Below are 72,089 nucleotides of genomic sequence, written 5' to 3' on the forward strand. Positions count from 1 at the left end.
CATCAAGGCAACGGCGGAAGAAGATGACGGTGGGCCACTGCCAGGGGATGAAGAACAACAGGGCGAGGAGCACCTGAAAACCTGTCTTCCCCATCAGACTTCATCAAAGGGTGGAGCGGGCAGTGGAGGACCAACTAGCCCTACCAGAGGCAAGCGAGGGATTGGAAGGCCCGTGTTGAGTGCCCAACAATGATTCGCTGCAGGTGGGGCCGACAAATGTCCATTCTGAGCCAGAGAAGGACCCCTCTGATTCTGCGCAGGGACTATGTGGCTCACAGTCGGCAGCTAGGGACAAGCGGAAGCATAAGTCCACCACCAGCTGACCTGTTTAACTTGACTGCGGCTGTACGTGAGCTGGAGGATGTCCTTCAGCCTGTGCAGTCACTTTTGCAAGTTTTCCGTGTCCTCCAAGAGACAATCGAGAGGCTGGAGGAGAAGGCGGGCATGTCACAAGCCGTCTACTAAAGCAGATGGACTGCTAGTAGTTTGGGACTGACCAGGACTGAAGGAGTAACAAGAGAGGCACGAGAGAGGCAGATCTTCAAAACAGAAGGTAATTTATTTATACCACGATGGAATAAAAAAAAAATATATTAAAGTTGTTGGAGGAAAAAAGAACAAAAAAAATAAGGATGGACAAAAACGTATAAATAATCCAGTGATGAGACACAATCAAATTATAAAGAAAAAAAAAAAGACAAAAAATAGAAATTGGGAAACACCAAGGCTCCTACCCTAATATAATCAGTACAACTCCTCCAAAAAAAAAATCTCTGGAGCTTAACACACTCCTTTACAGCAACCAACAGCTCAGCCACTAGGCACCTCTTAGGCTGGCGTGCCTCGCACTACCTACTCATCTTGATTCTCTCCAAGTGATCCTTTCTTACTCCCTTCTTCTTTTTCTCTCCTTTCTTGCAGCCACAACAATACTTCTAAAGCCTTTTCCATTGCCAGGATCAGCTTACCTAATAATAGGGAGAAACCATTTAAGTCTTGCCGGGGAAATCGTACACTGCAAGTACAAATCAAAATAGCCGACAACAACGTATACAGTGGTGTGAAAAACTATTTGCCCCCTTCCTGATTTCTTATTCTTTTGCATGTTTGTCACACAAAATGTTTCTGATCATCAAACACATTTAACCATTAGTCAAATATAACACAAGTAAACACAAAATGCAGTTTTTAAATGATGGTTTTATTATTTAGGAGAAAAAATCCAAACCTACATGGCCCTGTGTGAGAAAGTAATTGCCCCCTGAACCTAATAACTGGTTGGGCCACCCTTAGCAGCAATAACTGCAATAAAGCGTTTGCGATAACTTGCAATGAGTCTTTTACAGCGTTCTGGAGGAATTTTGGCCCACTCATCTTTGCAGAATTGTTGTAATTCAGCTTTATTTGAGGGTTTTCTAGCATGAAGCGCCTTTTTTAGGTCATGCCATAGCATCTCAATTGGATTCAGGTCAGGACTTTGACTAGGCCACTCCAAAGTCTTCATTTTGTTTTTCTTCAGCCATTCAGAGGTGGATTTGCTGGTGTGTTTTGGGTCATTGTCCTGTTGCAGCACCCAAGATCGCTTCAGCTTGAGTTGACGAACAGATGGCTGGACATTCTCCTTCAGGATTTTTTGGTAGACAGTAGAATTCATGGTTCCATCTATCACAGCAAGCCTTCCAGGTCCTGAAGCAGCAAAACAACCCAAGACCATCACACTACCACCACCATATTTTACTGTTGGTATGATGTTCTTTTCTGAAATGCTGTGTTCCTTTTACGCCAGATGTAACGGACATTTGCCTTCCAAAAAGTTCAACTTTTGTCTCATCTGTCCATAAGGTATTTTCCCAAAAGTCTTGGCAATCATTGAGATGTTTCTTAGCAAAATTGAGACGAGTCCTAATGTTCTTTTTGCTTAACAGTGGTTTGCGTCTTGGAAATCTGCCATGCAGGCCGTTTTTGCCCAGTCTCTTTCTTATGGTGGAGTCGTGAACACTGACCTTAATTGAGGCAAGTGAGGCCTGCAGTTCTTTAGACGTTGTCCTGGGGTCTTTTGTGACCTCTCGGATGAGTCGTCTCTGCGCTCTTGGGGTAATTTTGGTCGGCCGGCCACTCCTGGGAAGGTTCACCACTGTTCCATGTTTTTGCCATTTGTGGATAATGGCTCTCACTGTAGTTCGCTGGAGTCCCAAAGCTTTAGAAATGGCTTTATAACCTTCACCAGACTGATAGATCTCAATTACTTCTGCTCTCATTTGTTCCTGAATTTCTTTGGATCTTGGCATGATGTCTAGCTTCTGAGGTGCTTTTGGTCGACTTCTCTGTGTCAGGCAGCTCCTATTGAAGTGATTTCTTGATTGAAACAGGTGTGGCAGTAATCAGGAAATTGAACTCAGGTGTGATACACCACAGTTAGGTGATTTTTGAACAAGGGGGCAATTACTTTTTCACACAGGGCCATGTAGGTTTGGATTTTTTTTCTCCCTAAATAATAAAAACCATCATTTAAAAACTGCATTTTGTGTTTACTTGTGTTATATTTGACTAATGGTTACATGTGTTTGATGATCAGAAACATTTTGTGTGACAAACATGCAAAAGAAGAAGAAATCAGGAAGGGGGCAAATAGTTTTTCACACCACTGTAGCACAGGCATATAGAACAAAGCACAGAACACAAATGAACGTTAACCAAAAAAAAAACCAGTCCTGAAAGAAGGATCTGAACCCCAGCCGGTGGGTTGGGGACCCTGGCCTAAGTTTAAGAAGGGGTTTCTAATAGCAACCCCTAGAAGGTTAAGATGGAACAGCTGAACTAAATGTGCCCGAAGTAACAAGTAATCAGCCTGCTGCTCACGATAAACACCCTGTGGCCGTGCACCCCCAAGCCGGAGTGTGCCATTTCTTTTCTTTGCACATTGCCATGGACCCCTAAACTCAGGTTAACATATAACTCTCCTCATAAGCTACCATTTGCACAGGAGGGATGCATCACTGGAACAACCAGTGCAACTGCTGGTGTGGCCCTCGTGCTCCTGGTACTAAAATCCCATTATAAAACACACCCAAGCCGCCTTTAAACACAAAACATGCAATGAACGAATTCCTTAAATCAATAATCCTTCAGCGTGGGGTTGTGTCAATTCACAGTCAGGCCCCCCCCAATCCACCTTGCTGTTGAACTTCCATCTTCATTCTCATTGCCACTTGTTTATCCCACCGCTGCCACCACTTGTAATGCCCGGATTGCCCACAGCTGGCACTCTCCCCTTCAACCGGAGCATCAAACGCCTTTTTAAAGGCAACCTGATGTTATTGTGTAAGAACTCAGTGGATAGGATAGGATTGGTGAGCCTTTTTTTTTGGACTGCATTGCTCGTTCTTGTAAAACATTTCGCTGATGTTGAAGCTGCTCTGGCTGTGGATTTTTCTGACTTAACTTTTTTTTTGTTTTTGTTCTTTATTTCGTCTTATACAATTTCTCATATTAGGAGTTTGTTCATTTTCGCATACTCCTTGGGGTCAGAGCGCAGGGTCAGCCATTGTACAGCGAGCGCCCCCTGGAGCAATTGAAGGTTAAGGGCCTTGCTCAAGGGCCCAGCAGAGTAGGATCTCTTTTGGCAGGGACGGGGATTTGAACCGGCAACCTTCAGGATACCAGCGCAGATCCTTAGCCTCAGAGCCGCCACTCTTTTGTGCTCTAAAGTGTATCGATCTTTCGTTGTCTGAGCCCTGACCCCTTGCCTCTTCTTATGAACGCTCTTAGTGCTGCGTCTTATCACTCTATGCTGTACTGTATGCTATTCCATCCTTCAGGATAAGCGCACATCATCAAGAGCACATGGTCTGTTATTCTGAGAAGTATAAACCACCAGCAGTCACGTTTACTTGAAAAAGTCCCCTGGGACAACCCAGACCAAACCATGGGTGTGGCGGCCAACAAACAGCACAGTAACCCTCTGACTCCACCAGGCAGGTCACCTTGTATGTCATGACCTTTGACCTTCTCAATGTGCTCGACGATGATGGGAAAGTCTAAACGCAGAAACTGCTGGCAGACAGAAGAAAAAGCAGGAGACTCCAGACGCCCCGCCAGAGTGCCGAAGCTCTTTTGCCTCAAATGTCTGCCTACGGACTCCTCAAACGCTGATGGGGGGCGGCAAAGCCTCTCAAATAAATTGTTCACCACTAGCAACGTCGTTCCCAGCTTCAATTTGTGGCTCCTCTAATGAGCCCGGATGACGTGTTTGCACCGATTGCGCGACCGCTTTTCTAAACAATGTGCTGTTGGCCACTCTTGTGTGTACCTCAGGCCTGGTCCAGGCTCACGCCGAGCGGGTGGGCGGCCTAATTAGAGGCCTGCAGTAATTGCCTCAAATCTGAACTCGGCCTGCGTGTTTAAATACAGCTTGAAAGAATAAAAGGCAGCGGCCGTGTTGGGCGGGCCGCCCCCACGCGGCCTTCATGCAAGATACTGCTGCTTTGAGGGCGAAGGCCAGGGATCAAAAGTAGGAATTGGGAAGAGACACACAAAATAATAATAAAATAAATGAAAGCTATCTAACAAAACTGACCTCAATACGTGAAGAAATGAATCAAAAGAGGGACCAAGCGGCAGAGGCACTAAATTATACCGTAAATAAAAATGTCAGAAAGGCGCTATATGATTATAGATATGAAACTATATAATTGATACATAGAGAGAAAAGGGTCCACAAACTTTTCTAATGGTATATAATCTACTAACTGCACCCCGAGGTTGCGTCCACATAGTAATGAAACAGGAGAAACTTTAAAAATCAATAGACGTTGGCACTGTATCTGATCGTGTTCAGCTCTGACGGGATAGCGCCTCCCGCGTGGGGAGAAGAGCAGATGGCCGTGATATCTCTGGCAATCGGCAGTCATTCTCTAAAACACACAGAGCTCTGATCTCGCTCTCAAAAACGTCAACCGTTACTCCTTAACAATCTGTAGACGATAACGTCTGTTAAACAAACAGGTATCTCTAGCTAAGTGGAGGCGAGGTGCGCTCCAACACGTGGCGACAGGTACAGCGGCTGGCGAGTGAATGAGGAAGACCACCCCGCTCTCGGCCGACAGCCACTCTCTTCAATTTGCATAAATACATCGGTACCGCAAGCAAACTCTGGTGCTTAGCACGGTGAGAGAAGTCGCAAAATCAACCCAAAAGTTCAAGCAAACTATAGAAAACAACCCGATCTAAATCTGTTAAGTAATTCTCTCGTGAAAAGCAGACAGACATACAGACCGAACGTGCTTGGACCACAAAATTTTTAAAAGTTTCTAAGCAAGCAAATAAGAGCCAAGGGTAACCTACATTTCAAGTCCCAATTGAGTCACTGGTATTTGGCTTATATATATATATATATATATATATATATACACACGTGGACAAAATTGTTGGTACCCTTCAGTCAATGAAAGAAAAACTCAAAATGGTCACAGAAATAACTTTAATCTGACAAAAGTAATAATAAATAAAAATTCTATGAAATTTAACCAATGAAAGTCAGACATTGATTTTCAACCATGCTTCAACAGAATTATTTAAAAAATAAACTCATGAAACAGGCCTGGACAAAATGATGGTACCCCTAACTTAATATTTTGTTGCACAACCTTTTGAGGCAATCACTGCAATCAAACGATTCCTGTAACTGTCAATGAGACTTCTGCACTTCTCAGCAGGTATTTTGGCCCACTCCTCATGAGCAAACTGCTCCAGTTGTCTCAGGTTTGAAGGGTGCCTTTTCCAGACGGCATGTTTCAGCTCTTTCCAAAGATGCTCAATAGGATTGAGGTCAGGGCTCATAGAAGGCCACTTTAGAATAGTCCAATGTTTTCCTCTTAGCCATTCTTGGGTGTTTTAGCTGTGTGTTTTGGGTCATTGTCCTGTTGCAAGACCCATGACCTGCGACTGAGACCAAGCTTTCTGACACTGGCCAGCACATTTCTCTCTAGAATCCCTTGATAGTCTTGAGATTTCATTGTACCCTGCACAGATTCAAGACACCCTGTGCCAGATGCAGCAAAGCAGCCCCAGAACATAACAGAGCCTCCTCCATGTTTCACAGAAGGGACAGTGTTCTTTTCTTGATATGTGAACATAGAGCTGATGTGCCTTGGCAAAAAGTTCAATTTTTGTCTCATCTGTCCATAGGACATTCTCCCAGAATCTTTGTGGCTTGTCCACATGTAGTTTGGCAAATTCCAGTCTGGCTTTTTTATGATTTGTTTTCAACAATGGTGTCCTCCTTGGTCGTCTCCCATGAAGTCCACTTTGGCTCAAACAACGACGGATGGTGCGATCTGACACTGATGTTCCTTGAGCTTGAAGTTCACCTTGGATCTCTTTAGAAGTTTTTCTGGGCTCTTTTGTTACCATTCGTATTATCCGTCTCTTTGATTTGTCATCAATTTTCCTCCTGCGCCACGTCCAGGAGGTTGGCTACAGTCCCATGGATCTTAAATTTCTGAATAATATGTGCAACTGTAGTCACAGGAACATCAAGCTGCTTCGAGATGGTCTTATAGCCTTTACCTTTGACATGCTTGTCTATAATTTTCTTTCTAATCTCCTGAGACAACTCTTTCCTTCGCTTCCTCTGGTCCATGTTGAGTGTGGTACACACCATGTCACCAAACAACACAGTGACTACCTGGAGCCCTATATATAGGTCCACTGACTGATTACAAGATTGTAGACACCTGTGATGCTAATTAGTGGACACACCTTGGATTAACATGTCCCTTTGGTCACATTATTTTCAGTCTTTTCTAGGGGTACCATCATTTTTGTCCAGGCCTGTTTCATGAGTTTATTTTTTTAAATAATTCTGTTGAAGCATGGTTGAAAATCAATGTCTGACTTTCATTGGTTAAATTTCATAGAATTTTTATTTATTATTACTTTTGTCAGATTAAAGTTATTTCTGTGACCATTTTGAGTTTTTCTTTCATTGACTGAAGGGTACCAACAATTTTGTCCACGTGTATATATATATATATATATATATATATATATATATAAAATGTATGTAATATACATACACACACATACACATAATATATATATATATATATATATACACACACACACAGTATATAGTGGCCCGACTACAGACAGATACCAAGACACACACGTTTATTTCTCCTTTGCTCCTGCAGCACACACAGCGCACAAATCACCACCAAAACTCAGTCCTTATGCTTTTCCTTTGCCGCCTCCACTCTCTCCCACAAGCTCTCTGTCCTCTGCCTCCCGACTCCGGCTCCCTGAAGGGAGTGAGGCATCCCCTTTCATAATACACCCGGATGTGCTCCATGGGCACCGGGAGGCACTCTGGGTGTACCTGGTTCATGTTCTGGCAGCACTTCCTGGTATGGCAGACGTGCTGCAGTCTATGGCTCCGTAACCATCTGGGCACCCCCTGGCGGTAGCCATGGGCCCCAACAGGGTTGAGCTTCTAAGCTCTGATGCCATATACCCCAATACAAACCAGGGCGGCTGCCCTCTTGTGTCCCAGGGGTGGTATTGTCCTTCTCCTGGTCCTTCCATCCTCCAGGAGCCCCAGCTGTCCGCCACACTGCCCATCCCTCAGCTGAAGCTCGTGGAGCAAGGCGGCCCATCCCACGAGCGTTGGATTCTTCACAGTAGGATGCCAGCATACTGCAGTCCACGGCCCTGTCCTGAAATGAAACAGGAAAAGGGCACTGAGAACGTTGTGGTGATGCCACTTCCAGGCGTCCTCTGTATTACCGTATAGACAATGTCTCCACCCATGACCAATACCGTGACACTCGTAACACTGGCATTATGGTGTTACCCTTGCTTGTTTCCACACCCTCGAGACATGAAGAGTAGGACGGCTATCTCTGCTCAGTCTCTTCCCCAGCCAAGTTCAGGGCTTCACTCCGACCCTGTAATGCACGTGAGCCACTCTTGTACAGCCTTCAGGGGCATGTGCGCCTTGTGACGCTATAGCCTCACCGTAATGTTGATACATGGTGGTTTAACTATCAATAAGTTTTAAGTGTGAACAAGTTTACCACGGGAGAAGAAAGATTTTTTTTTTTTCCTTTTAAGATTTTTGGGCTTACCCTCCGGTTGTTTAGTTTATTTTCTCGATGTGTATTATCCGTATGTTTCGATTGCAAGTTTTGCGTGTAACATACCATCATTACCGATCAGGTTTCATTTAACAAGGGCACAGACGCTAAATGCAGTCACAGGTGCCTGGGAAGATCAAACGACAGCTATAGGGGGAGTCCAAGTTGCGTTAGTAGTGTACGTGTATCGTAATGTTTAAGTTTGTTTATTAGTAACATCGAGGTTAGGTATAAATGTTTTGTTGTTCATTGTTTTATTATGTACAGTGGTGTGAAAAACTATTTTCCCCTTCCTGATTTCTTATTCTTTTGCATGTTTGTCACACAAAATGTTTCTGATCATCAAACACATTTAACCATTAGTCAAATATAACACAAGTAAACACAAAATGCAGTTTTTAAATGATGGTTTTTATTATTTAGGGAGAAAAAAATCCAAACCTACATGGCCCTGTGTGAAAAGTAATTGCCCCCTTGTTCAAAAATCACCTACCTGTGGTGTGTCACACCTGAGTTCAATTTCCTGATTACTGCCACACCTGTTTCAATCAAGAAATCACTTAAATAGGAGCTGCCTGACACAGAGAAGTAGACCAAAAGCACCTCAAAAGCTAGACATCATGCCAAGATCCAAAGAAATTCAGGAACAAATGAGAACAGAAGTAATTGAGATCTATCAGTCTGGCAAAGGTTATAAAGCCATTTCTAAAGCTTTGGGACTCCAGCGAACCACAGTGAGAGACATTATCCACAAATGACAAAAACATGGAACAGTGGTGAACCTTCCCAGGAGTGGCCGGCCGACCAAAATTACCCCAAGAGCGCAGAGACGACTCATCTGAGAGGTCACAAAAGACCCCAGGACAACGTCTAAAGAACTGCAGGCCTCACTTGCCTCAATTAAGGTCAGTGTTCACGACTCCACCATAAGAAAGAGACTGGGCAAAAACGGCCTGCATGGAAGATTTCCAAGACGCAAACCACTGTTAAGCAAAAGAACATTAGGGCTCGTCTCAATTTTGCTAAGAAACATCTCAATGATTGCCAAGACTTTTGGGGAAATACCTTGTGGACTGATGAGACAAAAGTTGAACTTTTTGGAAGGCAAATGTCCCGTTACATCTGGCGTAAAAGGAACACAGCATTTCAGAAAAAGAACATCATACCAACAGTAAAATATGGTGGTGGTCGTGTGATGGTCTGGGGTTGTTTTGCTGCTTCAGGACCTGGAAGGCTTGCTGTGATAGATGGAACCATGAATTCTACTGTCTACCAAAAAATCCTGAAGGAGAATGTCCGGCCATCTGTTCGTCAACTCAAGCTGAAGCGATCTTGGGTGCTGCAACAGGACAATGACCCAAAAGACACCAGCAAATCCACCTCTGAATGGCTGAAGAAAAACAAAATGAAGACTTTGGAGTGGCCTAGTCAAAGTCCTGACCTGAATCCAATTGAGATGCTATGGCATGACCTTAAAAAGGCGGTTCATGCTAGAAAACCCTCAAATAAAGCTGAATTACAACAATTCTGCAAAGATGAGTGGGCCAAAATTCCTCCAGAGCGCTGTAAAAGACTCATTGCAAGTTATCGCAAACGCTTGATTGCAGTTATTGCTGCTAAGGGTGGCCCAACCAGTTATTAGGTTCAGGGGGCAATTACTTTTTCACACAGGGCCATGTAGGTTTGGATTTTTTTTCTCCCTAAATAATAAAAACCATCATTTAAAAACTCCATTTTGTCCATTTTGACTAATGGTTAAATGTGTTTGATGATCAGAAACATTTTGTGTTACAAACATGCAAAAGAATAAGAAATCAGGAAGGGGGCAAATAGTTTTTCACACCACTGTATATTTGCAGCTTTTTGTGGGTGGTTCCCCCTAATGGGGCGGGGCCACCTGCCAATCACCCCCAGAAACCATCCACTGCCCTATAAATTTGGGGGTCTCCCACGGTTCCGGGTGGTGTTCTGAAGTGCTGATTTCCTGTACTTATTGTGATTTGGATTTTTTGGGTTCATTTTCTGTTTTCATCCCTCCATACATTCAGCCTGTTATGAGCAGTTCTTTTAATTACGCTTTAGCTTGTGTTTTGCCATCCCTTTCACTAAGGCTCAGAGATTAGCGAAGCTTTCTGTCACAACGCAATTTCAGCAAAAAAAAAGCTGACATCCATAACCATCCCTGGACGTCCTCTGATTAGCTCAGCTTCCCACCCACATTCCCGACAGGCTTTTATAAGTTTCTCCCACCTTCAGATGATAAGGGACCTGGGGCCTCATGCATAACGCCGTGCGTAGAACTCGCACTATAACCTGACGTAAGCACAAAAGCCGAAATGTGCTTACGCACAGAAAAATCCAGGTACATAAATCTGTGCGTCCGCCAACTTCCACGTTCTTCCACTACATGAATCCCGATCAGTGTGAAAAGTAACACTCGTGCACACATGCTGTCCTGCCCCGTCTATTCCCAGAATTACGCCTCTTTGAATATGCAAATCAGTATAAATAGCCCTTAAGCTCAGTGTTTTGTGAAAAGACAATGGGAAAAATTACGAGGAAAAATAGAAGAATTTCAGCGAATACCAAGTGGAGGCAAAGAAAAACGTACTATTTGTTGGTTTAAATAGTGGAATAAACAAGAAAAGGACGTTGATCGAGTGACATAGCGTGTCGGAGAAACTCAAAAGCTCACGTTCACAAACTCACACAGTGCCCTAAATAAAAAGGAAGTCACATATCAAAGTCGCTGTGAAAAGGCGAGTCGTAGCCCACCGTCTGAGTGTCATTTGAAAGCTTATTAGGGTACAGAGAAAAAAAAAGGCACACAGTGGGGAAAAAAGCACCAAATGTCAACTTCAATCTCGACATTTCCACTTTAATCACGTAGTTTATTTTGTCATTAAAGTAGAACATCATAAACTTCATCTTAAAATCGTTTAATTAACCAGTTTCTCAAATCCCATCATAACTAAAGTAGCACATTAAATGCTTTGTTTTGTATTTGATCTTCAATGTGCTCTGTGTGTGTGAATCTCTACGTACTTCCGGGTTTTCTCTTCCTCCGACAGGACAGAATCCTTTACATTCGTGATATTACAGCTCTCTGAATAACTAAAATACTGAGATGTATACGTGATATCATTTTCACGATGATAGGAGATAAAGCACGTTATTAAACATAGGAACACGGTGGCATAGTGATTGTGCACAACCTTTGATGAAATCATTTATTGCAGCATTTATGTCTCTTTCAAGCATAATGACTTCCAATTCCTGTCCTTCCTTTTCTTTTTCCAAATACCCAATCACTTAACAATCAGCTCTGTAATAGACGTTAAGCCATCTGTAAGCTTAGAACGCCGATTCTTCAAAACTTTTAAGGAACATTGAAATATCTTCGTAGTACGTGTTTAATTATTCATCCTTCACGCCAGTCCCAGTGAAGCATACGGTGCGAGGCAGGAACAATCCGTGAACGGAGCGCAAGATCCTTGCTAACGTAGCGACACCGTGTCCTTTAATTATTAACAATATAGATTATTTAAATGAAGTTCATGTTTTATCTGTATAATATAATAAACATATTGTTGCTGCACGATATCGTCATCATATGTAACTACGCGCTTGATAAAGTAGCTCAGGTTGTGTAATATTGTAACTGTATCTCAAGTTTACAGTGAGGTGATTGTACTTCTAAGTCCAGACAGTTCTACACGGAGCAGTTGATGGGCTGATTGAGTGCGTTTAGAGCTCTTGGGATGAAACTCTTTCTGAACCGCGAGGTCCGTACTGGAAAGGTTTTGAAGTGTTTGCTGTGTGAAAAAATGTTCAAATAGACAGCATGGCTGAGGTAGCGTGTGCTTGATGCTGTATACCGATAATTCTCTTTCGGGTCAGCTGCTCCGAGTGCTGCACTGAGAGTAATATGGAAAAAGATGATCCGCTGTGACCACTCCTAACGGGAGCAGCTGAAAGAAGAAGGTGCAGTTCTGGTATTTGGACTACTATGGCTGTTCCCTGGCCCATTACAAGTTCATTACAATCAGATGCTGTATTATTGTGGTATTTCCATCTACGTGCCCTTTTACCTGTTTCCTCAAGGGTAAGTGTTCCCGTCACGTTCGTTATCGGGTTGGTCTACTGTTGCACTTTAAGATGAACACACACACACACAGACCCTCACCACAACTGTGCTCCATGAATGACACACACATGCTGATTAACCCTTAGCACTTTAAACCACACAAGTGCTATAGGAATAACAGCCTGTCATTCAGCACTTCAAGAGACTTACTTATTATCGGCACGAACAACAATACGATGTTTTAGTGATATCTCAGACCTAAATATTACTTTTGGTCTACAAGAATACATTTAAACACACAAAGACTCAGCACTCTTGACTATAGGCCATTCATCAGCCAAGAATACCTTCTTTATCGTATCTGTCCCTTCTGTTGAGTATAGCGCTCTTCACTCTCAGCCATATAAACCTCGCAGCACAGAAATAATGGCAAAAATCCGGCTGTCACCAGGTGCTCAAAGAAATCTAACTTATTACTTCAATCACTCTAGACATTAAGACAAAGCACTGAAAGTTAAAAGCAGCAGGGTATTTATTACAAGAATAATAATAATACCACAAGAACAAAGAATACTAGAAAATAGGTAGTGATAGGAAAGTCTGAATATATATAGTCTTTAGAAAAAGCTTACGAAAAAGTTACAGATGACAAGGATGAATGTCCCAGGGAGGCGTTTGATTTAGCAGTCGGTGTTCATGATGCCTTTCTGACGACCAGGGCCGTCTTCGTCCGTTCCTCTTCTTCTCTCTTCTTCTCCCTTTGCTTCTCTTTCTTCTCCCTTTGCTTCTCTCCTCTTCTTTCCAAACCAAGGCATATTTATTATGAAATGTCAAGCCTTGGTTTCACAACACATGCACCTGATTGGCTGGCTGTCCAAATGATTGATGAATTAATTCACTGTCCATTTCCCCACACAACAAAACCTTTGATGTACTCGGAGAAATAATAGTTCTTCCTGTCCTAGGCCATAAAGGAAATTGTTGTTCCAGATGTCCATCCATCAATAGCCTGAGGTATGAGCTCAGCATCCTTTCCCAGGCTATAAAACCAAATTAGCATGAAGCTATGAACAAGTGTTCTAAAAGTAAGGTGTAAGGGAAGAAAACCTGCTTTAATTTGTTAATTTCATCTGTTGTCTTGTCTTGAACAAAATATAATGGAAACCAAAATGTACAGATTTTATACACCATAACAGATGCGTTACTCTAATAAACAATATGCGGTTAGTTTCAGTGTATTTATAAAATAAGGAGTAATCACACAGGAACAGTAGCACTGCTTTGATGCTGGGTGCCGCCAGTCTGCAAAACCGAGCGGAGAACTTGCGTACGACAAGCCATGAGGTACCGTGGAAAAGTGCGTGGCTTTATGTCAAGTGTAAGTTTTATACATCGTGATTTGAATGTGGAAACTTTCTTGCGCAACATTTCTATGCGTACACACCGTTCATACATGAGGCCCTTGGTCACCTACTCGCCCTGTGGCCACTGACATCATCCTACACCCTTTCGTGTGCACTAGAATGGATGCAGGTATGTGACATTTCTCTAATGCTGAGGACTAACCTGGCACAGTCATGCATACTAAGCCCCTTGGCACTGATTGGCACTCGTGTACATCTCCTGACTCCTGCCTACTGCTGCAAACTGTGGTAGAAATTAAATTTCCAATTAAAGAAAGAAACTTATCCTCTACTCGGACAAGTTTGATAAAACCTCTTGATGTCAGAAACCAGGCAGGAGGAGACCCGTTCATAGTGTCTTTAATATCTCTTCATGAACACGGAGCATTCATCACCACAGTCTGTTACAGAACGGTCAGAAAAATAAGGGCGAAGGTCCATTTTTGGACAACTGAATTTATATAACAATGCTGATTAATGCATAGTAAGGGGTATCCAACAATAACCGGAATCTGTATCTGGTGCGTAATCTCGACTAAGTTGCAAATTTCACCGCTAGGTGTGGCACACTTACAGTATTCCGTGGCCGTCTGCCGAGTGCCGTTGCTCTGTGTTGTTCGTAAATCTTTCCATGTTGGTTTTTCTTGGCGCTTATTAAACGTGTTCTGTGATTTTTGTGATGGGTGATCATAAAGAACAGCGAGTCTGAGTTAAATTTTATTTTCTCTTAGGGAAAACTGTTGTAATGCTTGAAACTGCTTTTAAAGAGGAAGCTTTAAGTAAAACACGAGCCTACGAGTGGTTTTCGCATTTCAAACGAGGGGAAATGCCACCTGATTTTGCTCCGTGCAACTTTTTCTTGTTCCGACATTTGAAAAAAGAACTCGAGGGAAAGCGTTTTGTATCATGAAGGAAGTCAAAGAAAAATTGCCACAGGCATTGGACAACGTCCATGTTCAGCAATTCTAAAAATGTTTCCACCAGTGGGAAAACCGTTGGGATAAGTGCATTCATTCACATGGAGAGGATTTTGAACGAGATGAAAGTTTCAGTAAGTAAAAATTATTAAAACACTTTTTTTTCTTCTAATTCCAGGTATTTTTTGTTACGAGAACAGGCCATTCAGCCCAACAAAGCTCGCCAGTCTTATCTACTTATTTCTTCCAAAAAATATCGTCGAGTTTTGAAAGTCCCTAACGTCTTATTGTCTACCACACTACTTGGTCTCTTATTCCAGGTGTCTATCGTTCTTTGTGTAAAGAAAAACTTCCTAATGTTTGTGTGAAATTTCCCCTTCACAAGTTTCCAACTTTGTCCCCCGTGTTCTTGATGAGCTCATTTTAAAGTTACCGTCTCGATCCACTGGACTAATTCACTTCATAATTTTAAACACTTCAGTCAGGTCTCCTCTTCATCTCCTGTAAAGGCTCAACTCTTTTAATCTTTCCTCCTAACTCATCCCCTGTAGACCTGAATCAGCCCAGTCGCTCTTCTCTGGACCTTCTCTTGTGCTGCTATGTCCTTTTTGTAGCCTGGAGACCCAAACTGCACACAGGACTCCAGATGAGGCCTCACCAGTGTGTTATAAAGCCTGAGCAGAACCTGCTGTGACTTGTACTCCACACATCAAGGCGCTATATAACCTTGACAGTCTGTTAGCCTTTTTAATGACTTCTGAACACTACCTCGTAGTTGAACATGTCGAGTCCACTGTCACTCCTAAATCCTTCTCATAAGGTGGACTCTCGATTTTCTGACTTCCCATTGTGTATTCAAACCTCATATTTTTACTCCCCACTTGTAATCCTTTACATTTACTGCCATTAAATTTCTTCTGTCGCAATCTGCCCAAGCCTGTCTGCTGTCCAAGTCCCTCTGTGATCATTCAACAAATTCAATGTTATCTGCCAAACCGCCAAGTTTCAAATCCCCTGTAGCCCCTCTAATCAGCCTCGTCGCTCTTCTCTGGACCTTCTCTTGTGCTGTTATGTCCTTCTTGTAGACTGGAGACTCAAACTGCACACAGGACTCCAGATGAGGCCTCACCAGTGTGTTATAAAGCCTGTGCAGAACCTCCTGTGACTTGAACTGCACACGTCAAGGTGCTATATAACCTGATATTCTGTGAGCCTTCTTAACTGCTTCTGAACACTGGTGGGCAGTCGATACAGTGGAGTCCACTATGACTCCTAAATCCTTCTCATAAGGTGGACTCTCGATTTTTTTTTTTCCTTCAACCGCCCATTGTGTATTCAAACCTCACATTTTTACTTCCTATGTGTAATGCATTTCTCTGATTGGTTCATTGGCTTCTACCCAAATAACGTATCCAAATAAAAGTCTGCTCTACTTCACTTTTGTTCTTCTCCTATCTCTCAGGTTCCGGTAGTATCGTTGAAATCTCTGTGTATGCGACAACTTCCCAGTCTTGTTTTCAGGACATCCGCTGATCTCTAAATCATCTCCTGGTATGTTTTGCGTATTATTTCAACCTTCCTCCTAATGAATTTTTGTCTTGTATTTACTTTGCCATTTCAGTAGTTCTCTTCTTTACATTTCTAAGACAAACCTTTCTATTATAAAAGAAAATCTTGAGACGAGAATATTGCCAAGAGATTTTTTCAAGTCCCACCCTCCTCTCCACCATTTCCAGTTTACAGCCCACACCTGCGGTCCTCTCGCCTCTCATTTGTGTGAATGCTTGTCAGACGCAGTTCCTACGCTCTCAGCTCTTATTCATTTTTACATTTTCCTCACTTTAAGTTTCCAATAAAAGAAGACTTATTATATCCAAATCGTATTAAAGAATTTCATCATGAAGGCGTCTCACTCTCCTGTCACTCTTCCCCCAGACTCCCTCTGCTCCGGTCGCTGCTTCTGAGCCCCTTGATGAAGGATTACTTTGTGTTCTTTTGATCAGGAGTCAAGGCGTCAAGTTTGTCAGCTGTTCCTTGCGTGGCCAGATGTCTTCTGAAAGAGACTTGTGTTTGTATCGGCCTGGACAGCAATAATGTTTGTACTCCTTTGAAATCCTCCTGTACTCTCCTGTACCACATTTGTCATATTGTTTAAGACGTCTGCTTTCCGTAGGTCAAAAGTAATTTTTTCTAGCAATGCAAGCAGACTTCAAAGTAGTTAACTTTTTATATACCTTATCATAATTCCAGAATTCACCCTAAGTGTATGGAAACTTCTGACTTCAAGTGTAGGTTCACCAGGACACCTCTGGGAGAAGATGTCTCTAGACAACAAATTTTTTGAGAAGTTTTGTTTCCTAAAAAAATGTTTGATTTATGAATGCTTGAAGCTGAACACAAATATAGTTTCCGACTGACTGTGTTAAACAGGAGTTTGGAGAAGCGTGACTAATAACTTTTATCGAATTTAGTGCATTGAATCACCTAATGATGCCGACACATTGCATTACTTTATCCATCCATCGATCTTGAAACTTGCGTATCCTGAGTAGAGTCGCAGGAGAATTGAGCTAAAATGTTTTTTTCTGCTGATTTTCGTTTGTCCTCCTCTTCTGAGGCTTCTGGTTTCAGCGTCCAATGATATTTGGCCAGCATCGATGGATTCCACTTTTCTGCCGTTGTAATGTCTTGGTAACACCGTTCATCATGTCCATGACTGACTGCATTGAGTTTAGCAGGACAGAAGTCCAAGTGTGAGCGCAGAAGATGGATCTTGAGCAACATGTTGCACTCTTGTTGCCCACCAGCTGGATGTTCTTTGGTGAACTGTGTTGGGGCCTGGAGAATTCTCAGCCTTAAGATTTCCACGGCCCACCAGCCATTGTTCAGATTGCTTGCCTGTTGCTCTTGTGTCTGATTTGTGGAGACAGACAAAAATGTCTTCCTTAATCTTGGCATCGGTTATTCCTGGAAACATTGGTCTTGAATATCGAAATCCTTCAGCATCCTTATTCATTATTCCATCAGTTGAAATTTTAAAAGAGAAGGAGGCAAAACAATCAACATCAACAACTTGTGTGCCACTCTTTTCTGCCCTGCATACGTGTGGTCAGTTGTTTTTAATGTAATTAGACACTTCTAATAAAATTAAAGTTAGATTGATCGCAAATTCTAACAGCAGAGTCGTGACTGGAGGGGTCTGAGTCAACGCGCCTGAATTACTAGCAGCAGTTTGAGACCAAAGTATGTAGTCTGGTACTAAGAGGAGACGATCCTCTGGTTGAAGTGCTACCAACAAGATGAGTCTCAAGTCGAACGAAGCCACAGCTCGTCTTATTTTGGCTTTGTGCTTCTTTTCAGTTCACTTCTGATTTCTGTTCTTGGCGGCACACCAGCTCTCTTTAAACTAACGACTTGCTGCTACACATTCCTTTAATTTTAAAGGGACAGAGCATAGGGGGAAAAAAGTCCATCCACACGTACGCTTACTAAAAAATGATTGCATTCCATAAGCTATTTTAGACTGAAACGAGTTTCGCTGTTGCCGTTGTAAACGTTATTCACTTCGAGTATCTGAAAGGCCCTAAAATCCCAATAGAGAAGGGAATGACGACGAGAGGTACACGTTAGTAGAATCGCATCTGAAGAAAAAATGTCTCTCTGTGACTCGTTTCCAATTTAATTGGACAGTACAGGAGAGTTGAAACGTGTCATTCACTACGCACCAGTGGCCGCCAGACTGACCAGAGCAAAGCAGCAACTGTTAGGATACCAACCTGAAAGCCCAGTTTAAAGAGTAAACTAAAATAAGCAGCAAAATGGTGCATTTGGGTTGCAATGCACCATTTTATGGCGTCCCTGAGCAAAGAAGCTTTGGCCTACGTGACGGTGTCGTCCGTGGTGGCTTGGTTGTTGGTGAGGTGACTGGCTGATCCCTCAGTTGTTTTATGCGGCCTGTAATATTCAATATATCAGCAATCACGTCATTACGTGTGTCTTGTGATAAGCGGTTACCCACTCGGATGCTGTCTTTCCCAGACAACCCCGAGCGTTGAGTAGAGTCGTTCTAATGTCGCACGTGATCTGGCCCTCTGAGTTATGGAGCACAGCCTGATGCTCTTGAATGCGGATGTCCTCATGAGGGAGCTGCACTACCAGCCGATGATGATCTGCAGTGTCGTGATTGCATATGCATGACGTTGATTTGTTTGCTCCCTAAATGGACAATTCAGGGCTGGTGTCCGAGACGCACCCACATACTCGTATTTTCAAGGTGATTGTAATTTATTAATTTTAAATTGTGTAGCGACGTGCATCCACCAGGTTTTAGAAATTGGATTTTTCTTTGGCGTACACATACTTTCACACTCGATTCCACACAAAGTTTCATAAATGAGTTGGCACTTGGTTACACTTCTCTGCACAGATTCTGGTGCTGCTATGTCTTTTGTGTAGCATGGTGCCCAGCACAGCACTCGGTGCTCCAGATGTGGTCTCACCAGTGCGTTGTATAGTCGGAGCAGAACATCTCGATTTTATATTTAACAGTTTTAACAATTTAACCTTACATTTCATTTGTCTTTTGAGTCACTTTTGCGCATTGCTTACAGCTGTGTTTCCCAAACTCGGTCCTGAGGGCCCACTGTGGCTGCAGGTTTCTGTTCCAATCAGCTTCTGTTTTTAATTGGACTCCTGGGCTAATTCAGTGATGTGTTGTCTCCCAAGCTCTGTGTTTTGGGAAGAATATAGAAATTAGAAAACTAAGTTTAGTAAAGAAAAAAAAATATATATATTAAAATGTACCAAGCAGTTATATGGACATAGTGTCTGTCTTTTAACAATATTTTCATCTTGATTTTCATTCTACATTGTTTAATTAATCAATTATTTACTAATTAGTGGGTATGACGCTAAAGTACTTGCAGCCTTTGATTATTCCATGTTGTCTGCTCTGCTTATTTTTCATTGTCATTAAGAAGATACAACAAAGGGGAAAAACTGCACAGAGAAAAAGGGCAAAATAAAATGAAATCAACAAACGAGAGTTAAACCTTTAAATCGATAGCAAAAACAGAAATATTTCTAAATGTCTTATACGTGTAAAAATCCTGCTGCTGTGCTTTTCTGAATGTAGAATAAAAGATAAATAATACCAGCTAATTAAATGAGATCAGTGCTGTCAGGCGATGTCACTGATTAGGAATCTGCTTGGAACAAAAACCTGCGGCCACAGGGGGTCCGAGTTTGGGCAACACTGGCTTAGATGGTGAGAACGCTGCGGTAACACAAACCACGAAGTCCTTCTCCAAGGTCTCTTCCTGTAGTTCAGTGTCTCCCATCTTGTATTTAGAATTGATGGGCCTTTTGCCCTACGTGCAGCACTGCGCACTTTTTAACATTAAACTGCAGTTTCCAACTGTTTCCCCGACTCTGAATTTGTGCGATAAAATCTGTTGAGAAGTTAGGCTTATTAATAAAGAAGTGCTACAACTTAGTATAGGAATTAAAATTCAGTGTGTGCTTTTTAAGCAGTGGGGTCTTTTATGTTTCATTATCAAGTACCCAGCGCTGACCTTATGTTTCAGATAGATAGCTAGCTAGATGTGAAAGGCACTATATATTAGATAGATAGGAAAGGCACTATATGATAGATAGATATGAAAGGCACTATATAATAGCTAGCTAGATATGAAAGGCACTATATAATAGATACAGTCATGTGAAAACATTAGGACACCCTTTGAAAGCATGTGGTTTTTTGTAACATTTTTAATAAATGGTTATTTCATCTCCGTTTCAACAATACAGAGAGATTAAAGTAATCCAACTAAACAAAGAAAACTGAAGAAAAGTCTTTTCAAGATCTTCTGTAAATGTCATTCTACAAAAATGCCTATTCTAACTGAGGAAAAGATAGGACACCCTTGCCCCTAATAGCGAGTGTTACCTCCTTTGGCTGAAATAACTGCAGTGAGACGGTTCTTGTAGCCATCTACCAGTCTTCGACATCGGTCTGAGGAAATTTTACCCCACTCCTCAATGCAGAACTTTTTCAGCTGTGAGATGTTTGAGGGTTTCTTGCACGTACAGCCCTTTTCAAGTCACCCACAGCATCTCAATGGGATTCAAATCTGGACTTTGACTTGGCCATTCCAGGACTCTCCATTTCTTCTTTTTCAGCCAATCTTTGGTTGATTTACTAGTATGTTTTGGGTCATTGTCATGTTGCATGGTCCAGTTCCGCTTCAGCTTTAATTTTCTAACTGATGGTCTCACATGTTCTTCAAGCACCTTCTGATACACAGTAGAATTCTATGATGGTGAGCTGACCAGGTCCTGCTGCAGCAAAGCAGCCCCAAACCATGACACTTCCACCTCCATGCTTCACAGTTGGTATGAGGTTCTTTTCTTGGAATGCTGTGTTTGGTTTACGCCAAACATGTCCTCTGCTGTTGTGTCCAAATAATTCAATTTTGGACTCATCTGTCCAAAGAACATTATTCCAGAAGTCCTGGTCTTTGTCAACTTTATCTCTGGCAAATGTCAGTCTGGCCTCGATGTTTCTCTTGGAAAGCAAAGGTTTCCTCCTTGCACACCTCCCATGCAAGTTAAACTTGTACAGTCTCTTTCTGATTGTAGAGGCATGTACTTCTACATCAACAGTAGCCAGAGCCTGCTGTAGTTCTCGAGATGACACTTTAGGGTTTTGGAGACCTCTTTTAGCATCTTGCGGTCTGCTCTTGGGGTGAACTTGCTGGGGCGACCAGTCCTGGGCATGTTGGCAGTTGTTTTGAAAGCCCTCCACTTGTAGACTATCTTCCGGACAGTGGAATGGCTGATTTCAAAATCTTTTGAGATCTTTTTAAATCCCTTCCCAGACTCATAGGCTGCTACAATCTTTTTTCTGAAGTCCTCTGACAGCTCTTTTGTTCTCACCATGGTGCTCACTCTCACTTCAACAGTCAGGAGCACACCAAACTAAATGTCTGAGGTTTAAATAGGGCAAGCCTCATTCAACATGCAGAGTAACGATCTACTAATTATGTGCACCTGGTGTGATATACCTGTGTGAGATCTGAGCCAATTTAAGAGGGAATACATGTGAGGGTGTCCTATCTTTTTCCTCAGTTAGAATAGGCATTTTTGTAGAATGACATTTACAGAAGATCTTGAAAAGACTTTTCTTCAGTTTTCTTTGTTTAGTTGGATTACTTTAATCTCTCTGTATTGTTGAAACGGAGATGAAATAACCATTTATTAAAAATGTTACAAAAAACCACATGCTTTCAAAGGGTGTCCTAATGTTTTCACATGACTGTAGATAGATAGGAAAAGCACTATATAATAGATAGGAAAGGCACTATATAATAGATAGATAGATAGGAAAGGCACTATATAATAGATAGATAGGAAAGGCACTATATAATACATAGATAGATAGGAAAGGCACTATATAATAGATAGATAGGAAAGGCAGTATTAGATAGATAGGAAAGGCACTATATAATAGATAGGAAAGGCAGTATTAGATAGATAGGAAAGGCACTATATATTAGATAGATAGGAAAGGCACTATACTGTATAATAGATAGATAGGAAAGGCACTATATGATAGATAGGAAAGGCACTATATAATAGATAGGAAAGGCACTATACGATAGATAGATAGATATGAAAGGCACTATATAATAAATAGATAGATAGGAATGGCACTATTTGATTGATAGATAGATAGGAAAGGCACTATATAATAGATAGATAGATATGAAAAGCACTACATAATAGATAGATAGGAAAGGCACTATACTGTATAATAAATAGATAGATATGAAAGGCAGTATTTGATTGATAGATAGATAGATAGATAGATAGGAAAGGCACTATATAATAGATAGATGATATTAATCCCCAAGGGGAGAGTTTCATCTCATTTGAGGTTTGCTAATGTAATGGACGTTAAGTAGCCTTCCATTTACAGCCATTCAGTATTTTATTTTTGCTTATTTCATTTGATTTTAGGGGTTTAAAAGGTCCAGAGGTTAAGTTTTATTTAAGTAAGAAGCTTAAGGGAGAGAGAATGAAAATCAACACCCCCGCCATGTAAATGGAGCCCTCCAAAAGGAGACGGGGTGGGCAGTTCATTCTGGTAACGGCCGCTGTGAGGTGAGGGTTTTTCTTTTGGTTTCTCATGGCATTTCATTTCTAATTTTAATAATAATTTAATAATGTTTTCATATTTTGTATTACAGGGTGTGCAGGTAAAGAGACTTTGCATTGCAGGTATTTAATATTTTTAATGTTTTATAAGGTTCTTTAGTAAAGTTCTGTGAGGGTATGCAGGTGATGGATGACACCCTGTACAGCAGGAAAAATAAGTATTGATCGCGTCAATATTTTTCTTAGTAAATATATTTCTAATGGGGCTACTGACATGACATTTTCACCAGATGTCGGTAACAACCCAAGTAATCCACACATACAAAGAAGTCTTAACAAACAAGTCCATAAATTAAGTTATGTGTAATAAAGTGGAATGACAAAGGGAATAAGTATTGAACATGTGAAGAATAGGATGTCCAAAAAGCCAGCTGACATCTGTCAATCCTGATAGCTCCCCGTCAGTGCAAATGAATATCCGCTGCTTTAGTCCTAATTGATGGCCTAGAACAAACGTTCTCATTGCCAAGGTGTCTCACAAGAAGCATCTCATGATGGGGAAAAGCAAAGAGCTCTCTCAAGACCTTCACTACCTTATTGGTGACAGACGTATTTCTAAACTTCTGAATGTTCTTGTGAGCACCGTTGAGGCCGTAATCCACAAGTGGAAAGAACATCATGTCACCATAAACCGGCCACGACCAGGGGCTTCTCGCAAGATTTCTGACCGAGGAGTCAAAAGAAGAATCAGAAGAGCCAAGGACCACTCGCCGAGAGCTTCAGAAAGACCTGGAATTAGCAGGTCCTGTTGTTTCAAAGAAAGCAATAAGTAATGCCCTCCACTGCCATGACCTCTATGCACGCTCACCACACAGGACTCCACTGCTGAAGATAAAGCACATTGAAGCTCATTTAAAGTTTGCTGCACAACATTTGGAGAAGCCAATGAAATCCTGGGAGAACAGACTCTGGTCAGAGGAGATCAAAATTGAACTTTTCGTATGTCACTGCACACCCCAAATGGCACAGCAACAGTGAAGTTTGGAGGTGGGCACATCATGGTGTGGGGCTGGCAGACTTCATGGAACTGAAGGACGGATGAATAAAGAAATGTAGCAGGACCTTCTTGGTAAGAACCTGCTGCCATCTACCAGGATGCTGAAGATGAAACGACGGGGGACATTTCAGCAAGACAAGGACCCCAAACACACAGCCAAGGACACTCTCAGTTGGTGTCAGAGAATAAAGAAAATAAAGAAGCTGCTAGAATGGCCCAGTCAGTCACCCCATTTGAATCCAAATGAAAATCTATGAAAAGAATTGAAGAAATAGAAGAGACCCCCAGAACCTTCCAGATTTGAAGAGAGTTTGTGTAGAAGAACGGGCCAGAATCAGAGCTGAGCAACGCATGGGACTCGTTTCTCCATTCAGGAGGCGTCTTGAAGCTGTCATCGCCAACAAAGGCTTTTCTACTAAGAATTCAGTAAATTTCAGTAAGCGTGTTCAATTCTTATTCCCCGTGTCATTCCACTTTATTACACATAACGTCATTTATGGACTTATTTGTTTTGATTTCTTTGTACTGTATGTGCGGATTACTTGGGTTGTTACCGACATCTGGTGAATATTTATGTCAATTAATTAGAAATCTATTTACTGAGAAGAACATTGACGCGTTCAATACTCATTTTCCCTGTTGTACGTGTTTTGTATTCTGGCAAATTAAACCGTTACGGGCGTGCTGGATAAAACCGTTTTTTTGGCCTCCATCTTCGACCGAAAATCACAACACAGAAAGCTACTAGCGACTGAGTTGACATTGGGATCGGCACTTCCTGAGTCAGCAGCTGCTAATTTCCTGATTGGGGACGCTGACTCTGCAACTTTTTGTTGAAGATGAATTGTTAAATGTATGTTGATTTGTGTTTTTCTTTTATATTGTGCAATATTCATATTTCCATACATCCCATATGTTTATCTGACTTAAACCCCCAAGTTTAGGGGATTTTAAAAGTCTTGGGTATGATGTTCAACTGCATCCGGCACTTGCAGGGAAAACTCGGCGGTTGGTGGCATGATTGGCATAGTGCAGTTATGTCCTTTTTGTAGCCTGGAGACCAAACTGCACCCAGGACTCCAGATGAGGCCTCACCAGTGAGTTATAAAGCTGAGCAGAACCACCTGTGACTTGAACTCCACACGTCAAGGCGCTATATAACCTGACAGTCTGTGAGCCTTCTGAATGGCTTGTCTGGTAGGTGATAGTGTCGAAGCCACTACGCCTCCTAAATCCTTCTCATAAGGTGGACTCTCGATTTTCTGACTTCCCATTGTGTATTCAAACCTCATATTTTTACTCCCCACTTGTAATCCTTTACATTTACTGCCATTAAATTTCTTCTGTCACAATCTGCCCAAGCCTGTCTGCTGTCCAAGTCCCTCTGTGATCATTCAACAGATTCAATGTTATCTGCCAAACCGCCAAGTTTCAAATCCCCTGTAGTCCTGGAATCAGCCTCGTCGCTCTTCTCTGGACCTTCTCTTGTGCTGTTATGTCCTTTTTGTAGCCTGAGACCCAAACTGCACCCAGGACTCCAGATGAGGCCTCACCAGTGTGTTATAAAGGTTGAGCAGAACCTCCTGTGACTTTTACTCCACACGTCAAGGCGCTATATAACCTGACATTCTGTTAGCCTTCTTAATGGCCTCTCAACACTGTCTGGAAGTTGATAGCTTAGAGTCCATTACGACTCCTAAATTCTTCTCACAAGATGCACTTTCAGTTTTCAGACCTCCCATTGTGTATCCAAACCTCACGTTTTTACTTCTTTTGTGTAATTCTTTACATTTACTGACATTAAATTCCATCTGCCAGAGACCTGCCCAAGCCTGTCTGCTGTCCAAGTCCTTCTGTGATGATTCAATACAATCTCAATTATCTGCCAGTCCACCTCATTTGGTATCATCTCAAAATTAACCAGCTTGTTATTTATATTCCTATCCAAATCATTTATTTGTGTTAAAAATAACACTAGTCCTAATAGTGCCCCCTGCTGGTCACCACTCTTAAAATCACCAAATTCTGATGAGGTTCTGCACGCCGTCACCTTCTGCTTGCTGTGTCTGAGCCAATTCTGCACCCATCTTCACACACTCACTTCTTTACGTTTGATGCCCACCTTCTCAAGTGGCACCTTATCAAATGCTTTTTAAAAGTCCAGAAAAATCATCACTTTGATCATATCCTATTATTGCTTCCTCATAGAATTCCGTCATGTTAGTAAAACACGACTTCCTTCGTGTTCATTTCTGCTGTTCTGTCCATTTGTCCCTTAATCGATATATTTGATGTATTATTTTCCTTTTAGTTTTGTTTAACAGTATTTATGTGCCGTTTCCCTAAATGTCTGTGTTCATTATTTTGTGGGTGGTTCCCCCAAGAGGCTGAGCCACCTGTCAGTCTCCCCTGAGGGACCGCCCCCAGCCCTATAAAGGCTCATGGGAGTTGCAGTCCCTCAGTGGTGCGCTGTATGCGTTCTGGTGATGGTGCTTTGGTCCTCCTTGTTGTTTCTCTTTACTCTGTTCAAGGATTCTGATCATCAGACTGCATTTTTGGGACTTTGTTTCCTACGGATTGCCTTTTAAAGGACTCCTTTTTGTGCCTCTTTCTGCTCTTTTGTTCTTTTTTTTTTTAATCTTTTCATTTATAATTCTTCCATTTTACTAAGATTCTACTAGATTTGTCTCTACCACCTGCTGGAGGTTCCTTTTGGTTTCTCCCACTGGTGAGACATTTTCAAGCCATTTCCTTTTTTTTTTCCTTTTTTTTTTTAACATTAAGGCTAATGCTGCGTTCCGTTTACCTTGGAGGTTGGATGTCCAAGCTGGAAATGAAATCACACTCGAGTTGACCGCATTTCACTAAAACATTTTAGGAAACCAAAACAGACTCCTCCAGGAACACCGTTTGTTGTGCTCGCCGTTGTTGGTTCATGAGCGGTCGTGACGACACACAACTGTGTTCATCAATAGCACCTGATGACCCCGACTCTGTTGATCCACTGACCCCCCAATGTCTTACATGTGTTTCTAAATTTTCTTAAACTAAATAAAGAGTGATTGGCAAAATGGATGTAATGAGGTTATTAGAAATCAACTTGATGCACTAGGATTAAAAGTCAAGATGGAGGTAAAGAATTTAGGGGTAACTACTGACTCTGACCTGAATTTTAAATCCCATATTAATCAGATTACTAGGACAGCATTTTTTCATTTAAGAAACATAACAAAAGTTAGACCTCTCATAACATTACAAGATGCTAACACATTAGTTTGCGCTTTTGTTTTCGGTCAGCTAGATTATTGTAATGCACTCCTCTCAGGACCACCAAAAAAAGACACCAATCGATTGCAACGAATGCAGAATGGAGCTGCCAGAATCTTAACTAGGAAAAGAAAATCCGAGCACATCACCCCAGTCTTAGCGTCACTACACTGGTTACCTGTGCCATTTAGAATTGACATTAAAACACTTTACAAAGTCTTCAATAATCTGCTCCATCTTATATCTCAGAATGCCTCTCACCTTACGCTCCAAACCTCAGATCTTCAAATGAGGGTCTGCTTAGAATTCCAAGAGCTAAACTTAAAAGAAGTGGTGAGGCGGGCTGGCGGCCTTCTGCTGTTATGAGCCTCACATCTGGAGTACGAGTTTACTGATAGAAATTCACCAGGCTGATACGGTGGAGCACTTTAGACAACTGCTAGAAACACATTACTGTAACATGGCTTTCTTAGAGCTTCATCATAGTTTAATCCTGATGCTCTGTATATTCAATTAATTATCATTCATGGTAGCTCCATAATTCATACTCACTCCTACTCTCTCTTCTGTTCTCTTCCCAGTTTTATGGGGTGGCAATCTGCGCCCCCACCACCTGATCAAAGCACCGTGATGTCCCTCCATTGATGGATTAAAGGCCAGAAGTCCACATGACCGTCATCATCAAGTTCTTCCATGTGAACCCTAAATACAATGAGGACTGATTGAGGTCATTGATGTTAGGTAGAATGCCTAGAGGGTCTGGGTGGTCTCGTGGCCTCAGTGCCCTCTGCAGAATTAATTTTTTTTCCCCATCTGTCTTTTTTTTGTTGTTGTTTTTTCTGTCGTCCCTGGCCATTGAACCTTACTTTTATCCATCCATCCATCAATCATCCAACCCGCTATATCCTAACTACAGGGTCATGGGGGTCTGCTGGAGTCAATCCTAGCCAACACAGGGTACAAGGCAGGAAACAAACCCGTTTCAGGGCGTCAGCCCACCACAACCTTACTTTTATTCTCTGTTAATTAGTTTTCCCTAATTCTATTTTCTTATTCATTTTGTCTTTCTTTCTTTCTTCATCCTTTAAAGCACTTTGAGCTCCATTACTTGTATGAAAATTTGTTATGGAAATACAGTCCTACGAAAAAATTTGTGAACCCCTCTCAGCCTGCATAATAATCGACTCTCCTTTCAACAGTAAAGATCACAGAAGTGTGTCTCTCATTTCCTAGGAACATCTGAGCACTGCGGTGTTTTCCAAACAAAGATTTTCAGTGACGCAGTATTTAGTTGTGTGAAATGAAGTCAAATGTGAAAAACTGGCTGTGCACAAATGTGGGTCCCCTTGTCATTGTGCTGATTTGAATGCCTGTCACTGCTCAATGCTGATTACTTGGTTGGATGAGCGCGTTAAGCCTTGAACTTCATAGACAGGAGTGTCCAATCATGAGTGGTCAAAGGTATTTAAGGTGGTCAATTGCAAGTTGTGCTTCCTTCCCTTTGACTCTCCTCTGAAGAGTGACAGACAGCATGGGATCCTCAAAGCAACTCTCCAAAGATCTGAAAACAAAGATTGTTGAGTCTCCTGGTTTAGGGGAAGGCTACAAAAAGCCATCTCAGAGGTTTAAACTGTCAGCTTCAACTGTAAGGAAGGGAATCAGGAAATGGAAGGCCACAGGCACAGTTGCTGTTAAACCAACTCAGGTCTGGCAGGCCAAGAAAAATACAGGAGCGGCATATGAGCAGGATTGTGAGAATGGTGACAGACAACCACAGATCACCTCCAAAGACCTGCAAGAACATCTCGCTGCAGATGGTGTATCTGTACATCGTTCTACAATTCAGAACATCTGTATGGCAGGGTGATGAGAAAGAAGCCCTTTCTGCACTCACACCACAAACAGAGTCGCTTGTTGTATCAAATGCTCATTTAGACAAGCCAGATTCATTTTGGAACAAAGTGCTTTGGACTGATGAGACAAAATGGAGTTATTTGGTCAGAACAAAAGCACTTTGCATGGCAGAAGAAGAACACCTCATTCCAAGAAAAACACCTGCTACCTCCTGTCAAATTTGGTGGAGGTCCCATCATGCTGTGGGTTGTGTGGCCAGTTCAGGGACTGGGGCCCTTGTTAAAGTCGAGGGTCGGATGAATTCAACCCAATATCAACAAATTCTTCAGGATAATGTTCAAGCATCAGTCACAAAGTTGAAGTTACTTAAGCAGGGGTTGGATATTCCAACAAGACAATGACCCAAAACACAGTTGGAAATCTACAAAGGCATTCATGCAGAGGGAGAAGTACAATGTTCTGGAATGGCCGTCACAGTCCCCTGACTTGAATATCATCGAAAATCTATGGGATGATTTGAAGCAGGCTGTCCATCAAATTGAACTGAACTGGAGAGATTTTGTATGAAGAATGGTCAGAAATACCTCCATCCAGAATCCAGACACTCATCACAGGCTATAGGAGGACAGCGTCGAGAGGCTCAAAGGAGCAAAAGGAGGCTCAACTAAGTACTGATGTCATATCTCTGTTGGGTGCCCACATTTATGCACCTGTCTAATTTTGTTATGATGCATATTTCATATTTTCTGTTAATCCAATAAACTTAATGTCACTGCTGAAATCCTACTGTGTCCATAAGGCATGTCAGATATTAAAAGGAAGTTGCTACTTTGAAAGCTCAGCCAATGAGAAACAAAAATCCAAAGAATTAAGAGGGGTTCCCAAACTTTTTCATACGACTGTAAATGTTGTTTGTGATTTGATGAATCACCTAAGCGGTTGCCGGCCCTGCCCGATGCCTCCCTATTTCTTACTAGGCTTCTTTCACCAATGGGGTTGTCTGCAGTCACTGCTAGTGAGTTGTCAATGAATTTAAAAAGGCATAACTGAGTTTTGGGACCATAAAGGTTGAGAAACGCATGTGGAAGGGAAGACAGAGAGGGCCAAACGCAGAAGAATTAGCCAAGTAGAGTGGTGCCGATGAAAACTGACCTTAAAGGGCCCTCCAAGACTCAAACATGAGACCCTGTGAAATATAGTTGATAATGACGATCGATTTAATTACTGTGGCTGCTTTTGCCAGTTTTTGTTAGAACATTTTTATCCTTTTGTTTACCCACGGCCCCCGACTGTACATCAGCACGTGACTGCATTTTGCTTCTTAATAATTTTGTGTTTATCTTTGAGGGTAGCTTTGCTGTGTCTGATTGTCTCCTTTGTGTCCTGTAGGTTGAGCCTAGGGGGGCAGTGCCACCGGATGATACAGCAGCCCCTGCCACAGTTACTTTGGTATTGCATGTTATGATTGAGTTTGTTTCGTTTCATTTTTCTCAGGTTTTCCCAAGGCTTGAAAATTCATCTTGGTTTTGTTTTGGGGTGTTTTTAAAATCCAAGGGGTCAATTGCAGTATTCCTGAGATCTGCGGATAAAGACCAGACTACATAGTCCGGTAGTAAGAGGACTCGGGACTAAGAGGCGTTACAGTGAGCAGCGGAATGAGAGGATCAGTGCCAAGTTGAAGGAATACGCAGCTAATCATCTTCTTGTTGTTTTGTGTTTCTCCTCGGTTTGTTCAGCTGACCGTCTTATCTGTGAATGGTAGCGCACCAGCAGATAATATCTCGCCATCTGTCATTGAATGACTTGGAGTTCCGCATTCCTTTTGATTTAAAGAGACGGAGCACAACGAAAAAGGGATGTCCTCATGTTAACCTAAGAAAAAGAATTGCCATCGTTAAGCTACATCAGGTCGAAACAAGTGCCGGTTTCATTATGGTAAATGTTAATCACATCAGCCGTCTGAAAAGGTCGCCAAATCAATGGAAAGAATAAGGAAAATAATAACAGTGAACGGTAAACATTAGTAGAGTTGTATGTGAAGTGTAATCGTCTCTCTGCATCTCATAGGTGGGCGATGATCTACCATCAGGGTGGAAGAGTAATGCTGGTGTTATACCAAATTCACCGCCAGCAGCCCCCCCTTCGTTCGCACGTGCGTCACTCAAGCTTGAAGTTGGTATGATTTTATTTTATTTCTTTGGGTAAATATGTAAGTGCTACTCTATCATACCTTTAGGAGAGCCTGTAGCGATTGTTGGATCACATTTATTTATATTGTAGATGAAGTCGAGAGGGAAAGTGACTGTTGGGTCGAGCGAGGAGGGCTGATGTTGGGGGGTATGATTGACAGTCAAGGCACGAAAAGGGGTGGCACCCTGAAATGGCAGGGTGGGAGGGACAGAGGCAGGGAATTCTGGGTGGTTCGAGGAACCGCTGAGAATGTGTAGAGGGTGCGAAGGGGGGAGTTGTGTTGGGTACATGAGGTGGGTTGCGGATGTGGAACCGGAAGTTTGTTTTTTTTGGTCCGTTGACTACGTCTCACAGGGTCATAACAATGACAGACTCATAGATAATTGTAAATGATTCAAGTTCAGAGTCGTTCGTTTTGCTTTTACATTCGTGTTCTTTTTTTTTTTTGACTGTTCAAGTAAACTGTTCTGCCATCCCTTTGTCCTGCTGTGTTTCTTCCACGGTGAGTGCCCTACAATATTGTTGTGTATTCAGTTTGCAGTCATTCTACCACACGATCATTAAGGTCTCCGATGACTCTACGGTTGTAGGCCTCACCAATTACAATGCCTATGGAGAAGAGGTCCAGTGTTGTAACGATGATGTGGTTTTCCTACAATAACCTTTATGAACTGGATATCCTAAAGACCAAGGAGCTCATTGTGGACTACAGGAAGTCCAAAGGCAGTGGGCACAAACCCCCATCTTCTTTATCAGCACCGATCTCCAGGTTCCTGGGCATTCAAATTTCTGCGCATCTTTCATGCTCCACCAACACTTCTGCCCTACTCAGATAGGCAGAAAAGTGTCTTTACTTTTATGATGGTGCTGACAGAAGTCCAACTGTGTCATCAGATCTAGTGAACTTCTACCACTGCACCATCGAGAGCATTCTGACCAACCGTGTCACAGTACGGTCTGGTAGCTGCACACTCTGTGAGCCGACGTCTCTGTGGCAGGTGCTGAAAGCTGCCCAGTGCATCATTGGTTCCTCGATACCTGCCATTGAGGATTTGCAGTGCAAGCGGTGCATCTGCGGGGACCCCCTCTTACCTTCATCATGGTCCTTCTGGGAGGTGGCACAGGAGCCTACATGCCAGCACTGAACCCATAACCCCCCCCACCATCTCACCTCAGCTCAGTACCACACGTTACACACCCTAGGACTTTATGCCCGCTGCAGATCTACCAGAGTGGCACTGGAGTCTTGGACTGTTCATGGCTCTGCTGTACTTGTGTCTTTACAGCTGTCCACACGTTACCATTGTCTGCCATTCAAGCTCCTCTTCTGTGTTCCTGAACATCTTCTACTCCATCCGCGCCGTACTCACGTTGTCCATCTTGTATTTGAACTCTCACTGATCATTCTGTATTTAGGTGACTGTTCAAAGGCTTAGGCTCACCCAGAAATGTCTGTGATTTGGATAGAAAATATCATTAAATATATTTAAAATTCTAGTGTGTGTATAATGGCTATCGCTGCACAAAATGGCTGATTTTTCATGTTGCACTGCAAACTCCCATTTGGAACAGCCATTCCTCCAGTGTCCTCATGGCCAACTCCTTTAACTCGTCCTTCATCAGTCCTGCGTTAATATTAATGGGTTATGAGAGACACCACCGCTGACCCCTGTGTTACAAGGCCCTGGCAGTCCTAAAGTTCAGTTCTGTCCTAAATTGTCCCTAGTGTGTGTGTGTGTGCCCTGCGGTGGGCTAGTGGGTTGGATAATGGATGAATGGCGCCCATCGTTCATATCAAAATATACAAAGGTTGTAAGGAATGTAAAGGATAGTATATTATTTTCAGAAATCATTTTTTCATACATCATCCATATCCTAACTACAGGGTCACGGGGGTCTGCTGGAGCCAATCCCAGCCAACACAGGGCACAAGGCAGGGCACACACACCCACACACCAAGCGCACACACACACGGGACAATTTAGGACCGCCAGTGCACCTAACCTGCATGTCTTTGGACTGTGGGAGGAAACCCACGCAGACACGAGGAGAACATACAAACTCCACGCAAGCAGCAGAGCTACCTACTGCGTCACCGTGCCGCCTTCATAAATCATAATTTGGGGCGGGGCTTAAGGTCCTCGATCATTTGGCAGTTTCTGTCTGATCTTACACTAAACCCTGCATGTCTTTTTCCATACAAACAAATGTAAACCTACTTTTGTCCACCTCTGTAGGTCGCGATGTTTGGCCGATCACATTGTTCCTTCTCCTTGCTGATACGAATATTTCACAACTTGCTAAATGAATGTTACTGAGCTGAACGTGTTGTGCTAAACTCGGCAACGCAATCCCGAGATTGGTGCCGTATAAAGTTAAAAGTCACGCGCGTCATGTCGTCCGATTACGTTTTAAAGTATTGAATAACCTAACGCGATACGAATCTCTGGAGTAAAATCCCAGTGTTATTGTAATGGCAGCAGAACTGGGGTTGTAAGACGAGAAGCCCACCTGACCCGGTCCACTGCAGGGCTCAGACACACAGCCCAGCAGAAAAGAAGGATCTGCGTGGCGTCCGGTAACAGAAATACGTAAATGAAACGTCAGTTTGATTAACCAGATTTATAAAACGCAAGGAATGAGCACATGCGTCGTGCTTCAGATTCATGGTGGCCGATGGAGACGTTTAACTCTTTTTTTCTTTTTTTTTTTTTGCACATTTTAATGACGGCGCAGCGTTTTGCCAACAGAGAATGCAGGAAGTTTACCTGCGCATCTAAACGCGGATTATTAAAACACACCCGGTGTAACCGGGTTCTTCGCCTTAGCGGGTAATTTGTGCGCATGTGCAGTAAATGCACCGAGTGTAGATAGATAGATAGATACTTTATTAATCCCAAGGGGAAATTCACATAATCCAGCAGCAGTATACTGATACAAAAAACAATATTAAATTAAATAGTAATAAAAATGAAAAAAATTAAAATAAAATTAATGTTCGCATTTACTCCCCCGGGTGGAATTGAAGTGTCGCATAGTGTGGGGGAGGAACGATCTCCTCAGTCTGTCAGTGGAGCAGGACGGTGACAAAAGTCTGTCACTGAAGCTACTCCTCTGCCTGGAGATGATCCTGTTCAGTGGATGCAGTGGACTCTTTATGATTGACAGGAGTTTGCTTAATGCCCGTCGCTCTGCCACAGATATTAAACTGTCCAACTTTACTCCTACAATAGAGCCTGCCTTCTTAACAAGTTTGTCCAGGCGTGAGGCGTCTTTCATCTTTATGCTGCCACCCCAGCACACCACCGCGTAGAAGAGGGCACTCGCCACAACCGTCTGGTAGAACATCTGCAGCATCTTACTGCAGATGTTGAAGGATGCCAACCTTCTCAGAAAGTATAGTCTGCTCTGAGCTTTCTTACATAGAGCATCAGTATTGGCAGTCCAGTCCAGTTTATCATCCAGCTGCACTCCCAGGTATTTCTAGGTCTGCACCCTCTGCATAGTCACCTCTGATGATCACAGGGTCCATGAGGGGCCTGGGCCTCCTAAAATCCATCACCAGCTCCTTGGTCTTGCTGGTGTTAAGGTGTAAGTGGTTTGAGTCGCACCATTTAACAAAGTCTTTGATTAACTTTCTGTACTCCTCCTCCTGCCCACTCTTGATGCAGCCCACAATAGCGGTGTCATCAGCGAACTTTTGCACGTGGCAGGACTCCGAGTTGTATTGGAAGTCTGATGTATGTTGGCTGAACAGGACCGGAGAAAGTCCAGTCCCCTGCGGCGCTCCTGTGTTGCTGACCACAATGTCAGACCTGCAGTTCCCAAGACGCACATATTGAGGTCTGTCTGTAAGATAGTCCACAATCCATGCCACCAGGTGTGAGTCTACTCCCATCTCAGTCAGCTTATCCCTAAGGAGCAGAGGTTGGATGGTGTTGAAGGTGGATGCCGTAATGGTGAGAAGGCGTCGAGGTACCGACGACTTAAATAACTGGACATCGGGACGAGTAGAACGGCAAATCACCGGGCGTCACTCGGGTCAAAGAAAACCACTGCAGTGACTTCAAAGCGTCCAGCAGGAACATAAGAACAAAAAAAAAAACTCGGACGTGAGCGGCAGTTGGCTTTGCGCCCTAAAAACCAAGACACCCGAACAATTTAGAACATTTCAGTAATTATTCACCACTCTGATGCGGATCTTTCTGATCATAAAGCGGGTCATTACGATAGCCATTGACGAGTAGAGTTCATAGTGAATTAAAGAATTACGGTAGGGCGCCTCTTTCTCTTGCACGATTTGTCTCAAAAACTTAACAGCACATCGCCATCTCGTCACAGGCTTAAGTTTCCAATTTGGTGTTTTTCTGTCCGGCCGTTGTTGTTTTAGAGCAGTGATTCGTCACCTTTTTTGAGATCACGGACCCCTTTAAGAATCTGATGAAAGATATGGACCCCCTTCCCCAGAAATATTCACCTAAACACAGCTCTGCATACAATGAATAGAATGTACTTTATTTATATAGATGTGATGGTCTCATACAGCCTCGCACTTATAGGAGACCCTTAAGGGTTCGCTTCCCGGGTCCTCCCTGTGTGGAGTTTGCATGTTCTCCCCGTGTCTGCGTGGGTTTCCTCCCACAGTCCGAAGACATGCAGGTTAGGTGGACTGGAGATTCCAAATTGTCCCCGGTGTGTGTGTGTGTGGTGGGCTGGCGCCCTGCCCAGGGTTTGTTTCCTGCCTTGCGCCCAGTGTTGGCTGGGATTGGCTCCAGCAGACCCCCGTGACCCTGTAGTTAGGATATAGCAGGTTGGATGGATGGCTGGATGGCTGGGTCTCATACATATGACATAACACAAAGTATTATTACACTTTAAAGTAAGTAATCTATAGAAACACTCCTTTTCTATGCAAAAAGTAAAGGCCACTCCTTATAATTATGAATTACCGTCCTCTTGTGCAAATTAAAACAGATCTTCTATTAATTTGTTTTCTACTACCATTACCACTCCACTCTAAAACAACAATACCGGGCTGTATAGTGAATTTAAATGTTTTTATGTGCCCCTCATGGACCCCCTAGGGGTCCACGGACTTCAGGTTAAGAACCCCTGCTGTAGACCGTCTTCGAGAAACAGACAGACACCCATCATCAAGATGTTTTCGGTATCAGGGGACCAGTAGCGTAGCTGGGGGCGGGCAGAGGCGGCGGGACATTTTTGGGGTCGGCATTATTGGCCCAAAGGCTCAGTACAATTTGTGTGTAAGTAGCAGGGTTCGGAAAAATATCACTCATGAACGAAAAAAGTCAAATTCTCTGATTTTGATCCACAAATGCTTCAAAAATCATTTTCAGCCTGTCCTTCTGTGACGACATCAGGTACAGTTGGAATTTATGAGACAATAACACAAATAAACAGAAACGTTACACTGATAAGAATTTCTAGGAAGATAAACAACTAATTTATTATTTCGTTTGCTTTATCAATCCGAATGCGTTCTGCGCAGCCCCACCTATCCCTTGTACTCTACACTGATTCTGGGTTTTCGCAACGTAATTATAGTAAACTAATAATGAGAACACGGCTTATCAGTGCGTCTATACGACATTCTTGTCTGTCCATCCATCCATTATCCCACCCGCTATATCCTAACTACAGGCTCACGGGGGTCTGCTGGAGCCAATCCCAGCCAACACAGGGCACAAGGCAGGAAACAAACCCCGGGCAGGGTGCCAGCCCACCGCATATTCTTGTCTAGTTGATGCGTATGAATGATGATATGTGAAAACGTATTGCTGGTTCTCTATATATGAATAAATCTGTGCAAAATTGATCTTCATGTTTTTTCTCTATACGTCATTTTAACTTTCTATTCAAATAGGTTAACATATTCAGATATGTTGCAGGGCGGGAAATTGAAGCACCGAGCGGCATGAACTCGAGCTGCGCCACTGCAGGGGCCCTAAGACGTTGACAACCGGAGATTTTTGACAGATAGGTGAAGGTGGGGGAGGGCGCAAAGCAAAAATGACCAAATACTATTGAAAACGAAATAAAAAAAAGGAAAGAAAGTCGACACCCTGTCTGTGTCATAACAAAGTGGACGTCCGAGGTGACGAGCCACACGAAATCAAATGAAGCCGGGAGCCGAGCCGGAGTCCCCGAGCCATTCATGACTGAGCTCATCTACGAGGTGTCCGGTGTGCAGAGTTTTACGTTTTCATCAGCTGGCGGAGGTTTGTGAGCCCCCCGGCTTCGGTAATTAAAATCAAAAGAAAAAAGCAAAGGGCCAAAGAGCCCGAGTGCGGCGCGCGCAGCCTGAACTTCTTCTCCCACGCTGAGCTCTGAAGCGCCTGCTTTATGATTAAGCCGAGCGGTTTAGGCTGCTGAGGTCCAGCTGTCTGTGCCAGCCGGCTGATAATTGGCTCTTGTTATACCGAAAGCTGGGACGCAGATGTTCTTTATAAGTCGGCAGGACTTCGTGGGGCTGGAGTTTGTGTGGTCGGACGTGTGTGCCGCTTTTTAATTCTCCTAAGCTGCTTACAGAGAAAGCCGCTCTGGACATTTTTAATTGATGCCCGCTGAGGGTTCTGCGAATGGCGTCGGCTGTTTGGGGTGCCGCTGTCTTGTCGTGGTGCCCGCCTGCCTACTCGATGGGCCTTTTCCTGCACGCGCGTGAAACTTGGAAAGGCCGGCCGTTCTTTCATTTGTATGTTTAAAGCAGTGGAAGTTTAGTGGAAGGTACACAAGGAGTGTTAATTGACTGGGGTTCAAGTGTCCACCATTTATAGAGAGTCCCAGTAATCAGCTTTGGACCGCAAAACATTCAAGAAGTTTTCATATTGTTAAGACACGGAGGAATGGAATTAACATCTTAACGCCAAAATAAGGACCATTAGCATCTTCAGCGCTGTTTCCACCCGCCACTAACATCTTCAGCAGTGTCCCTTCATGCACACCGCCCGGGGTCAGAGGCAACCCGTACGCCACGCTATTCACCCCGAATCTTTACGAGTCGACCCAAGTCCAGGGTTTCATCTGAGAATTGTGTCCGGTTTCAGCCAGCATGTCTCCCGTGGCTGAGGTTCAAAGTGCTGTTTCTTTGGTGTTATTTTATGCCACTTGTTTGTATTCATGTTTATTTCATTTATTATGTACATTTTTCTAAGTGTATGTTTGAAAAGGGGAAGGACCTTCTTTATGTCCCTTGTTTTGTGGGTGGTTCCACCAGGGGGCGGGGTCACTTGCACGACAACCCCCCGAGGGACGGCCCTCCACCCCATTTAAGGGAGGGCCTCCCATAATTCCTGGCGGCTCTTTGAACATGCTACGAATTGAAGAGTTTTTGTGAGTTTTGAACCCGTGCTTTGGTTCTCGACTTCATATTTGGATTTTGTATCAGGGCCGTGTTTACTGTTTTTATGTAGTTTTTAACCTCTGCTCTGTTGTTGACGACGCTGCTGGATTCTGTATGCTTGCTGTGTATTACCGTAACTTTCAGGCAATTCATTCCTTTGTGCTCTTTGTTAAATTAAACCTTTTTATTTCATAAAAGTTTCTTTTCAGACCTTTTGGTTTCTATTCAGGGTTTTATGACCCTAGTGGGCGACTATACAAAGTGTTTTTTGACCTGGTGCTTTTGGGACTCCCTCAGCTTCATGACAGCTTGCTGGCACCAACACCGTACTGAGCTGATGGGCATCCTCACCAAGCCCGGTTCCCTCTTCCTGCCACCTCTTTTACTGTCCCCAGACTCATGGAACCCGTGATCAACCCAATGGTCTGGCTGCTCAGTGAGTCTGATCCACCCCTGAAGCACTGGTCCCTTCACTCCAACCTTTTGGACTTGTTGACTGGTTTTAGTTTGAGAAATTCCCCGCTAACCTTTACGGCATGTCATGTATCTACATTTACTGTACTACGATTAGATCGAGGAGCTCCCAAACCTCCCAATCCTGGACTTCTGAGCAGTTTGATTCATTAAAGCTGTGTGGGGGACGTCTTGAGCGTTGAGGAGCACTTAAGTTTCAAGCTTTTGGAGCTTCCTTGCCTGATTCTCATGGACTGGCAAAAAACTTTCTACGGACCCATGCTGGTCAGTTGGGAATCGCTGCTCTGAATGGTCCACAGAGCACTAATGAGGGACAACTGTGATGGCTAATTCCCCCACTAGGTCCTCCATGACCACAAGTCATCTTCTGTGCTCATCAAATCTGAGCATCACACTTCTTTACAAATCCTGGACCTGATCTCATCTGCCATGGAGCCCTGACAATGTTGTACCACAAGGTCTACGTAATAAGGGGGAGCGAAAAGTCTCTTGAGGACCCTAACACGACAAAACACTTGGCGCAGTCGGCAGGATTTTGGAATAGTTTTGCACCCGATTTGCGAATACAGTTTTGATGAGTGTGTGTTGAGTGATTACAGGGCACCAGGTGAAGGGGACGTTGCGGTTTGCATTTGCCTGTCTAAGGGGAGATGTATTTCCAAGAGAGTGGACAGCAGAGTGGGAGTGAAACAGCCTTGCTTGGTAAGCGGCATTAACCAAAGGGTACATCACCCTGCATGTGTCTCGGGGACACCCACATTCTTATCATGCCAACACTAAGTAAGTCCCTATGAGGAGAGTACTGAGAAGTGACAGGCATTGTGGGCATCGCTCATAATTGGTGTTCAAGTGGATAAACTGTGTGTGGGTGAAGTCACTACCGGGTACCTGGTGTAGGTGACATTGCCATTTGCTTTCTTTTCAGCCGCCTCACTAGTGTGCTGTGCAGCTCCAGCATAACCCCGATTGACTTTTACTCCACACATCATTGCACCACATGACCTAACATCCTATTACCTTCTTAATCGCTACTGTCCTCTTTAATCACGTCCACTCTTGGTCTTCATTTCCTTTGACGGTTGAGTTCCTTCCGTTTTGCCTCCTCAGCCCCTTTTCATGGTCCTGAATCGGCCTCGTTGTTGCCATTTATGGACTTTCTCTAGTGCTGCTATGTCTTTATTTGTATTATGGACCCCCCCAGTACTTCAATTGAGGCTTCACCAGTGTATTGTATGGCATCAGCACGATCTCTCTCAACGTGTATTCTGCACATTCTTATGACCTAACATCCTATCAGTCCTCATAACTGCTCCTGTCTTCTTGAGTCCCGTCAGCTCCTTTAGTCTCTCCGCCTCAGTTGCTCTCCATGGTACTGAATCAGCCTGGTCGCCTTCCTTTGGCCTTCCTCTGGTGCTGCTTTGTCTTATTTGTAATATGGAGACCCAAAGCTGCCCACCGTAGTGCAAGTAAAGCCTGACTAGTGCCTTAGAGCAGAGGGGGGCAAAGTCATTCCTGGAGGGCCGCAGTGGCTGCAGGTTTTTGTTCCAACCCAGTTGCTTAATAAGAAAACAATCCTTGCCAATAATTACATTTCATGGCTTATTAGTGCTTTAACTCTGCTATGTCAAATCATTCTCATATCCTAGATTTTTTTTTTTCATTCTAAGGATATCATCCAAATACTTTGAAGTGTAAAACGGATGGTAATTCTCAGTCCTTCACTTTTTTCTCTTCTCTTTCCTTCCAAGTATTTAATTAAACCAAATAGTGCACAATAAAAAACACACAGGTGTAAAGGGGAACAAGCAAAATGGAGAACTGCTGGTTTCTTTTGTCATTTGCATCTCATTGTTAATAAGGAGCAATTAAACACCGAGAATGCAGCTGTTTAAGACTTAAATAAGCAATAAGGGTTCAAAATCCTAATGAGGGAGACAACTAAAATGAAGCTGAAGTGTTTCTAGAGCAATAAGTGTTTCTTATTAAGCAATTGGGTTGGAACAAAAACCTGCAGCCACTGCGGCCCTCCAGGAATGACTTTGCCCACCCGTGCCTTAGAGGTTCTGCTTAACCTACTGTATATCTTAACTTGTATTCTGCACATCAAGAGCACTATATGACCTAACATCCTGTTAATCTTCATAACCCTTCTGTCCACCTTAAACATGTCACCCATTCGTCTCCATTTCTCCATCTGCCATTCCACCTTTGCTTCTATCCATGGTCTTGAATCAGCCTAACTCCTCTGGACTTTCTTGGGTGCCACTTTGTCTTGTTTGTAATTTGGAGACTAAAACTCCATACAATCCTCCAGATGAGCCTCCACTAGTGTGTCATATAACTTAAATTTAAATTCCGTTACAGAACACAATACTGATGAGTCACTGTTGGGACCCACTGTACTGATTGCCACCCCTCAGTCTTGTCCCCTCTTAATCTGCATTCACCCTAAAGGTTCAACAACCCTCCTCAGTTGCTCTCCATGGTCCTGATTCAGCGTACCTGCTCTCTGCTGGACTTCCTCTGGTGCTGCTGTGTCTTTTTCTAATATGGAGGCCACAACTGCACACAGTACTCCAGATATGAGGACTTACCAGTGTGTTACATAACTTCAGGATAAAGACCCTCAACTTGCACTGTGCACATCAAGGGCGCTTTATAACATTACGTCCTATTAGCCTTCTTAACTCTTTCAGGGCTGATGTTGACTTTTGTCAAAAGGAGGAGTTGATGATGGTAATCAACTGTACACTGTGAAAAACCAACCGTTATGTTTTAGTTGGACTCTTGTTGCTAGATGGAAAGTTAGCTTCATTGGGTTGACCAAGATTTCCTACGCTCGTGTGAGTAGCAAGGTGCAAACAAAAGCAAAAATGGCACTAACATCTGGCAAGTGATCAAAATGATTGCATAATGCAACTACTGCATAGACGACGTTTTGCCTATTATCTCTGAACTGGACTATGACTTTCGATACAAGTGATCAAAAATGAATGTGAGGTTCCAGCTTCAGTTGACTGGTCCCCGGTTAATCATGGTGCTGAACAGGTTCATGTAGCTGATGCACCTATGGCAATGTTCACCATGGAGAAGTGCCACTTAACAATGATAAGAGGTAGAAACTACATTGCAATGCACTGTGACCATGATCATTGCTGCTGCTGCCCCAGCCACGTGAAGACAGCTTGGCAGCAAGCCTGCTGCACATTCTTGTCAAACTGGCTGCCACAGCATGCGGCAACAGACGTTTTATCTTGATTTCTGTGTGAAACCATTGCTTTTCAGAAACTGTTTTTTGAAAAAATATTCAGCCCTCAAAGAGTTAATAAGCCCCTTTTCACAAAATTCAGAAGTGACCCTTTGAAGGGCAAGTCTGCTTCTTGTTAGTTTGCCAGCAGTGGATGGCGTGTGTTCTCCTTCTCTGCTTTCACTTCCACTAATTGACTTTTGCAGTGTAAGGAGTATGAATGTGAAGCGCTACATGACAAAAGCAAGACGTCAGTGCAGGAACAACAGCAACAACATTTATCTGTAGAGCACAGTTTCATGGCTCAAAGTGCTTTACAGGATGAAGAAAGAGAGGAAAAAAGACAAAATGTAAGAAATAAAATGAGGCAATACTAACTAACATAGAACAAAAGTCCAGTCTGATGGTTCAGGAGGACAGAAAAAAAAACAAAACTCCAGACAGCTGAAAAAAAAACAAACAAAAACAAATCTGCCAGAGGTCTGAGGTCACAAGACCACCCAGCCCCCCTAACATCTTTCTTCTTCTTCTTTCGGCTGTTCTCATTAGGGGTCGCCACAGCAGTTGTTCTTCTTCCATATCTTCCTGTCCTTGTCATCTTGCTCTGTCACTCCCATCACCTGCATGTCCTCTCTCACCACATCCATAAACCTCCTCTCAGTCCTTCCTCTCCTCCTCTTACCTATCAGCTCTATCCTTAGTACCCTTCTCTCATTATACCCAGCATCTCTCCAAACCTACACCATCTTGCCTCTCTGACTTTGTCTCCCAACCGTCCCACCTGAGCTGACCCTCTAATGTTCTCATTTCTAATCTTGTCCATCCTCATCACACCCAATGCCAATCTTAACATCTTTAACTCTGCCACCTCCAGCTCTGTCTCCTGTGCCACCATCTCCAGCCCATATACTGTAAATGACATCAATGATCTCAGTCAGCCCTCATGGTTTTCAGGCTTCACGTGGAAGAATTAGATGATGATGATGATGGTCATGTGGACTTCTGGCCTTCAATCCATCAATTTAGGGACAGCATGGCACCCTGATCAGGTGTTTGTGGCGCAGATTGCCAACACAGAAAACCAGAAAAAGAACAGCAGAGAAAGTAGGGATGAGGACGGATTTTGGAGCCATGACGTTAAAAAAAAAAAAAAAAGTTAATTCAGTGCGTATCCAGAGTTTGTGGGTTACACTAAAGTGAAGCTCTGAGAAGACCGTGTTACAATAACGAGTGTTTAGCAGTTTGTTAAAGTGCTCCACCATATCAGCCTGGTGAATTGCGATCAGTAAACTCGTATTCCAGATTTGAGGTGCCTAACAGCAGAAGGCCGCCCAAAAGTCACTATAAGACCAGTGTTGGAAAGAAAAGGCAACATTTCCAGAAAATTCTGCTACAGGTGATTGTTGATGGCTCTCTACAGGACGTAAATATTCACCTGCTTTGAATAGTCAGACTCCTTGGATTTGTGTCTCATTCACAGACAATGTGGTGAACCTGAACTGCCTGTTGGAGACCCCAGGTTTACACTATTTGCTCAGCAGAGGAAATTGTTGAACTGATCGTCATGTTGATCTCTGCAGATTGAATGCATTGACTTATTTCTGGGTGAATGAGAATAAAGGTGAACAGAGATGTCTGGTCTGAAACTCGGGACTGCTGCCTGCTACTTTTATCCTTTTCACCGTAACGCTGGGGCGTAGCAGCAGCCACTTGTAGCTGACCCAGGCTCCCCAAGGCCTGAGGCCGCTAACAGAATGTAGGAACCTGACAGGGCTGCACTTCTGGTCTCTGTGTCCCAAGCACCCATGCTGGTGTCCCAACTGGGTTCCCATATGAGGACCACTGCCCCCTTGTGTATGGAGGATAGAACCTCTCCAGAATCTCAGCTTCCACTGGTCCATCCATCACCAGCTGGGCACAAAGTTATTTCTCTACTCCGTTGGCCAATTTTTTGTCTCTCTGCCCGCCTGTACCCTTATTTCATCTGGGATGCCCGTTCTCCTCCTACACTAATACAGTTTAGAATAAATGTGGCAACTGAGTTGTAATCTTATAAAATAACCGTATTAGATCTGTTTTCCTAGCAACCATTTATCATCACATTGCCTTCAAAAGTTTCTTCACGTTTGTTGTATACGTGTTGTCACACACGTGCACATGGGAGGCAGCTAAAGGGCTCATAGGAAGGTAATTCCACCCCAGACCAGAGGGTGGCGAGGTGCACTGATCCTTTCTCTTTGTCCACTGCAGGCTCATTATGGCAAATTCCGCTTGGCCTCCATGACGTCACTTCCAGTCCAGAAGACGACCATTCCAGTCACAAGCCCGATGACGTCCCTTCCAGTTCTGGTCATAATTACCTCACTTCTTCTGCCGCTCTTTAAAAACCCACCATCTCAACCTCACTGGTTTCTTCTGCTTTGGACTCAAGCCTGTACACATCTGTTCTAAAAATGCATCCGTTTGGCAGTCAGGAAAAATGATGCGGGTGGCTGTCCCAAATCTTTTTTTGTGGCTCTTGTCTCATCTTTGACAGAGTTCTTCAGCTCCTGACATGAAACGCACAGACATGCCGCATTTAAGTTTATGGTTCATATTGCAAGATCAAAAAATGTAATAAGATTGCTGTTACTCTTAGTTGTACGGTATATGCTGACCACGTTGGGTATCCGCTGCCTAGTCGTGTTCCATTGAGATGGCACCTACTGTGGTGGCACAGACTGACATGTTAACTCTGAGCGTGACCCTCATAGCTTTGGTTGAGCTTTATAACTTAACATTCTTGTTAATCACTTCCATCATGCCTTCTGTTAATCTCCGTTTGCTTGAACTGTTAAAGCCGCACTCCTTCACTCTTACGTCTTCTGCTGCTCTCCATGGTCCTGAATCAGCCCACGTGATCCTCTCCGGACTTTCGCTTGTGTTGCTCTGTCTCTTTTTTGTAATTTGGAGACTATAACTGTAGACAGACAGGACGAGTTCCCTTGATGTGATCTCCACACATCACGTGCGCCACATTACCCCTTACATCCCATTAAAACAGCTCTAATTTTCCATTTCCTTTTGAGGTTCTGCTCCTTCACTCTTTCCTCTTTGCTTGCTCTCTGTGCTACCGAGTCAGCCTGGTCATTCTTCTGCAGCGCTGCTTTGTCCTTTTTTTGCAGCCCAAAGAGCAAAAACTGCACAGACAGGTGAGACCCCGCTAGTGCATTATACGTCTGAATTAGAGCCTCCCTTATAACCTGCAACACTGATAATTAACAGCTGGGATCCACTCTACTAATGCCCTTTGAGGTTTTATCCACTTTAGTTATATCATCTCTTATTACTGTTTTTACTTGTGTACCACACGCCCTCGTTTAAGACGCGCACCCTGATTTTTACAAAGAAAATCGCAAAAATTGTTTTGCCTCGTGAAGACGCGCATTGTGATTGTATAGGTAGCATTAGGGTGCAAGCGAGTGAGTGAGAGAGCCCAAACAGCTTGCGCTTACATTTCCTCGTGTATGACCCGCACCTGATTTTCTAATGCTAATTTTCAGGATAAAAATGTGTGTGTGGCACACGTGTAAATACGGTAATGATTTGCTTCAACTTTCATTTCTTAAATCCTCCCTCAGTCTTCCCTCTTAGCTGCTGTCCATGGTGCTGAATCAGACTAGTCGCTCGTCTTTGGACTTTCTCTTGTGCTGCTTTGTCTTGGAGACGTGGAGACCAAACCTGCACCCATTACTTCAGATGAGTCCTCTCTAGTCTGATATCTAGCTTAAGAATAGCCTCCCTTGACTTTAACTCAAGAACATTCGGGCCGCTATATAACTTCACTTCAGTGGGTCACCTCTTAGTCTTCATTTCCTTTAAAAGTTCATCTTCTTCAGTCTTTTCTCCTGAGCCGCTTTCCTGTTGTTCTTCTCTGGACTTTCTCTGGTGGTGCTTTGCTGCTTTTGTAACTTGGAGACCAAAACTGCACCCAGTACTCCAGATGAGGCCATACTTGTGTATTAAATAGCTTAGGCATGACCTCCATTGACTTGTAGTCTATAAACCATGGATGCTATATAATCTAACCTACTATTAGCCTTCTGAATGTCTTCTGTCCTCTTCAGTCATGGCTCCTTTTAGTCTTCATTTAATTTAAAAGTTTATCTTTTTCAGTCTTCTGCCCTGTATTGCTCTCCATGGTGCTGAACCAGCCCAGCTGATTTTTTCTGGACTTTCTCAGGTGCTGTTATGTCTTTTTAGTAACATGGAGACCCAAACTGCATACAGGACTCCAGATGAGGCCATACTAGTGTGTTAAACAGCTTAATCAAAACTTCCATTGACATATGCTGTGCACATCCTGGGGGGATGTAAAACCTAACAGCCATCTTCAATCATGTCACCTCTTAGTCTGCATTTGCTTTAACAGTTCAGCCCCTTCAGTTTTCCTGATCAGTTCCTCCCCATGGTCTTGGTGCTCTTCTCTGGACTTTTTCTGGTGCTGCTTTGTCTTTTTTGCAATATGAAGACCCAAACTGCACAGAACTCCAGATGAGACCTCACTAGTGTGCTACATAGCTTAAGCAAAACCTCCATTGACTTTAACTCCACACCTCATGGATGTTATGCAACCTAACATCTTATTAGCCTTCTTAATATCTTCTGTTCTCTTCAGTTATGTCTCATCTTCGTCTTCATTTACTTTAAAGGTTCTTCTCCTTCAATCATTCTTCTTATGTTGCTCTCCGTGGTGTTGAATCAGCCTAGTTGTGAGTTTCTTTGCTGTTGCTTTGTCTTTTCTGCAATATGAAGACCAAACCTGTAGCCAGTACTCCAGGTTGAGGCCTCACTAGTGTGTTAAACAGCTTAAGCATGACCTCCAGTGACGTCTACTCCATAAATCATGGATGCTATGTAATCTAACATCCTATTAGCCTTCTGAATGTCTTCTGTCTTCTTCACTCATGTCTCCTTTTAGTCTTCATTTAAGTTAAAAGCTCACTTATTTCAGTCTTCGGCTCTCCATTTCTCTCCATGGTGCTGAACCAGCCTGACTCATCTTCTCTAGTGTTTCTCTGGTGCCGCTATGTCTTTTTAGTAACATGGAGACCCAAACTGCACACAGGACTCCAGATGAGGCCTCACCAGTGTGTTAAACAGCTTAAGCATAACCTCCATTGACTTTAACTCCTCACATCATGGATGTTCTGTAACCTAATATCTTATTAGCCTTCTTAATATCTTCTGTCTTCTTCAGTTATGTCTCCTCTTAGTCTTCCTTTACTTTAAAGGTTCAGCCCCTTCAATATTTTTTTCTATGTCACTCTCCATGGTGCTGAACCAGCCAGGCTGCTCTTGTCCAGTGCTGTTATGTCTTTTTTCTAACATGGAGACCCAAACTGCACACAGGACTCCAGATGAGGCCTCACCAGTGTGTTAAACAGCTTAACCTCCATTGACTTATGATGTACACATCAGGGGCACCTGACACCTAACATCCATCTCCAATCATGTCACTTCTTAGTCTGTACAGTAATCCCTCGCTATATCGGGCTTAGACTTTCGCGGCTTCACTCCATCGCGGATTTTAAATGTAAGCATATCTAAATATATATCACAGATTTTTCGCTGCTTCGCGGCTTTCTGCGGACAACGTGTCTTTTAATTTAGGTTACATGCTTCCTCAGTTTGTTTGCCCAGTTGATTTCATACAAGGGACGCTATTGGCGGATGGGTTAGAAGCTACCCAATCAGAGCATGTATTACATATTAACTAAAACTCCTCAATGATATGCAATATGCTTCCCGCGTGGTGCTTGATTGTTTGCTTGTCTCTGCCTCTGTCACTCTCTCTGCCCTCTGGGGGTGTGAGCAGAGGGGCTGTTTGCACAGAGGACATGGAGGCTCCTCTACAAAATGCCGCTTTATCGCGGAGCTTCTGCGTACTTAAAAGCACGTATTGATTTTTTGATAGTTTGCTTTTCTCTCTCTCTCTGACATTCTCTGCTCCTGACGGCGCTCCTTTGAAGAGAAGATCTATTTGCATTCTTTTAATTGTGAGAAAGAACTGCCATCTCTGTCTTGTCATGGAGGACAGGTTAAACTTTTGACTAAAGGGTGTTATTTCATGTCTAGAGGGCTCTAATAATGTTAACAGTGTGGGAGAGTTTATAAGGGCTTAAAATATCTAAAAATAAGTGCACAAACATATGGTTTCTACTTCGTGGATTTTCACCTATCGCGGGGGGGTCTGGAATGCAACCCAGCGATCGAGGAGGGATTACTGTATTTGCTTTAAAGGTTCAGCTCCTTCATCTTTCCTGGTAGTTTCTCTCCATGGTCCTGAATCAATCTACAGTAGTTTTTCCCGTTGAGTCCTTCCTTAGTGCAGCTTAGTCTTCTTTGTAATTTGGAGACCCAACCTGCACACAACACTCCAGGTGAGGCCTCACTAGTGTGTTAAATAGCTTAAGCTAAACCTCCATTGACTTTTACTCCACACATCATGGATGCTATCTAACCTAACATCCTATTAGCCTTCTTAATGTCTTCAGTCCTCTTCAGTCCTCTTCAGTCATGTCTCCTTTTAGTCTTCATTTACTGTAAAGACTCAGTTCCTTCTGCCCTCTATTGTTCTTAATGGTTCTGAACCAGCCAGACTGAACCTCTCTAGACTTTCTCTGGTGCTGTTATGTCTTTTTTGTAGCCTGGAGACCCAAACTGCACACAGGACTCCAGATGAGGCCTTACTAGTGTGTTAAATACCTTGAGCAGAACCTCCATTGACTTTTACTCCACACATCATGGATGCTATCTAACCTAACATAGTATTAGCCTTCTTAACATCTTCTGTTCTTTTCAGTTACATCTCCTTTTAGTCTTGTTTTCTTTAAAGGTTTGGTTCGTTCAGTCCTTCCTCTTATTTTGCTCTTCATGGCGCTGAATCAGCCGAGTTGTTCTTCTCTGGACCTTCTCTTGTGCTGTTTTGTCTTTTTTGTAGCCTGGAGACCCAAACTGCGCACAGGACTCCAGATGAGGCCTCACCAGTGTGCTATTGAACCGAACCCTAACCTCCTGTCACCGTTACCCTACCCTAATGTGGTCTGCCTGCACTCTTCTTCACTCCTGTGTGACCTGAGTGAATTGAAGGTGGTGGTGGTTGACGTTTGATCAGGAGCTCCGTGGCATTTGGTCTGTCCAGCTTCAGTTGAGATGTCAGCCGTGGCCCCAATGTCCTTTTCCAGTCTTTTCCAGCTGTGGCCAGACAGCTTGAAAATATCATAGTCTCAAAAAGCCCTTGGCATGAGAGTTGAGCGTGTGTGTGAAAATCCATCAGAGGATGAATGTAGACATACCCTTGAGCCACATCAGCCCATGAGGTCGTCATACAGCCTTTCACTGAACTCCCCGCTTGGCCAATTTCTTGAACTGCTCTTATTGTGCACTTCGGAGTCTTTGCTCCATCACTTTCACTCTTTTCGTTTCCCTTTACTCCTTTCCTCTTTTCCATAGCACTCTTTGTAGAAGGTCGACACACCGTTTGGCAAGAAGCTGGAAACCCACAAGCACGGTGAACAGACGAGGCCATGAAATTAGAAGGTCATTAGAAGCCTTGAGGTGTGTCACAAAGTCCTGTCCAGACCATCTTTAGCTGGGCAACGTGTGTGTGTGTGTGTGTGTGTGTGTGTGTGGTGGGGTCTGGAGTAGGTGCTCAGTGTGGTCCTGTGGCCTACATTGTCTGTTACAGTGCATACATGCGCATGGGTGGAACACATTCAAGTTCAAGAGTTCTCTTTAATACAATGACATTTATATTTGCTTGTCTCCTCAAAACAGTTGACAAAAACACAATAATAAAAATAATACAGAAAGTCCACCTTGCAGTCCATATCTAGATACACACCGACCAGCCAGGGCCAGGTGACATGAACAGCATGGATTATGCGCGTCCAGTGGCACCTGTCATAGGGTGGGATACATCAGGCAGGTCTTGAAGGTGATGTGTTGGACAGGCGTAAGGATCTGAGTGACTTTGACAAGGACCACACTGTGACGACGAGATGACCGAGTCAGAGCCTCCCTGAAACAGCAGGTCCTGTGCGGTGGTTAGTAAGGATAACCATTGAACTGGCCACAGGGTCTCGGGTGCCCAAGACTAACTGACATACTTGGAGAGTAAAGGTTAGTCCGCCTGGTCTGACCCCACAGAAGAACATAATGAGGGCCATGAGATGCAGAGGGCATTGCAGCTTGCTGTGTAACCGTGGGCTGGTCAGAGTGCCCATGCTAAGCTGTGTCCACCATTGAAAGTGCCTACAATGGGCATGTGAGTGTCAGAACTGGACCACAGTGTGATGGAAGTAGACAGCCTGGTCTGATGAATTGCATTTTCATTTAGATCTTGTGGGCAACCAAGTACGTGTGGATCATTTATCTGAGGAAGAGATGGCAGCAGAATCCACTATGAGAAGAAGGCCATGCAGTGGGATATTCTGGGCTGCTGGGAAACCTTCACGTGGCTCTTACTTTGACATGTACCACCTTCATAAAGACTGTTGCAGACCACGTCCACCCCTTCCTGGCAACGGCAGTGGCCTCCTTCAGCAGGATAATGTGCCCTGCCACAGTGGAAAAATTCTTCAAGACTGGTTTGAGGAACACGACGAGGAGTTCAAGGTGTTGACATGGCCTGCAGGATTCCCAGATCTCAATCCGATGTGATGGAACAGCATATCTGATCCATGGAGACCACACCTCAGAACATTCAGGACTTCAGGGATCTGCTGGTCATATCTTGGTGCAGATAACCGAGGACACCTTAAGATGTCTTGTGGAATCCACGCCTTGACAGGTCAGCGTGAGGGGGACCTGCACAATATGAGGCAGGCGGTGTTAACCTTGTGGCTGATTGGTGTGTTTGTACAATGGGATGGACGACCGTGGAACAGAAGGATCTGGAATGAGAACATCTGAAAAGCAGGACCTTCATTGGGACACTAGGGGGCAGACCGCCTGGGCTGCTTCTGTCTTCACAAATTCCCACAGGGCATGCTGGGAGATGGAGTTTGGCACAGCCCTGCTGGGTATCAAGGGGGCCACCAAGTGGGAGCTGTAGCATCCTACTTTGGGTTTCCATCACACCAGTTCATCCTGATGAGCCGCCTGGAGCACTCGCAGGTGTAACATAAGAGGAGCCGCCTCACTCCATGCGAGGAACCAAAGTCGGGATGAAGCTTGTTGGAGGACGAGGAGGAGGAGGAGTGATAGTGATGAAGAAGAAGAGAAAGATTGTGCCAATTGTTGTGGCGAGTGAGGGAGAGGAGCTTCACCACTCTACATAAAAGTGTGTGCTGCTGGACCGGTGGGCTCTTTGGCTCTGTGGTTTAAGGAGCTGTATGCCCTACTGGTACCCACCACATCTATATGGCTGCCTATGGCACCGTCCTCCTGCGTGTCTGTAGGTCTGTCTAATTCCTGCCTGATTCCCCCACTCCCGGCCTACAGTCCTAAGTTCTGTGAGGACGTAGACTGCTGAGGGAGAGCTGAAGCTGCGCTCATCTGGTGTGTTTGTCACGCCTCGAGGACGTGTGCCCCTCCGCCAAGACCTGGCTACAGTTTAACAAACACCTAGTCAAGGTTCACAGCAGAACTCTGCCAGCTTTGTCAGGCCAAGGCAGCTGCCAGTAAAAGTGGGCACAGGACACAGTTTAGGTGGGCAAGAAACGCACTGAGAAAAGGAATCGATCAGACGGGCGAAGAAGAGAAACTACTGAGAAAAGCTGAAAAACATAAAGACGTCTTCAGCCAGTGACCCTCCATTGGTGTAGGAAGGTCTGCCAGGCATCACCAACCACAAGAAATCATCCGTCCACATTGCTAAGAAAAATCAGCCGAATGGCGACCAGACTGGTGTGATAAGCCCACCCCACACCGGCTCCAGCCCTCCCAGTATACAACCAAACTGGACCTTCTCTACCACACCTTTTACTCTTCAGCCTGCACTAAATATAACTGGAGAGGATCAGCGGTGGCTCTCCAAGAGACAAAAGTCTGAATTGGCGTAAGACGCCCTAATGTGGGGCATTCGTAAGAAATGGATGAGGTGGAAGTGCGTGATAAACACAAGACAAGACAATACAATGCAATTTATTTTTATAGACCCCAAAATCACACAAGGAGGGCCACAATGGGCTTCAACAGGCCCTGCCTCTTGGCAGCCCCCCAACCTCGACTCTCTAAGAAGGGAAGAATGGAAGAAACCTCAGGAAAGGCAGTTCAGAGAGTGACCCCCGTCCGGGTAGGTTGGGTATGCAGTGGGTGTCAAAAAAAGCGGGTCAGTACAACACAATACACAGAACTCAATACAATACAATACAATAGTACAATAGAAATATTCCAAGTACAGAGCAGAATTCAACAGCAGATGATATCCCATAATACAATTTGGATTAGTTTAGAGTCTTGGAGACCTCGGGCATCAAGCTGCCTCCCCCTATTGGCCCCTCCACAGCTGAGTCAGTGCTGGGCCAGCCAATCCGATGAAAAGACCTGAAGATTCCTGCGATCCTCCATCAAGGATGACTTTACCTTAAGTGGGCAGGCGGGCCATGGCACCAAGTGGCACATTTGAGTACAGAGAAGAGAAACAGAACAGGTGAGGGTGAGGATCAAATTCTAACTGTCATGTGACTGATGTTTTAGTGCTGATGACTGACAACAGAGATGCAGTCTGTACAGTTAATCAGCAGCTCTAGTCAGGGTGTCCTAAACTGAAGTCGTGAGATTTGAAAGCTGAGACCAAAGGGGCATCTCTTATAGTAACAGGCAGACCAGTCCACGGTTTAGGGGGTCCTGTAACTAAAAGCTCGACCTCCCACTGTTATTTTGTTAAGAGCCAATGCATCCATTGAGGAAAAGATGGGAGAATATTTACTGTAGACTTTGAACACTAAAACTGAGGCCCGTGTCTGGATATTTCAGGTATCTGACGCAGCTCTTCTCTTCTCGCCCTCAGACTCGCCGTTATCTTTGACTCTAGCAGGTCATTTAAAGCGCATATTACAAAGTTGGCCAAATCAGGTTTCTTCCATCTTAAAAATGTTGGGAAATGAAGGCGTTTTCTAAATAAACAGGATACTGAAAAATTAATTCCTGCTTTTATTTCTAGCAGAATTGACTACTGGAATGCGGTGTTCACTGGATGTTCAAACTGGTCTTTATTCAGCCTCCAGTTAATCCAAAATGCTGCTTCAAGAATTATTACAAGAACAAGAAAATACGAACAAATAACTCCAGTCCTTAAATCCTTACATTGGCTCCCGGTTAAGTTTAGGGCAGATTTCAGAATCCTCCTTTTAACATATAAAGTATTAAATGGCCGAGGTCCGGCTTACTTATCTGAACTTATCATGACTTACAAACCTGAGCGCACATTAAGATCTCAAGATGCTGGTCTACTTAATAAAATAACAGTGGGAGGTCGAGCTTTTAGTCACAGGACCCCTAAACTGTGGACTGGTCTGCCTGCTACTATAAGAGATGCCCCTTTGGTCTCAGCTTTCAAATCTCACGACTTCAGTTTAGCACACCCTGACTAGAGCTGCTGATTAACTGTACAGACTGCGTCTCTGTTGTCAGTCATCAGCACTAAAACATCAGTGACATGAGAGTTACTCTCCCAGCAGCTCAGGTCCTGCACCCCCTCACCAGTCAGACCCCTTTACCATCAGATCTCCTTTTATTTTCTCCATCAGCCTGCACTTTGTCCTCCCTCACCTTCTCTTCCTCACGTCCATCACTCCTTTGCCCAGATATTCTTCATCATGTCTCCTCATCACAGCTCCATACCCCGTCTACCAACAATCCTGGACTTTCCCAGCTGTCTCTCCCACTGGTGTCATCTCATTTCTTATTCTGTCCTTTTTTTTTGGTTTTTCTGACTCCACACCTCCTTCTCTCCCTTTCACTTCTGCCACATTCCAGCGTGTTCTGCTGCTCTCCTTTACTATCCGTGTGTCAGCTGCACACATCATGGCCGCTCTATAACTCCTCACCCTGAACCATCAATCACACACCACACTCCTGATGTCTTCTTCCTATTGTTTCATCCACATTGCCCTCTGTGGGTCACATTGGCGTCTGATTCTCCATCTTGGGCTACCACTGATCCTCGATATTTCAACTCCTCCTCTATTTCAATTAGCGCCCTCTGCAGGCCACCCTTTGAATTCTACTCATCATTAAACCTCAAATGTTTTGTTATCTTCCTATTTATCTTCAGCCCTCTGTCTTCCAAAGTCCTTCTATGTTCTCCCAACTTCCCTTCCATTTCTTCTTTCCTGGTGTTACACAACACAACGTCCTCAACGCAAGGCCAGCACTTTTTGGTCTTTCATGCCACAACTTCACATATCCATCGGCAGAGGTAAGGACTTCAAGGACATCCCTAGTGCAGACCCCTTCTAACTGGGGTCTTGTCGGTTACCCCAACCCAAGTCCTGTCTCCCTCAATACACAGCCTGGACAATCCTCACACCCTTCTTAGGTCCTCCTTTGTCTCTCGGGCACCTCTAGGCCCCTTGACGTGACACTCTAATCATACATCTTCTCCAAATCGTTGACCACCCTATGCAGATCTTTCTGTTTTTCTCGATGTTTTGCTATCGGCTGCCTCAGTTGTTCCACTCCCTGGCATCTCTTGAAGCAGATTAGGCAGCCTGGGCACCCGCACCCCCAAAGCAGGCACTCGGAGTCTCAGGGCTGGCAGCAGAATCGGACTTTTATTGTACAGCACACATTCAGATGACTGGAGCCCTGAGCCACGGGCATCTCTTACATCGATTACAATTCTCATCCTGCAAGTCATCGTTCATCCTCTTCCGACTCCAAACATTTCACTTCTCTCATTAACTCTGCAAAGTTTTCTCCACTGAGGGGGTGTCAGACCCCTCTCTGTCCATCATGTCTGTCTGACCAGGCCTCCCTGTACTCCTCACTAGCTCAGCGCTTGCCAAAGAGTTCACATTCTCTCTCTAAGCGAGGGGTCCGTCCTTCTCCTGCACGTCTAACCTTTGGTTTAATGAACTACAGTCGTATGAAAAAGTTTGGATTTTTGTTTCTCATTGGCTGAGCTTTCAAAGTAGCAACTTCCTTTTAATATCTGACATGCCTTATGGACACAGTAGGATTTCAGCAGTGACATTAAGTTTACTGGATTAACAGAAAATATGCATCATAACAAAATTAGACAGGTGTATAAATGTGGGCACCCAACAGAGATGTGACATCAATACTTAGTTGAGCCTCCTTTTGCTCCTTTGACCCTCCAGACGCTGTCCTCCTATAGCCTGTGATGACTGTCTGGATTCTGGATGGAGGTATTTCTGACCTTCTTCATACAAAATCTCTCCAGTTCAGTTCAATTTGATGGACAGCCTGCTTCAAATCATCCCATAGATTGTCGATGATATTCAAGTCAGGGGACTGTGACGGCCATTCCAGAACATTGTACTTCTCCCTCTGCATGAATGCCTTTGTAGATTTCCAACTGTGTTTTGGGTCATTGTCTTGTTGGAATATCCAACCCCTGCTTAAGTAACTTCAACTTTGTGACTGATGCTTGAACATTATCCTGAAGAATTTGTTGATATTGGGTTGAATTCATCTGACCCTCGACTTTAACAAGGGCCCCAGTCCCTGAACTGGCCACACAGCCCCACAGTATGATGGGACCTCCACCAATTTGACAGGAGGTAGCAGGTGTTTTTCTTAGACTGTGGTGTTGTTCTTCCGCCATGCAAAGCACTTTTTATTTTGACCAAATAACTCAATTTTTGTCTCATCAGTCCAAAGCACTTTGTTCCAAAATGAATCTGGCTTGTCTAAATGAGCATTTGATACAACAAGCGACTCTGTTTGTGGTGTGAGTGCAGAAAGGGCTTCTTTCTCATCACCCTGCCATACAGATGTGCTGAATTGTAGAACGATGTACAGATACACCATCTGCAGCGAGATGTTCTTGCAGGTCTTTGGAGGTGATCTGTGGTTGTCTGTCACCATTCTCACAATCCTGCTCATATGATGCTCCTGTATTTTTCTTGGCCTGCCAGACCTGCTGGGTTGGTTTAACAGCAACTGTGCCTGTGGCCTTCCATTTCCTGATTCCATTCCTTACAGTTGAAACTGACAGTTTAAACCTCTGAGATGACTTTTTGTAGCCTTCCCCTAAACCAGGAGACTCAACAATCTTTGTTTTCAGATCTTTGAGAGTTGCTTTGAGGATCCCATGCTGTCTGTCACTCTTCAGAGGAGAGTCAAAGGGAAGGAAGCACAACTTGTAATTGACCACCTTAAATACCTTTGACCACTCATGACTGGACACTCCTGTCTGTGAAGTTCAAGGCTTAACGAGCTCATCCAACCAAGTCATCAGCATTGAGTGGTGACAGGCATTCAAATCAGCACAATGACAAGGGGAGCCACATTTGTGCACACATTTGATTTAATTTCACACAACTAAATACTGCGTCACTAAAAATCTTTGTTCAGCAAACACTGCAGTACTCCTAGGAAATGACAGACATACCACTGATATCCTTGTTGTTGAAAGGAGAGTCAATTATTATGCAGGCTGAGTGGGGGTCCCAAACTTTTTCATATGACTGTATTGGTGGTCTCTACCTCATACATCCATTTTCCAACCCGCTGAATCCGAACACAGGGTCACAGGGGTCCGCTGGAGCCAATCCCAGCCAACACAGGGCACAAGGCAGGAGCCAATCCTGGGCAGGGTGCCAACCCACCGCAGGACACACAGAAACCCAGGAAAGACACGGGGAGAACATGCAAACTCCACGCAGGGAGGACCCAGGAAGCGAACCCAGGTCACCTAACAGAGAGGCAGCAGCGCTACCACTGCGCCACCGTGCCACCCTTCTACCTCATACAGAATAATGTAAAATATGCAGGCCTATTTTTTTTTAATCCTAACTCTTACATCTTAATGCTTAGTAAAACAGAGTGTCTACTTTTCTAATACGTAGAGATTATCGATTTTAAGAACACACTTTCTATACATAAACTCCAGCTGCTCCTCCACTATGGTGGTCTCCTCCCTAAGCCTTCTCTCTGTGACCCCTTCTGTGTGTGTGTGACATCAGCTTTATCTCTCGCCGTAGTTTTCGAAGTCCCGACTGTCACCCTTCTCCTTGTAGATTTGATCCCCCAATCCCACTGGTCACCCACGGTTACAGTTTGTTGATTGGGGTGTCGCCCTTTCTTTTTCATTTAAAATATCACGTTTTGATCAGCCTGGCAAGCCGTGAATCGTCATACTATGGAAGTGCGGTTTGTATGTTAATCGGCCGACCCCACCCGCCCCCAGTGTCCAATTATGTATTTTTGAATTATTTACCTGCCAGGAGAGAATTGAAGACTTTCAGGTATTTCCCCCTTTAATTCTGTACCCCAAAAAACTTTGAGTCCACCTTCAGGATTTCCACGCAAATGCAGACCTCTAAGCTGAAGCCCCTCTGGGTAGCTTTAGGTGTTAGACAGGAAGTAACTCGGGATGGCACACCATTCTGTCACAAGGCACACTCACCCTTACCATGGCAAGACTGGCACACTTGAGTTCAAGGCATGTGACTTGGCAGCACTAAATGCTGTGCCGCCATATCAAGCAACACCATCTGAAACTGTAACTCAGCGTGGGCCCTCTGAAGAGAAGGACGTAGGAAAAGCTGATAATGGTGGTCCGAATTTCAGATGGGCTCACTCAGTTTGTCCTTGGCACAAAAATAAAAGAAGATCAATGCCGAAAACCTGGTGAGTGTGCGTGCAGGTTTGAGTGTGTTGTGACAGTGGAATGCTTGTAATTGTTGATGTGACCACTAGGGGGAGTCATTCACGGGACTCCACTTGTTTCCATTCCTGCTTATCCTTAGCAGCGTCAGGGGGCAGCTGGAGCTTCACCCACCCGGCAACGAGGGGGCACGAGACAGGAACACCACCTGGACAGATTGGGGGCTAATCACGTGGTGGTTTTATGGAGAAAGAGGCTCAGCCGATAGAACCCCCAAATAGCAGGCTCGTTTTCTCACCCCGTGCAGATTTCCTGCTGTGTGTACCGCCACCTACAGGCTGTCCATGAACACAGCACTCCATTTCTGTGCGGGGTCTGCTCGTGTTTGGAGTTTGGGCGCAGAGCCCAAGTGTGTCGCATGGGTTGGTGACACACGTCCTCGGCCTGGACACAAGGCGCATTCCCACTCCCGAGTGAGTGATTGATGGTCGGCACCGTAGCCCCCTTTCAACTGCTGGCACTTCTCTTCATTCTCGCAACAAGGCTGGCAGGAGCCTTTGAAAAACAAACAAGAAAAAAGCAGCAGAAGAAAACCCCGAGCGCGACCGCAGGACATCCGCACGCGCGCCATTCATGTGGCCGGCCGGCCTGCCTGCCTGTCTGCCAGCGGGCAGATGTGCCGAGGACTGGCTTGGGGGTAGAGAGGGTTAGTGTTCACTTCCATATGGCCGATGAGGAGGAGGAGGAGGAAGAAGAACGAGAGGTTCTTCTCGTGCGGCCCCCGAAAGCCCTCTGCCGCCTCTTCGCGTTTTGCTAAACAGAAAGTTCGTAAAACTTCTGTCCTCGTGGAAACCCGTCGTCAAAATCCGAAGGCGAAAGAAACCGAAAACGAAACGTCAGCCCCCATTAAGTGCTACGCGAGCGGCGTAACAAACTCCAGATGGGCGCACACTGGAGCTCGGGGTCCCATCACGCAACACGGCGAGGGGGGCGAGGGGCGCGCAGATTTGATTTGTTTACTTGCACTTTAATAATGAGAGACACGTTTCGTCTTTGATGCGCTGATCCCAATGTGCGTGCGTGGAGATGCTGGTATTGTGTTTGCTTTCTGATTTATTTCTCTACTCATTTATTCAGACTTCTTATATAGCGCCTTTCTCTCCTGTTGCTGTACCTGTCATATAGCGCCTTCCAGGTCTATTCACATGCACTGATATACCGCACCATTCATATCTCTCACTTTCATGTAGCGCCTTTCATACCAGCTTATTATTATTTATTTGGGAGACGCTTTTACAGCATTTCAGATCAAATTCATTTCTTTTGTGTTTTCCAATGTTTGCACAGGCAGGTGAAGTGACTCGCTCAGTGGTGGGATTTGAATCCACAGTTCCAAGCCTTAACTACAGCGCCTGATTAATTAGATATGTCATATGCTGTGCCATTCATCTCTCTCTCTCTCTCGCTATATAGTGCCTTTCATACACTTATTACAGAACTGTAAGAAAGTGAGACCCCCCACCCCCCCCAGCAGTTTTTGGTTCAGTGCAGGAGTTCAACCTTGGAGGGGATGCCAGTCCAGCACACTCAGGCAAACACCTGGTTGGTTTCAGGCCAGGACCACCATGGACCACCTACTATTCAAGGCAAAACCCCCTCTATTTGTATTTATTCTAACTGTTGATATGCAGGTTAGGTCCATTGGTGATTCTAAATTGTCCCTAGTGTGTGCTTGGTGTGTGTGTGTCCTGCGGTGGGCTGGCACCCTGCCCGGGGTTTGTTAGCTGCCTTGCACCCTGTGTTGGCTGGGATTGGCTCCAGCAGACCCCTGGGGCCCTTTAGTTAGTATATAGCGGGTTGAATAATGGATGGATGGATGTCTATTTCTGTCCAATTGGCTTGATTTTATTTTGAGTATTTCTTAATCTTTACTCATTTGCTACTCAGTTTTGACTTTTGTTGGCTGATAGATTGTTGAGTTTGGCTGTGCATGTATAACTACATTGATATGAAAGGCACTATACATCATAGTTAGGAAAGCCAGCATATTTAATAGATAAATCTGAATAACATTACACATAATAGGTATGAAAGGTTCTGTATATATGACAAAATAGACAGGTAAATATGAAAGGCACTATATGATAAGTAAGTCTGAAGGGAACTCAATGTGAAAAAAGCTGTGATATGATAGGCACTATATGTGGGAGAGCTGCACAGAAATAAGGTGCTACGTAAGTCCTTATATATTGTATAATAGATAATAGTCTGAAAGGTATTGTACTGTTATAATACAAATGAAATGTGATATATACAGAATGAAGGCATATAGGAAAGACGCTATACAAGAGAAGGGGGCTCTCTATGGAACTGCTAGATATGATAAACACTACGGTATATGCAAGAGTGACAGTATATGACAAGGCACTCTGTGATAGTCAGACAGATGATTAGCATTGAAAGGCACTATATGATAGATAAAAAGGGCTCCAAATAATAAACAGAAAGATATTATATGAAACATGGATAGCCAAGAGAATAGCTATATTATACTCCAAGATAGATAGATGGAAGTAAAAGGCACTATATAATAGATTGGAAAAGTATTACTTATAATTGATCTGAGAGGCATTGCATGTAATTGATGTAAAAAGGTGTTATATACAGTATAGGATAGATAGGTACTGTATATATGAAAGGCACTATATAATAGATCTGATGAGAACTCTATATGGTAACACGTTAGGAAAGACACTACAGTATATGAAAATGAAAAGCACTATATAATAAATAGATACAGTATGAAGGGCATGATTAGAGAGCCAGATAGTCAAGAAAGGATCTATATTACAAGCAAGGCACTATATATAATACATATAATACAATATATTATTTTGATTTACTTTGCTCATCTCCAAGGGGAAATTGTCTTTTCACATGTGCTTTGGGTGTCGGAGTGCAGGGTCAGCCATTGCACAGCGCCCCCTGGAGCAATTTTCATGTTAAGGACCAACAGAGTAGGATCCCGTACGTAGATGTGAAAGGCACTATATATAACAGACCTGATGAGAACTCTATATGGAACAGACAGATACGGTGAATGCTATATACGGGGCAGACAGATATGGAAGGCACCGTATAATAGATGTAAATGGTGCTGGGTGATATGATATGAAAGGTGCAATCTACAGCTTAGACAAACAGATGAGAAAGGCACTATATAATAGCTAAACAAACAGGTCCATATCTGAGGCACTATACGGCCAATGTTTATGCTATTTATTGGTTTGTTGGGTGGCACATTCTCAGGCGGTGACCCAACTGATCTGTAAGGCAGCTGAGTGAGCCCCTGTGCCACTTGTGCAAATGCAAATTGTGTTCTTTTCTTCAGTAAAAAGAGATTGCAGAAGAAAGGCACCATATGATAAACGGGAACCATCATCAGATATGACAGATACATGGAGAGGTAAGGAAGGCACTGTAACCCACAGGTCGATAACATATGAATGGCACAATATGACAAACAGGAAATGGAGCTGCACAGTACATGACAGACGTAAAGCTCGGTGACAAGGGCGCTATATAGCAGACCCACAGACCCTCGTTGCTCCCACGCAGCATTACAGATGGATGTCCTCTTTCTGTAGCCCCTTTTTAAATGACAGGGAGATTAAAAGGACTGGAAGGAAAATGAGGAAGATGAGTGAAGAAGGCTGACAATACGGTGGGCAGGAGGAAGAGAGAAGATGAGGAGGCGAATAACAGAGAAAGGAAGAAAAAGAAAATGAGAGATAAAAGAGAGCGACGGAGGACAAGAGGTGAAGAGGCGCGGAGCGTCATGATGGGAGTGAGAGCCAGCGGGCGCGCCAGCCAGCCAGCCAGCCAGCCGCGGCACACGAGTCCACTTTTTTTTTTTTGTAATGCTCCCATATGCAAATCAAAGGCTCACAGCCTGCCAGCCTCCTCGTCAGCGGCGGCAGTCCCAGCGAGTCACCCACTGGAGCTGCAAGGAAGGGCACACACTCAGTTGGAAGAAGGGCAGCCTCGGATATTTGAGGTTGGGGCCTGGCACCGGGTGTCACCACAAGCGCCCCTGGCGCTCTTGGCGAGGATGAAGCGCGGCGCCCAGGAAGTTGGGACCCTCCGGCCGATGCCGTGGTTCGCTGAGTGACCGCTCCCGCGTTTTCCCCAGGACATGGCATCAAAGGCGGCTGACGGCTCGGTCAAGTGGCAGCTGTGCTACGACATGACGGCCAAGACTTGGTGGATGGTAAGTCTGCCCGTCGTCCCCTCCTGGGGTGTCCCGCCACGAATCGCGTCATCCAGCCCTGGGCCCGCCGTGGCCATCGGTGAGTGTGTGTTTCGTTGGGTGGTCTCCGTAGGCCATGTTGATGATATCAGCTGCCATGGTCTTTCATGTTATTGGGAAGGAAGCTGTGGGTGAGAATGGGCTGAGAGATGCAAGGCGCTATAAACTGGGAGCACTTTGTGAGTCTGGGCACACTCTGTTGATGACGGAAGATGGAGAAGTTAGGCAGTGCCAGCTTGGGTATCGTGAAGCTGCTCGTCGTTGATGGGGTTCTGACGATTTGTCTGCCTGATTTTGGGGTCTTTTTTCTTCTTTCTTTTGGTGAATTTGAAGCTGAGACTTTCACTCTGGTTAGGCTCGGTGGTCCTGATGGCCTGGTAGGAGTGAAAGAGATGCCTCCATGTTGTGTCTGACCTCCTGCTTCTCTGAAACACGTTTACTGAAAAAAGAGGACTGGCAGACCAAATCTGATCAAGTGCTTTGATGGAAACTAAAATCTCCTGTGCCAGGCTTAATGGCCAGTGACCGTGCCAGGGACAGTACGATCGATGCCCCCTTCTATTGGTCGGGTGCAGACTTGCTCCTCTCTGTTGCTAGTTTGGCCATCTGGGTGCCCGCTCAAGACTCTGATAAGCTCACTGGCACTCGAGTTGGCAAGTGGGTGTCTCCTTCTGACTGAGGCGTCCATTTGTTGAGAACTCTGACCTTGGATGCAGTGGCCGTCCACGGCTCGGACACGGTGGGCCGTGACATCTTATGGGACGTGGGCTGTGATCATGGTGTATGAAATGCTGCCAGCCTCTCCCTTTCTTGCCACTTCGTAGATGTGTGGTCACATATAGAATGTAATGCAAAGCCTCGGCACCAATGTCAGTGACCCTTAAGTGGCTGAAAGTGGCACATGTCCTCGGGTCCAGTGTTGATTGAGTGGGCATCAGTGGATCCGTTCATTTTCTAGCTGACTTAAATAGTTCAGGTGCTCAGCAGCAGGGGGTCCAAGAAGAAACCCTAGATGTGGTGCACAGGGCTAGTTAAGTGATGCCAATTAGCCAAACGGGCACAGTCTTTGGAAGGTGAGAGGAGAAATCAAAAACGTGAAGGGACACGGGCAGAACATGCCAACTCCATAGAGATAGCAGGAGAGCCGGACCATGAATTCGTGAGCGGTGAGGCAGCCATGCAAACCACTGCTCCGCCATCATACCACCCGCCCACTCCAGGGAGCCCTCCGCGCCAAACCTTCATGCGGTTCTGTGCGTCAGCTCCTTCCATTTTAGGTGAAGCCCCTTTTTGTTAATTTCTATTCAAATACACAAAGGCTTTAAACTCAATCTTGGACTCATAATGTGTCAGGAAAGGCAATGCAAGAGCAAGGGGCCAATCCTGGCAGCAGCAGGTACAAGGCAGGAATAATAAAGTTAATAATCACGTTAACTTTGTGCTTTTCTCACTGCTGAAGGCGCTTTACACAATGAGTGTGGTGCCACTTCAAATTCCACCAATGTGCAGCACCCATCTGGATGAGGCGACAGCTGCCATTTTTGTGCCAGGACACTCACCACAAATGAGCTATTAGTTGATGAAGGGGTGAGAGAGAGCCAGTTAGAGACAGGGGATAATTAAGGGGGGGCAGTATAGCCAGGCCATCGGGGTACACCCTCCTATTTTTAAAGGATGCCCAGAGAGTTGGTTTTATGTCTCATCCGAGGGACGTCACCAATTCTTAGAGCACTTTGTCCCCGTCACTGTCACTGGGCTGGTGGGATCCACACAGAAACAACAGGATAAGCGCCCCCTGCTGGTCTCACCAGCACCTTTTCCAGTACATGACTCGCATACACACACTGGGCCAGTTTGGCAGTGGTGTCTTATGGGGGGTGGGACGCAATTGTTGCTTGTGAAATGTGGCCAACACTTGGGGGTCTGTCCCTCTGTTGTCACTTTAAAGACATGTGGTCACAAAGAGAATGTGATGTAAAGCCACAGCACTATTGTCTGTGACCCCTGAGTGGCTGAACGTGCTGGGGGTGGCATATGCCCCCTTTGTCTAGAGTTTATTGAGTGGGTGCCAGTGGATCCGTTCATCTTCTAGCTGACTTACCAGTTCAGGTGCCCAACAGCAGATGGTCTCCCTTCCGAGTCCTGGCCAGGTTTAGACATGCTTGTCTTCAGGTGGATTACCTCCTGCTGGTCAGGGACATGACTACGCTGGCACAGGCTGCTCACCTGTCGACCTCACCTCCATATATGTGGGATTTTGGGGAAAAACCACAAATAAGCAAACCACAAAGGAGAACATTAACAACCCCACACAAATAATGAGAAGCTGCGTCACCACACGCTGCTCCCCTCACAATCCTTAACAGTGTGACCTGCAGGGGGCGCCTTAGAGCCACCAAACCACCAACCCAACTGCACAGACGCCTGACCTTTCATTGAAGGCGATGCCTCAACTGGGTCTTTTCCAGTACTCAGTTCTTTCTCTTACTTTTTTCACTCCTCCCAGACCCCAAGTCCCACACGGGGGTCCGGCAGCTCCTTTTATGCTGCACCCGAGAGAAGTTCTGGCGACAGAACATTACATCCAGGAAGAATTTTCAGGTGAGACGGTTGATAAAATGAGAAAGTCCTGGGGGGCATCTGGGGAACCCAACATGGATGTCCTTCAGAACTATGTTTCCCATTCTGCCCTGCAGGTCTCCAAACCAAAGCCATGCCAAAGGAACACTGCCACCTATCACACTGAGGGAGCAACCATTTTTACCTGGCAGTCTCCGCCTGTCCATCCATTATATTTTCATCCCAGTTAGGGAAGGGATTAGAAACTGTTCCAGACCCATCTGGTGTTTCCATGATGTTAAAGTACCACACTCCATCCCAGATAGGATGCCAGTCCATCCATTATGTATGTCACATTACTATCTGTGTATTCACTTATCGGCCATTACTAAAGTGGAATCCATTTTGCGTCACTCGCCGACTATTCCCACCTATTCCTGGTCAGGGCAAACAGAACAAAATTTCCGAAAAGTCCATCCCGTAGCAGCAAAACGTGAGATTGAGAAATGACAAGTCTGTGATGCCCTTAGATGCCCTGGGCTGCACATGTGCCACATTGAATGGATCGGCCTGTGTCTACCCACTGGCTGAGATGTGTTGGTAAGTCGGTGAAACCCCCCTATTTGTGATGGGGTCCGGGGCTTGCAATTGTTCTCCACAAACGAGGAATTCCCACTAAGTGTGGGTCGTAAGGTCATACTGATTAAGTCCCCGCCCCTTTGTGCACACCACCCATCGCTACTACCGATTGGGCGGTTTAGCGAGGTCCTCGAATCGGCCCTGCAGTGGTCGATCACAGCCTCTGGCGGAGCACCCAGAAGACGACTGAACTTGACTACTAAAGGAAGGAGAAGTCGTAACGAGGATGCTGTGGGTGAAACAGTGGGAGGACAGTTAGAGAGCTTGAGGGGCCAGAGCGGGGGGCCGGTGCTGATTTTTGGTGCCCTATTTCTATTTTTTTTTGGTGGATCTGTCACTGTGACATCCAGTCAACTTTGGCTTGGTGGTCCTCGTGGCCTGGTAAGAGTGAAAGTGGTGCTTCCAGGTTGCGTGTGATGTTCTGCTTCCCTGAGACACCAATAAATGAAAAGAATTACTGGTGGACCAAATCTGACCAAGTGCTTGGACGGAAAATCCAAAATCTCCTTTGCCATGCTTAGCGGGCAGCGACCACACCCAGGACATTACAACTGATGCCCTCCTCCGATTGCTCGGGTTCAGACTTGCACTTCTTTGCTTGTAATTCCCTTAGATATCCAGGCCTGCATGCGCCTTACACAGCGTGTGTCTGCCCAGCGCCGAGACTTGTGGGTAAGTCATGGACCCCCCCCCTCCCCCAATTCGTGATGGAGACCTGGACTTGCAATTGTTCCCCACAAACGAGGAATTCCCACTAAGTGCGGGTCGAAAGCTCACACTGATTGAGTCCCCGCCTTTTCTACGCTGTCGCTACTACTGATTGGACGGTTTAGTGAGGTCCTCCAATTGGCCCTGCAGCGGTCGATCACAGCCTCTGGCGGAGCAGCTTGACTGTAGAGGAAGTAAAAGTCGTAAGAAGACCCCTGTAGGTGAAGTCATTACAGAGCTTGAAAGGCAAGAGTGGGGGGCTGGTATATCCATCTCTTCCTGGTGGTCCTCACCCTGAGCCCGTATCCCACCCGAACCTAACTCCCTATAAGTTTAGTGCTTTGTGTTTTTGCTTCAGTATCTATGGGTTTTCCGGAAGTAACCTCCACGGATAAATAGAAAGTCGGAAGCAAAAAATACACAGGATCTCGAGAATTCACAGCGCCCTGCGGAGCCCCCTTCTTGTGAGACGTCATGTCACGGGGCCACGTTATGAACGGCAAGCGCGTTTTTAAAATTTTTAATTTAAGTACTCGCCGAAGGGAGGCGCGGCAATCAGAAGTATTGGTGGGAACAGCGACAAATTAGGCAGCACTGCCACCCCTCATTAACAGCTCATGGTGGTCGGGGGGGCGTCAAAGCCTTCATCAAGTAGGCCAATTCATGGAGGAGGGTGGAAGGAGAAGAAATGGGGTGTACGAGATTGTGGGAGACGAGATGAGGTGGCAGAGAGACGGAGCGTGGAGAGAACGTTCGACTGCATGGAGATCCAGATGCGGTGGACACTCCCTTGTCACTCAAGTGCCATCCTGCTGTGCTGAGACTTTGGGCTCTGGTGACCCACTGCAGGTACCGATGGAGCGGGCACTAACTGGTTCCATAGTGAATGTCAAGGCTGTTGATGGGTACCATAATGACGCGAAGATCGCCTGGGATGAGAATGGCGGTCTTAAGTGTTTCAATAGTGAAGTGGTGTGATGGCAAAGTGTGGTAAGTGGGGGGCGACGGGGGGTCACGTGTATCAAAGGAGTTCTGTGGTTCACGTCGCCTTGGGATCCTGAATCTTCACGATTTTGATGGTGGTGATGGTGACCCGCACAATTCAGTTGATTTTGCTTTTAATGACAATATTTGCTTATAAATCAATATTTATATTAACTAAGGTGTGGATGGGAAGAGAAATGACGTAGGGCTTCATTGTGTGTGAGGAGTGTTTTGGAGGTGAAGAGGATGTCTGAACGAGTGAAGAGCACAAAGCTGGAAGTCCAAGGTCAAGTGGGACCTGTGAGATGGGAGAGTGGAGGAGAAAGACGATTTCTGGAGGGAGTCAGATGAAATGGGGAGAGAGTGGACCTTAGCGGGCACACCGGAGAAGGGAACAGTGGAGGTGATGGGCAGGTATGGCGTTAAGGAGAGAAATGCGGAGGTGCTGATGGCGGTTGGCTTTGCATAAATGATGGGAATGGTGGCGGTGAAGTATATTTGATGAAGGAGGAGGAGCACAGGGTGACATGTAAGAGTGGAGGAAGGAGCACACGGGTGGAGGAGATGAAATGTGAAAGAGTTTAGAGACTGTGAGATGGTGACAGCGGGCAGAGCGTAGCTAAGAGAGCATCGGTGGGGGTATGGAGGAGGGATTTTGAGGTGAAGAAAAGAGGAAGACTATGGTGGGGAGTTCAGAGGAGAAGTGAGACGAGTGCTGGGAGAGATGATTGGAACACCACAGCTGAAGTGGTAAGGGAGAGGGGCAGGAAGGGGTTTGGTGTGACACCTGGACAGAAAGAGGAAGACGAAGAGACTTGGTGGTGCAATAAGGACGTTCAGAAAAGCATAAAGAGGAAGAGGAGGTGTATGGATGTGGTGAGGGAGGACCTGATGGCAGTGAGTGTGGCAGAAAGTGATGTCAAAGACCCCTAAATGGGATAAAACCAAATGAGAAGATTTATAAATCCTTAAGGAACGACTGCACCTTGTCAATTTATTTTTTGAAGTAAAGCACGCACCTTTTGCACTTACAAAACTTGTGGTGGTCTCCCCACTTGCCCCCATATCCGTCCTCGGCTCACAAACTACTAGGTACCCCAATGGGGTGTTGTTACAGGCCACCGGCCACCCGCGGCTTTACAGAGCTCTTCCGTCACCTTCATCCAGACAGACCACCATACCATCTAAATGCTGATTTCTGCTTCTGCGCTGCGCCAATGCCAAAGTCCCCGTCACCTATGGCGAGCACCTCCTCAAAAATGTGACCACACATCACATCGACGCAAGCTCAACGTGGACCTCTTCAGCTCTAAATGGCCAGTTCGGTAACTGCGTACGCATTTCCTGAGACGCGGTTTCCATTCGTCTTTCAGTCAGGAAGTTGGCAAATGTATGAAAAAGTGGAAAAAATGTGAGGGACAAATACGTTCGCCTATCGAAGAAAATGTGCAGCCAGAGGAGCGCCGATCCTGGAGGGCGTTTTATTGGATCGTTCGCTTTTCTTGCATGCTACTGGATGCCCCAACGGGGTGGTGTTACAGGTCGCCGGCCACCAGCGGCTTTACAGAGCTCCTCTGTCACCGCCATTCAAACTGTGACCCACTACTGTTCAGTCATGTCCCGTGGCGAGAAGTATAAACTGGCCTTGATGGTGTAGACTCGACCCAGAAATGCATGTCAGCCTTGTGTGAGTGTGTCCACCCAGAGATGGGCACCCCGTCCAGGATCGGCTCCCACCACCCACCCGCTTAGAGGGCAGCTTTCATCATCAGCAGATGAAGTGAGAAGGCAGTGTGGCCCTCTAGTGGCTTCAGGGCTGAACTGTTCCTTTAAATGGCACCCATCTCATCCTCCAGACTTGGGGTCTGACTTGCTTGTGAGGTATTAGAGGGGTGCGCCTGCGATTTGCAAGTCACTTTGGATAAGGGTCAGCATTAAAATACAGCAGTCACTGTACTGTATGATGAGGCAATTTAAAACGCAAGGAGTGTGATACCTGATGTGAGGAGGACCACCCGGTGAGGGAGAACAAGAGGGTTTTAGGAAGAATCCAGTGACCTCCATCGGAGCTCGTGGATAACCTGGTGCTTTTATCATTTATCACACCCTACATTATGCCTGATCCTCACCCCTGCTCAGCAGGTGTAAGAGGAAGATGACAGCGATAGAGTTGGGGTACCAGCCTGGTCGCCCCCTATAATTAGTTTTGCAGAATAAACAAAGAAATGCACAATTATTGTGGGGTCGTCTTTACCCACCTGAATCCGTCTCAAGATGGCCGAGCTTCCGGACTTAAGTCCTTCCATCAGGAAGAGGCGGGTCCAGCTGAAAGAGGAAGTGACATCAGAGGTGTTGCAGCTGTCAGTCATCCAGTCTGCAGAGGGAGGAAGAGAGAAAGGCATTGGGACACAGCGCAACCTGGAGTGATAATAGAGTTACGGTCACCAGAGCCCTTCAGCTGTCCCCTACGCTCATGTGTGTGACACAGGGCACTGCCAGCCATCTCTGAGGTCGATTTCTGTGTGTGGTGGTCTGCAGATAAAATGCTGTCATTTCAGCATCAATCTGGAGGACACACACAGCAGAAATGGCCAGGAGCGAAGTGTCACAGACACCACTGAAGCAGGTAGGCCCTCCGCACATCCTTCACAAAGCAATCTGATGAAGTGTGCCCACCTAGACGGCCCATGGGGTGGCTGATGGGCATGCCTGCTGCATTCACTGATGGGTAGGTGGGTCAGAATGAAAAACCTGTCATCCACAAGCCGTCCATGAGATACAGTGAGGAGACACACGACACGATGCCAGAGATCAGAATGCAAACAGAGACAAAGGGGAGCTGAAAAGCTCAGAAACGCACAAAATTGCAAATTCTACCCACAGCAGTGGCCGTCACACGAGGAACTTACGACGCTCACGTGCCACCATCAGAGGAAGGCGAGGAACAAGTAGGAGGGGCCGGGCCAAGTAAGGAAATTCTTGACCACACCCCTTAGGGCAGCGTGGGAACAAAAGACGAGTGCGGGTTTAAGAACTAGCATTGCGGTCTGGCCATGTGGGAAGGGATAGTCAAAAGTGGTCATGCAAAGTGACCACCACAACGAGTGTGGCACTGAAGAAGGTGCTTTGACCACCCCTCTTATGGCAGCTAAAACAAGAGGATTGTGGTGTTGTGTGAATGACCCTTATCAGCATCATGGACCACACATTGAGGAAAATGACCACTACAAAGAGAGAACGTTTGACCAGTGACAAGTGACATGCAAAAGATGAGATGGGGAGGAGCCTCAGAAATGCCTGACCACACCCCTTAGGTGAATTGTGGGGTGAGGAGCCAGAACTTGGTGGGCACCTGTCTGTGTGTAAATAACCGTCAGTGTCAATGTGGATCTCCTATCCTGAAAAGTGGCCACCGTCAAGACAGCAATTGTTTGGGGGGTTTTGGGACTGCAGGTGGAGTGTCTGACATTTTCTGAGCACACCCCTTAGCCCAGAATGAAAAAGAGGATTGTGATTTTGAGCATCAGCACTTGCGGTCTGACCATGTGTGTGTGTGAGAATGAGCAGTGCTGGCAAAGTGGACCCCACACTGAGAAAATTGGCCACTATGAAGAGAGTGCGACTTGTTGCCAAGGATAAATGTCATGTAAAAGAAGGAACTGGGGGGCAAAATCTGGAATGTTTCCTGACCACATAGCATAGGGCACAGTATTAAAAAAAAAATGAGGACTTACTGTGTGTGTGAACAGCCAAGAGTGGCAAAGCAGACCACACACCATGCAAAGTAACCACGACAACGAGAGGGACTTGTGGGCTGGGACAAACGGCAAAGAAGGAGGGGCTGGAGTGGGGCAAAGTATTGTACTGACCACACCTCTCAGGGCAGATTGTGTGTGTGTGTGTGTTTGAATGACCATCATCATTGGCAACATGGACCACAGATTGAGGAAAGTGACCACCACAAACAGAGCGATTTGTGTCCAGGGACAAACCACATTTAAGAGAAGAGAGTGTGGGCGGAGCTATGGATATCTTTGAGCCCCGCCCTTTCGGGCATAATTAAAACAGAGGAATCGAGGTTTAAGAATTGACAGTCGAGGGTGGGCTGTGGGTATGTGTGTGTGAGGGACAGAGAGAATGACCAATGTGGACCACACATCGAGTAAGTGTGATAGCCATAAATAGAATAGCTGGGGGCCCAGGGATCAGGAACGCAGACCCCCCTATGCTTCCTAAAAGTTATTTGTCGTCAGTCTGCATCTTTTTGAGTTTAGGGTGGAATAAAGAATCCAAAACACAGACAAACTCCTCAAGCTCCAGCGATGGACCCTACTGTGTATATGTGTGCCCAGCACCCTGAAGATGTAATTAAGAACCCCTACTATCAGATCCTTACTTGGATTTTGAGGAATAGCAACAGAGGCACCAGCAATGTGGGGGTCTTAATGTGCAAAAAAATAAAGAAAGAATGCTGCTCTATTGCCCCAGTCTAAAAAACGTAGCCAACACCAGCACCCTGATTCCACCACCTCCTTTTCAGAGAACTCTGGACCCTTTATGACCTGGCTGGGAGAGCCACAGTACCTATCCCAGAATCCCTTGCATGCCCATGCTGGTATAGCGCCATCTGGCAGTTTGAAGTGCGACCACAGCCTTTGTCCCTCTGCTGTGCACCACAGACCTTCTCGTAGGCCTCCAATGGACCTTCTACAGTGCACAGTGAATGTGGACCAACACTGCCCCCTGCTGGTTCCATAGCAAACAATCTGCATGAACCGGTGCTGTTCAAAGGCAGTGCACGAGTCTTAAAACCACAGTCCTCTTCTTTACTTTGGCCTAAGGGGGGGGTTGTTCATAGACGTACTGAGGCTGTGCCCCCCCCAACTCCTCCATAACAGTGGATTCAAAAAATATTCAGACCCCGTTCTCTTTCTGCACACGTTATTGTGTTGTACACT

The sequence above is a fragment of the Polypterus senegalus genome, chromosome 10 (assembly GCF_016835505.1).
Source record: "Polypterus senegalus isolate Bchr_013 chromosome 10, ASM1683550v1, whole genome shotgun sequence".
Lineage (NCBI taxonomy): Eukaryota > Metazoa > Chordata > Cladistia > Polypteriformes > Polypteridae > Polypterus > Polypterus senegalus.